The sequence below is a fragment of the Neofelis nebulosa genome, chromosome 15 (genome assembly GCF_028018385.1).
Source record: "Neofelis nebulosa isolate mNeoNeb1 chromosome 15, mNeoNeb1.pri, whole genome shotgun sequence".
In the NCBI taxonomy this organism is placed as follows: domain Eukaryota; kingdom Metazoa; phylum Chordata; class Mammalia; order Carnivora; family Felidae; genus Neofelis; species Neofelis nebulosa.
This window is the reverse complement of record NC_080796.1, coordinates 5,367,897-5,439,985: the sequence shown is the minus strand read 5'-3', so window position 1 is coordinate 5,439,985 and position 72,089 is coordinate 5,367,897. Positions and strand designations below refer to the sequence as shown.

The window sequence follows — 72,089 nt, the reverse complement described above, 5'->3', positions numbered from 1 at the left end:
ACCTGAGCCAAAGTCAAGAGCCTGACCCTGAACCGACAGTGCCACCCAGCACCCCTTCCTTACGATTATCTTAGTAACATTTCTTTAGTTTATAGTGTAAGAATACAGTATGTAATACATATAACAGAGAAAAAATGCATTACTCGACTGTTTAGATTGTTGGTAAGGTCAGCATCCGTTATCCTAACCCTGACCTTCCATGCTCAGTTTACAGAGTTAATGGCCAAATGAGGCTGAAAGGTAGATTAGATCTAGAGAGCATATACAAGGGCTTCTGCTTTAATATTTTGGTTTTTAATATATATATTATATAAATAATATATATTAATAAAATATATATATTAATAAAATACATATATTAATAAAATATATATATTTTTTATTTTTTATTTTATTTTTTTTTTTTTTAATTTTTTTTTTTCAACATTTTTTATTTATTTTGGGACAGAGAGAGACAGAGCATGAACGGGGGAGGGGCAGAGAGAGAGGGAGACACAGAATCGGAAACAGGCTCCAGGCTCCGAGCCATCGGCCCAGAGCCCGACGCGGGGCTCGAACTCACGGACCGCGAGATCGTGACCTGGCTGAAGTCGGACGCTTAACCGACTGCGCCACCCAGGCGCCCCTATATTTTTTATTTTTAAGTGTAATTGCTCTTAAAGTAGGAAATTCACTAGGAGATTTTTTTTTTTATTTTGTTTTTGAGGATTCAAAAGATACTTGTGGATTTTCGAGTGCATGGCCATCAGAGCCCGTAACTCTTGCTTTGCTCAAAGGTCAACAGTATAGTGATTTGGTACTTTTGAGATCTTCTCAGTGAGATTAGTGTAAATGTTTTGACCTTAATTAATTGGTCCTTGTATGCTGAGTATGTATGAAGCAGTTAGATACTGAGTGTACAAGTGGAGGGGTTAGGTTGTAGTGGTCGGAGCAGAAAAGTAAGTCAACAGCAATCCATTATAAGTCAGTATAAAGGCTTCATCAATAGAAAATGGACAATGTTAGTTGAGAGAATATTGGGGGCGTTTGTAGTGAGGATGAGGATGAGAGTGGGAGTGGGAATTTTGGTAGTCAGAAAAGATCTGAGAGTGGCAAAAGGTGCCAAGTGAAAGATGAGAAGGACCAGTCGTGTAGACCGTGGCAAGGGACATTCCGGACAGAGAGGACCACGGATCATCATTTTACTCCAACATCTTAGAGTGACCAAGATGTAGGAAGACCCACTCCATCATCATAATCATTATTATTGTTGTGTGTAGAAAAGAAAATGTGCATACTGAAATGAGTGTTTGGCACATTTCAGGTGACTAAGACATACATGTTCTTATACTTGCCGTTTGAATGCTTACTACACATTTTGAAAGTTCCATACGTATATCTACAATTTTTTTGCTATTAGTTAATCATAATTTTAAGAAAAGTTTTTCTTACTACTTTGCCATTAGATCCAACCTTTCTTTCATCAAGAAAAAGGTCAAGCCTTTGCTTACCTAAAGGAAGCAGCAGCTACAACAGTGTTTTGTTTATACCCAACATGGTATACTCCAAAGTTTATCATGTGAGGTATGAATTGACACTGAAACAAACGTCTGTCATGTTATTAGAAGCAGTTTTAATTTATAGCAAGTACACTTTTAAAGAATTTGTTTCAATACTTATTTCAAATGTCCTTTTATTTTGGTCGGGAATGCAAAGGAAGGTGTTTTGTTAGTTCCTTTTTGAAATCTGCATACAAGCCAGGCTTCTGCCTTTGAAAGTATTTATTCTGGCCTTCCATGATCAGTTTAGAGAGTCAATAGCCAAATGAAGATTCAAAGGGACGCTGAATCAAGAGAGCGTATACGAGGTTTTGTATTTAAATGTTTTGGTTTTCAATACGTTTTTCTTATTTGGAAGTCTGATTGTTATTAAAATCATAAATTCAGATATTTTCTTGGAAAAGGATTAGGAAGTCTTCACGCAACTCATTACTGATGCTACTTTTAACAGAGTATGTCTGAGAAGCCCAACAAATATGTTCTTCATTTCTCTGGTGCTGCGGATCAGAAAGTGCAAAGTATATTAAATGGACAAGTAGAAGGTAAGACCAGTATTTTATTCAAAGGTTATTTGACAGAATGTTGATTTAAAACAGGAACACTGATATATTCTAATATCTAAAGAAAACCGCCTGTTAAGTGCATAGGAAAGAGAAAGAGATGTGAAAAGGAGATAAGTTGCATATATGTGATGTCAGCAACAGATTAAATTGAGAGTGCCACCAAAGGAGCTAAATGACTAGTTCCCTTTCAAGACACTGGAAGGCCTAAGGAACCTCAGGAAATAAGAGAAGAGCCAAAGAGGGAATGATAAGAACGGTGGAGACTACAGGGAGTAAATGAAGGAAAGTAAGCCGGTGTGTATTGTGTTTCTACTGGAAGGTGGTGAAATACACTAGTTCTTTAAAAGGAAGAGCAGACTATTTGAAATGCAACAACACTATCAGGTGAGCTTCTAGTACCAGAATCTGTCAGAGTAGTATCCCAAAATGTTCCCACTCTTACTGTTATCCTCACTGTTGCGAAGACATTAAGGACTGACCTAGCTGATGATGCAGAGTTATGTCCTAACTGCCATGGATGAACATAAGCATTTGTAGTCAGCAATAAATGTATATACGTTAATGCCATATAAAATGGGGGTATTTCATACGGTAGTAACATTTAGGGCAAAATAAGAGAATGGGAAGGAGGGTCAGATAGGGAGACATCAACATAACTCATCTGACATTTTGGATGCAGTATTTTTGACTTTTATTTTGGCAATAACTGCCTTTACTAGGTGAACTATATTTTTAATTTTCTAAGAAATTAAGGAAAAGAAACAAAAAAACTATGATCAGCAGTGTGTTTTCATATTCTGATAGTTCTGATTGTTCTAGAATGACCCCTGTTACTTCTTTGATTCCTATCTGACAGGAAAATGAACTAAGTCCTAGTTAGTTGGATAAAATTAACTGATTTTTCATATTTGAGAGAACTTTTATATGGTAGAACATAGGGGCAATCACCAAGATTCTCTCTCTCTTTTTTGTTTCTTCTGAGTAAAATAGGATTGTTGCTTGTTTCACACTTTCTGACATCATGAATTCATCTATTCCTTTTAAGCCTTTCTTCAAATGGATATATAGGAATGTAGGGATTTTCAAGGCAAATATCAAGAAAAAGAGATTACAGGAAAGGTATTCTGTGACATAACCTTCTGACTGTAACCACGTGTAAGACATCAACCCAAATAATAAAATTTCATATAATGCAGTTGTGTTAGAGGCATCCCAACGACACCCAGATTTGATTATTCACTACAAGAGCTCACAGGACTCAGCATGTAGTTGTAGTCATGCCTGTGGTTTGGTATGGGGACAGGCTGGAAAGGCCAATCAGCACAGAGAAAAGGTGGATGGGGTGAAGTCCAGAGGAGACGAAGCGCAGGCTTCCAGGAATCCTATCTTTATGGAGTTAGCAGGATGTGCTAAATTCCTCCAGCATGCAATTAGGGCAGCACAAGTGAAATGCTGTCTGCCAGTACGAGGCTTATGGATACTCAGTGCCCGAGGTTTCATCAGATGCTAATCACATAGGCATCTTCTCCTTAGCATGTCCCCAAATTCCAGGTTTGCAGAAGGAAATCAAGTGTACGGCCTGAAGCACATTGATTGTACCAGCACTTAGGCAGAGTGAGCGACTCTTAACCAGCTAGGGAATGGTGGGAACCCTCCTGAGATCCAAGATCCCAGGGAACCACCAAGGGCCAGTCATTCAAGTAGGATGTTCGGAGGGTAGCCATCTTTGGCCCGCTGGATGAAACCTGTTCTGCATAGGAATTATAGCCCTGACTTAATTTTTGGTGCTGTCTTAAGATTTTATTTTACTAGCAAGTAATATGATGGTTACCATGGTACTGGTTTCAGTTTCATCATCCATATGAGGTAGGTATTTGCACAAAGATTGCTAGGGCAATATTAGTTCATTATAATCTTTTTTTATGTGGCTAAGCTTTCATTAGGATTCTTAGATATGATCAACATAATGATTTTTGACTTAAAATTAGAATAAAATCTCTTAATTATAAGGAAAACCCAGGTTTGATTCCTATAGTGCTGAATCCCTGTATATACTTATAAGATATTTGATCATATTCACCAATTGTTTTCTTGCCTAAGTATACAAATAACTTTTGTATTTTTGCATTTTGCTTTATGTATTTTCATATACTTCCATATGGGAGACAGTCCCCCTACTGTGTTACTTTGATCTCTATCTTCATTTTCAAGGTGACTGTATCATGCGTTAATATATGCTAAGAGTAGCTTCAGTGGATACCATGTCTTGTTGTTGGTGTTGTTCTATACATTTAATAAGCCTTATTTTTTACACAAGTTTTAAGTTCACAGCAAAATATAATAGAAAGTACAGAGAGTCTCCATATACCATACCCCTGTACACGCCTAGCCTCCCCTGTTGCCAACATCTTGCACGACAGTGGTCCATTTTTTGTAGTATATTTTTTTCAGTTCCTTGGTTTAGTTTTCAGCGAGAGAGCATGCATGTGTGTGAGCAGCAAAGGGGCAGAGGGAGAGGGGAGAAAGAATCCTGTGGTGTCAGCACAGAGCCTGATGCAGGACTTGATCCCATGAACTGTGAGATCATGACCTGAGCTCAGATCCAGACTTGGACGCTGAACCAACTGAGCCACCCAGGCACCCTGAGAACAGTCGTGCATTTTATATGGACACTAACTCTTCATTTTCAGGCAAAATCTCTAATTTGCATTAGTGTTCATCCTTGGTGTTATACATTCTGTGAGTTTTAACAAATGTGTAATGATGTGAATCCACCTTTGTGGTATCGTGTGAAAGAGTTTCACTGCCTTAAAAGTCCTCTGTGCTGTGCCCCTTTATCCCTACATTCACCCCAACCCTTACCTCCATAGCCTTGCTCTTTCCAGAGTGTCATATAGTTAGAATCATACAGTGGATATCTTTGAATGTTTAGAAAGTTAAAATTCCCTGGTAATTGAAGGTAGGCATTCAAGACATTCTTTGCCCTTTGTTTTGTTGCTCTTCAGTAGAGGGTCTGATGACCTCTGCCTTCCATGAAAAAAGGCATGATTGCTCTAGATGTGTGTCACCTAATGGGGAGGGTTGAGAAAAATGACATCATGAACCACTATGTAGCACTCACATTGGATCATCCTCCTCTGTGATGTGCGTGGGTCTAGATAGACTCTCTAGCAATGGAAGGAGACAGTCCCAAGAGGTTAGAACTTTATCAAAGTGGAATGCCAAATCCTTCTTACTTACCTTGCCATTGGAAATAAGGTCAGGGAGAGTGTGTTTGCTATGGTTTGGCCATGCTGCAAAGGACAATAGCTATACAGCACACTTTGTAAGAGGGTGTTTCATCCTAAAAGTGAACAGTCTCTACTGAGGGGCTGGGGAAGTTCTGCTGTGTTAGAGCAAAATAAACATACTCTCTTTCAACTCCTCTAGTAGTGGAAGTCCAGAAAAATTATGCTAGTTTCAGTTTGACATTGTCAGCTCATGATAATCATTCTCCTAACGATACCAATTTCCTCCAGTGTCACAGAGTCGGTCAGTGATGGTCATTGTAAACATCAGTTCACCTGTAGGTGTCAAATTCCGATAAAACCTATTCTTGCTTTTCGTCAATAAAGAGGAGAAAGTAAGATATCTTAGTGCTTTATCCCTACCAATCGTATAATTACCATTCAGTGTAGTGTGGTTTCCAGGTGTGGTCCCAAAGGAATACTTTTTTTTTTTAATTTTTTTTTCAAATTTTTTTTTCAACGTTTTTTATTTATTTTTGGGACAGAGAGAGACAGAGCATGAATGGGGGAGGGGCAGAGACAGAGGGAGACACAGAATCGGAAACAGGCTCCAGGCTCCGAGCCATCAGCCCAGAGCCTGACGCGGGGCTCGAACTCACGGACCGTGAGATCGTGACCTGGCTGAAGTCGGACGCTTAACCGACTGCGCCACCCAGGCGCCCCCAAAGGAATACTTTTTAACAAATCATAAGCCATACACTTGTAACTTCCTATATTTTTCGATTGTTGATTTAACATGTATTTTGCTTTCTTCTCTAGGAGCAGATAAGAATGCTGAGGAAGACTCTATAACCAGATAGGATTTTTATGGGTTTTAAAAATGACATTTGTGGGGCGCCTGGGTGACGCAGTCGGTTAGGCGTCCGACTTCAGCCAGGTCACAATCTCGCTCGTGAGTTCGAGCCCCGCGTCGGGCTCTGGACTGATGGCTCGGAGCCTAGAGCCTGTTTCCGATTCTGTGTCTCCCTCTCTGTCTTCCCCTCCCCCGTTCATGCTCTGTCTCTCTCTGTCCCAAAAATAAATAAAAAACGTTGAAAAAAAAATTAAAAAAAAAATAAAATAAAAAATGAAAATAAAAATGACATTTGTTGGGGCACCTGGGGGGCTCAGTCAGTTAAGAGTGTGACTCTTGATTTCAACTCAGGTTTGTGAGTTCAAGCCCCTCGTCGGGTTTTGCGCTGACAGGCTCCTTGGGATATCTTTCCCTCTCTCTGTGCGCACTCATCCTCAAAGTATAAAGGAATTAAATGAAATGAAAGGAAATGAAATTAATGAAGTGAAAATTATGTGTTTCCTAAGGGAATGCAGAGAACAAAAGCAGTTGTTGAGTGTTCTACCCTGGACTAGACACTATATCCTATGTGTAACATCTGTTCAGTTATATAGTCATTGCATAGCTTTGCAAAGTAGCTGTGTTATTGTAGCCTACTTTTAATTTCTTTGGCAAGTGTGGTTCAGGGAGGTGGATTACTCGCCCCATGATTCCATAGTTAATGGATAGCTGGGGGGCTTTGCCCGTCAGCTTGTGTAGCTTCCACATCCATTCTCTGTTTCCTCAGCAGCACTGAGATGAAGATCCGGATCCTAGGGCAGATCAACTCAGAATGTCAAAGGTAAGGATTTCGGAACTCTAATTTAGGGTTTTCTTAAGAACCCAGGTTACTCCAAGCATTTGCCCTTATATATGTGACCACTAGTGCTAACAAAAGTCATTAGTGCAGTGGTAACTAGTCCCTTGTTTTTACCATCAGAGATTTTAGGGTGGATGTCAGCTATGGCCATGGTGTCACGGCTTTCACATAATAAGCAAGATCTTGTCAGGCAGCGCCTTAGATATGGTGATATCTCCTCTTCTGAGACAAATCATTTTTCTGTAAGGGAAGGATATCTAGTTGTAGACCATGTTACGTTAATTAAATTCAGCCTCTGTTTCGAGGATATTGCTATATGATTCTCTGTTGCCTAAGTTCCCAGTCTGGTTTCCCTTTGGGCTAGCACCCTTGACTAGTTCTAGGAAGCTTTTTCTTTGTTTGGAGATGTTTTTTCCCATGACTTTTCTGTACTGTGTTTTTGCCTTTTTACTTTCTTCTCTGGTTTTCTTGGTATTTCTTTTTCTTTTTCCATTAATTTTTCCACTTCTGCCAGTGAAGGACTATCCACTTTTCCAGAAGCCAAATCAAAAGCACTTAGAATCTCACGATTTAGGGAACCTCAGAGATTAATTCATCAAAATACCCTTTGGTACTTCAACCTCTGTTTAACCTCCTTGCCCAATGGTTGTTTCCATGGAGAATTTGAAACTCAAAAGAGATTGAAGTGACCTATTTGCATATGATAAGTGACAGAAATGAGATTTCAATTCGGGTTCATTCTTTCTTTCTTTCCTTTCTTTCTTTCTTTCTTGTCTTCATCTGGCAGGCAAATATTTTAATAATAGAAAGCTGGAGAGTGGGTCTAATGAATACAATGAAGGAGAGAAAGAATCGAATTAGAGAGGAGACCAGGTTTCAAGAAGATGAACACTGAGTTGGATAGGAATAAGAGTTTTAGAAGAGATGTCAGAATATGGGGGTTTATGCCAAGTGAGATAAAGGTGAAAGACAGGAATGAAGGACCCAGGATTAGGGGAGTTGTTTAGAAAGGCATATTCAAATAGAGAGTTCAAGAGGGTCCTGACCAGGTTTCTGGTTTTGTGTGTGTTGTGTTCATTGAAGGTGCGGGCATACCTCAGATTTTCTGTTGAGAGAGATTAAAAATCATTTGAGCTGCTGGGAAGAGTCTGTTTACAGCAAATAGAAGTATGATATCATCGACTTCCACCCCAACTTAGGGAGGATGGCTTAGATCCTCTCAAGGAATTGGGGGTGGGTGGTGGAGATTCTGAACAACAGAGATGTATGGCCCAAGGCAAGCTGTCTCCTCACTCCACCTCTTTTCCTAAATCTGTGATGCGTTTCCCATGTACCTGTAGGGCTGGGCAGGGGTAGGACTGACTTGTCAAATCAGTAAGGGAGCTTCATCTGGATAGGTGATAACATGCCTATGTTGAGGTAACTGTGCGGATGACTGAGACTCCCAATTAGCTTGTTTTCCAGGAGCAGGACATGGCTCCTACCTTCGGTCATTTGAGCCCATTCTTGTACGAGTCTGTGCCTTCATAGGCTAAAGACTGAAAGGTTGGAGAATGCCACTGAACCATGTGGAAGAGTGATGTAGGAGTGGGAGCTCATCGGGAAGAAAATATTCAGGCAGCATATAGAGAAATAGAGGCACAACTACCAGGACCATTTTGATCACAGTGTCTCTCCTTGGGTAGCTGAATGCCCCTGAAGGCTTGGAAGGTCTTGCTAGTTATTATGGACCTGAATAAGGCAAGAGCAGTAGAGGAACAAAGTTGGCCTTGGGAACTTTTAATCTTTTAATCTCTAGTTAGTACTTCCACTCATATCATAGAAACATTAACTTTGGTATATTTACTTAAACGGAGGTCTGACACACAATGTAATATGTGATGCAACAACTCTGGATGTTCCACGATGCTCGCCATAAGCATAGCTCCCATCTGTTAATGTATGATGCTATTACGATACCACTGACTAGATTCCCTGTGCTGTACCTTTGAGCCTTGTGATTTATTCATTCTACAACTGGAACCCTGAACTTCCCTCTCCCCTTCACCCACTTTGTCCAACCACCCACCGCCCTCTCTTCTGGCAGCAGCCAATTCTCTGCATTTATGGGTCTGTTTCTGCTTCTTCTCTGTTTGTTCATTTGTTCCCCTTTTTAGATTCTACATAGAAGTGAAATCATATAGGATTTGTCTTTCTCTGACTTATTTCACTTAGCCTCAGCCGTCTAGGTATACCCATGATGTTGCAGATGGCAAGATCATTCTGTTTTATAGCTGTGTAATATTCCATTGTGTGTGTGTGTATGTGCGTGTGTGTGTGTGGTCTGTTCATGTATTGGTGGACACTTGGGTTGCTTGCATATCTTGTCTATCGTAAATAAGGCTATAATAAAGATAGGGGTGCATATATCTTTTCAAATTAGTATTTCCATTTCCCTTGGGTAGATAAATACCCAGTAGTGGAATTACTGGATCCTATGGTGTATTTTTAATTTGTTGAGGCCCGTCCATACTGGCTTTCACTGTTACGATACCAATTTACATCCCATGAGGAGTGCACAAGGGTTGTTTTTTCTCCACACCCTGAGCATCCCTTGTTTCCTGTGTGGTGAAACTGAGCCATTCTGACAGATGTGAGGTGAGAAGTCATTGTGGTAACGTTTATAGATTTAATTTTCAACCATTTCAGAGAATTCCCTGCCTGTCACCCTTGTTATGGAAACTCAGAGTGGGTCTTTCCTGGAGATTTCACAGGTTAGGAGAGGTAGAGGCAAAATAGAGAACTGAAAGCTTTTTTAAAACAGGGTCCACATTTTGAAAGACCTATATTCTGGAAACCGTAAAACACTGAAGAAAGAAATTGAAGTTGACAGAAACAAAGAGAAAGACATCCGATGCTCATAGACGGGAAGAATACATATTTTTAAAGTGTTGGGGTGCCTGGGTGGCTCAGTCGGTTAAGCGTGTGACTTCAGCTCAGGTCACGATCTCGCGGTACGTGAGTTCGAGTCCCGCGTCGGGCTCTGGGCTGATGGCTCGGAGCCTGGAGCCTGCTTCCGATTCTGTGTCTCCCTCTCTCTCTGCCCCTCCCCCATTCATGCTCTGTCTCTCTCTGTCTCAAAAATAAATAAACACTAAAAAAGTTAAAAAGAAATAAAAAAATAAATGAAGTGTGTACACTACCCAAAGCAATACAGATGTAATGCAATCCCTGTCATCATACCAATAGCATTTGTCACAGAGCTAGACAATCAATCCTAAACGTTGTATAGAACCACAAAGACCTTGAATGGCCAAAGCAATATTGCGAAAGAGGAAAACTGGAGGTATCGCAATCTCAGATTTCAAGTTTTATTCCAAAGCTGTAGTAATCCAAACAGTATGATGGGTACTGGTGTAAAACCTAGCCACATAGCTCAATGGAAAAGAACCGAAAACCCAGAAATAAATCTATAACTGTATGGTCCACAAACAGGAAAGACTATCCAGTGGGGAAAAGGCAGTCTCCTCACCAAATGGTGTTGGGAAAAGTGGACAAGCCACATGCCAAAGAATGAACGTGGACCAATTTCTCTATCATACACACAAATAAACACAAAATGAATTAAAGACCTAAGTGTGAGACTTGAAACCATAAAATATCCTTGAAGAGACCACAGGCCATCATTTCTCTCAATTTGGCTATAGCAACATTTTACTCATTATGTCTCCTGAGCCAAGGGAAATAAAGCAAGAATAAACTTTGGGGACTACATCAAACTACAAAGATTTTGCATAGTGAAGGAAGCGGTAAAACTAAAAGGCAACCTCTGGGATGGGAGAACATATTTGCAAATGTTTTGCAAATCCAGTAAAGGGTTAGTATCCACAATGTATAAAAAATTGATACAAGTCAACATCCCCCCCCTCCAAAAAAGCCCAGTTTAAAAATGAGCAGAAGACATGACCAGACATTTTTCCAAAGACAACATACAGATGGTCAACAGACACATGAAAAGATGCTCCCCCAAACTGCAACGAGATACCACATCACACCTGTCAGAATGTCTAAATTCCAGGACACAAGAAGCAAGTGTTTGCGAGGATGTGGAGACAAAGGAACCCTCTTGCAGTGTTGGTGGAAATGCAAATGGGTGCGGCCCCTGTGGAAAACAGTATGGAGGTTCCTCAAAAACTTAAAAACAGAACTCTCCTATGATCCAGTAATTGCACTACTGGATACTACCCAAGAGAATACAAAAACACGAATTCCACGGGACACACGCACCCCTGTGTTTATTGCAGCATTATTTCCAATAGCCGGCACAAGGGTCCATTGACAAATGAGTGAATGAAAAAGAAGTCCTATATGTATGTACGTGTGTGTATATGTATATCCATACACACACACACACACACACACACACACACACACACACACACACTGGAATATTACTGAACCATAAAAAACTGAAATCTTGCCATTTGAAATGACCTGGATGGAGCCTGAGATTAGTGGGTTAAGAAAAGTCAGGGAAAGACAAATACCATATGATTTTACTCATGTAGCACGTAAGAAACAACGAATGAGCAAAGGGAGACAAAAAGGAGAGACAAACCAAGAAATAGGCTCTTAACTGCAGAGAACAAACAGATGGTTCCCAGAGAGGAGGTGAATGGTGGGAGGGGTGAAAGAGGTGATGGGGATGAAGGAGTGCCCTTGCCATGATGAGCACGGGGTGACTATGGAGTTGGTGAATCACTATATTGTACAACTTAAACTAATAAGACACTGGATGTTACTATTACTGGAATTAAAATAAAAAATGAAAAAACCAGAGGCCAACTTTTAATTATACCAAGAGACTTCGTTGAATAAACAGATAGCTGACCTTTCCCTTAATTTTTGAAATTTTGTTTTTAAATAAATGAACATGTTTTTGTTGTATATTTTTGCTCTAAAGGCTTTCTGACAAACCTGGTCCTGATGATTCATGGCCTACATCAGCTAGCCAAGACTTAGATTTCGGTACCAAGGTAAAGTACCCTCCTGTGAAACTCACTTTCCTGCTCTAAATTTAGTTTTCTCCCTTACTTACTCTTAAAATTTAACAGTAGACTGTGTATCATCATTTTATGTGTGTAATGGAAAGTTAATCAGAACAAACCATTTAACAGATACAGGTCACGTTGAATTTTTTGTTTTGTTTTGTTTTGTTTTACTTTGGTCAAACCTACAGGTGAAGGCTGATAAATGAATGGGCTGGAAAATATATAATGACCATCAAATTATATTGGGAAAAGCTTTCCCATAATGGAGGAAATATGATATTTGGTTAAGGATAAGGATTCTTGCTGTGATAGTAACATGACTGATAATACTCATGCCTAAATGAAATTTTATTGGATCCAATTATCTATTGTAGGTTGCCCCCCGCCCCGGGCAGTTTTTATTTTGGTGAGATACAGGATTTTCCTTTGTCTCTATCTTTTGTTCTACATTTAGACTAAAATAATATTAGAAAATGTAGAAACTTAGATGTTTACATTATTTCTCAACATTTACCTTACAAAGGTATTTCCCTGTGTTTTTGAAATAACTCCATGAAGAGTAAGTTAAGATTGTGCATCTCCCTGAAGAATACGTATTTTGCTGAGAAGAGTAGCTCTATGAGCAGAGGCTCTTCTTAGCCAAGTTGTCAAATTTCTAATTTCAGAAATCTTTCCTATTCTAGCTTTTAAAAATATCTCCTCCTAGTCCTTGTGTCTGATTCTAAAATTTAAAGTTTCAGACATCTGATATTTAAATATTCATTTCAAAGCCCCTAAATCATTATAAGCTACTCGAGGTTAGGAAACACACTTGTTTGACTCCTGGAGCTCCTAGAATGAAGTCTTGCTTGGAAGAAGCAATGTCATAGGTTTTGAATGTGAATAAATGAGTAGGGAAATGGAATTCCGTAGAATGGAATTTGAAAAGTAATGAAATACGCATGATATGTCACAATTAAATATGTGAATTTAAAAAGTAAGGTCAGTTTATATTCCGTTTTGGTGTTTAATACGTATAAACGCAAATGAATTCTATTGAGGAAATCAGGAGTTACACAGGAAAGAAGATTACCATATATTTTTAGTATCCTCCCATTGTGAGCTTAGAATTGCAGAGAAAAAGTCCTCAGCCTTTGTTTGTTTAACCCCATCTGTGTCCCATTACATACATCCTTTGGGGGTTCCCATTTCTTCCTAGAATTATTCCCAATTCTTTCTCCATAGTGAATGTTGACTTGTTAGGAACCTCTCTTTTTCTGTTCTTTTCATAGTCTAGTAATAATCTCTAGCTCCTCCCCCCCCCCCCCCGCCCCTCACAGCCACCACTCACTCTACTCTCTGTGACTCTGACCACTCTAGATACCTCCTACTTCCCTGCTCGGGACTGGCTTATTTCACTTAGCGTCTCACTTAGCATTCCATGTCCTCAAGGCTCAAGGTTCATCCTTGCTGAAGCAGGCGTCAGAGTTTCCTTCCTCTTTAAAGCTGAGTAATATTCCACTGTATGCTTACACATTTCGTTCATCCGTCATCCTTCCATGGACACCCATGAGCAGCCCCCACCTTCTGACTACGGCAAATAATGCCGCGGTGAACGTGAGCGTAAATTTAATGATTCATCAAAAGTGCACACAACCAGAATAATTCAACGATGCATACGAAAGGTAAGAAAAATACAAAAAGTCAAGGCAAATAAGCTCATCACTTGGCTTTCTAATAAAATATATGCTACTTTCCACTCAGTGGAATGACAGAAAAACAGCAAAAAACCCATTTATTGACTTGCATTATCACTAAGTTCTATTTCTTTCACAATTAGTTTTGAAAGTCAACCAGGTCAATTAAACAATAACTAATTATGATATTTAAAAAATATCAAGGGGAGCTTGGGCGGCTCGGTCGGTTAGGCATCCGACTTCGGCTCAGAACATGATCTCCCGGTTTGTGAGTTCGAGCCCTGCGTTGGGCTGTGTGCTGACAGCTCGGATTCTGTGTCTCCCTCTCCCTTTGCCCCTCCCCCGCTCACACTCTACCTCTCTCTCAAAAATAAACGTTAAAAAAAAGAAGAAAAAAAAGTCGGTACACATCAGCATGGGAGACAGACTCAACACTGTGGTTTCAAAACTCAGTTTTTCTCTGGATATTTATAATGGGCCTGTATTTATTATTCAGCTCCAAAAGTTTCTATTCCATTTCAAATCCCTCTAAAGACAATTTCTGTAAATAACAATCAAAGATCTAAAAGAACAAAACAAAACATTAAAAAAAAAAAGGGGGGGGGCTGCCTGGGTGGCTCAGTCGGTTAAGCATCCAACGTCAGCTCAGGTCATGATCTCCCGGTTCTGAGTTCGAGCCCCACGTGGGGCTCTGTGCTGACAGCTCGGAGCCCGGAGCCTGCTTCGGATTCCGTGTCTCCCTCTCTCTCTCTGCCCCTTCCCCGCTTGTGCTCTCTCTTTCTCTCTCTCAAAAATAAATATTTTTAAATGTTTTAAAAATTAACACATATCTATCAAGAATTTATCATGCAGAAATCTCCAGAAATACTTTTCCATGGCAAATATTCTGATAATTTTATGCAAAAGCTTAAAGTAATGCCTGATGTTTTTCATAAAACATCCTCACAACTTCCTAGACTGAGGTATATTTTTTTTCAAGCTCCATATTTCAAAAATATAACATATCTGTTTTTGACAAGCATTTAATCACATGATAAATGGAAGCTTCTTAAAAGTTTAAAATGCCAGGAATGAGGAACTACTGTTGAATATTAGTAAAAGTTTTTCTACCGAGACAAAGGTATTCACGAAATGAACACAGTACATGTTTACATGTCAGAGCACTGTCTTCATCTGTCTTCTTCTTCTAGCTAATAGTATGTTATTATGTGTCCAATAACCCTCACATCTTAAATTACATGCTGTGACATTCAGTAGCCACACCAGCCTCAGTGCCAAGTCAGACATGCCACCTTACGGCCTCCTTCTTGGACACCATCGCTAACAGATGCGCGGGACCGGCTCCTCAGTCACCCACAATCCCTTTCTTTAAGCGGCTTCAAGAGTAAAGTAAAGCGGCTTTACACTGCTGCTGCTGGAAAATACGGGGTATCTACCTGTATCGTATGGGCAAGATCAAAAGTTCATTCTTTCATTGTGTCACTGAAGCACACAAGAAAATATCAACAATAGTTTCTTAGAGTCAGACTGGGAAGGAAGGTAAGAAAAAGGACTTATTTCCATTTAACATTATTCCACAGGGGATTTTTAAAGCAGTAAAACTATCTTTCACAAAGTCATGAACTGTAATGGTGGATATTTGATAATCGTGGGTACGACCTACATTTGTCACTGTACGATATAAAGAATGAGTCCTAATGTACACCTGGACATTAGTTAATAGCAACTTATCAACATTCATTAATCATACACTAATGGAAGATGTTAATAAAAGGAGGACGGGGTTATATCAAAATTCCCCATGCTTTCTGCTCAATTACTCTGTAAACCTAAAACTGCTCTAAACAGTAAGTCTATTAAATAGAAAGGGAAAAAAATCTGTAGTGATTTTTAATTGACAAGTAGAGTAGGTATCTTATAAAACAGAAAAACAAATTTTAAGACTGTTGAGAACTAAATATTTCAATCACACAATTAATGCAGACTTGGGGGATGGAATCTATATATGCCATGCAAATTAAACTGCAGTGTTTTGTACTCAATAGCAAATATGTTGCCATTTAAAGTAGGTTCGCATCCAGAATATAAAAATGCACAGGAACTAAAAGATAATGGTTATTCCAAAGAGATGGGTCCATATATACGAGACACAACACTAGTCGGGTCTGCACTCCAGATCACTGTTTCTCTACGTTTTGTTATCATCTAAGATGTCTTTTTAGACATTTTTCCCTAGTCGGGCTCACTCGTTATTACCCAGTAATACACTCGGTATTCCCAGCAATACACTGGGATTCCCCGTAATCCCAGCGATACACTCAGTATCCTTTCATATTATGAACAGTCACCCTCCTAGGTAGAGTAAATTGTTTCTTGTTTCTGTATCTTACAGGCAAAAAAGATGTACTCAGCTCTAACTAGACCTTCCAAAATTTTAACCGAAGATGCTCCAAGCTGTACATTTTTAAATCCAATGTATCTAAAACACACATGATTTATTTCAGCGGGAAAAAGGGAAGACATCAATTATTATAATTTTTTTATGTTTTCGGCAAAAACATTTACTTAGCCTAGAAAAGGTTAAAAGAGGAACAGAAGTGCCTACCAGCCTTTCCAATGAAATACTTATCAGAGAATGTTCACAGGAGGGTAAAAAACAGAGGCGTAGAACTGCATTCCAAAATTCCAGAGAAGGGGTTTCCTTAAGAAAATATTACTGAATAGGGGCGCCTGGGTGGCGCAGTCGGTTAAGCGTCCGACTTCAGCCAGGTCACGATCTCGCGGTCCGTGAGTTCGAGCCCCGCGTCAGGCTCTGGGCTGATGGCTCGGAGCCTGGAGCCTGTTTCCGATTCTGTGTCTCCCTCTCTCTCTGCCCCTCCCCCGTTCATGCTCTGTCTCTCTCTGTCCCAAAAATAAATAAAAAACGTTGAAAAAAAAAATTAAAAAAAAAAGAAAATATTACTGAATATTAGAACAGCCACAAGTATGCCAGGAAACCTGCTGAACATAAGCACAAGTACTAAGGAAAAGTGTGACTTGTATTCGCGGGGGAAGAGAGGAGGGAAAGAGAAGGTCTTCATGGCACATGCACGCCAAGGGGCAATAATGCTCCGATTCTGGAAGGGACCAGTAAGAATAGGACATGTGCTCTGCACGCCACAGCCCAGGTCAGAAGCCTGCTTCTCATGCAGACCTCTGCCTCCGGGTGGCTCTTCCCCAAAGAGCCACAGGTTACCTGAATTAACAAGAAACTACATTAACATGTGCTCTTTCCTGACATCATATTTAAAGGTAAACCAAGTTTTACCTTTGGTATTTCACATGTACACAGTACAGTTTTTTTTAATGTCTGTTTATTTATTTTTGAGAGGGAGAGAGGGAGGCAGATCATGAGTGGGGGAGGGGCGTAGAGAGAGAGGGAGACACAGAATCCGAAGCAGCCTCCAGGCTCTGAGCTGTCAGCACAGAGCCCAACATGAGGCTTGAACCCACGAGCCGTGAGATCATGACCTGAGCCGAAGTCGGACGCTCAACTGACGGAGCCCCCCAGGCGCCCCCACACAGTACCATTCGTAATGCAGCAGCCACTTAACTTCCTTCTACATATTTGCTGAATTTAAAATTTCTTGTTTTTTAAAGTTTATTTATTTATTTTTGAGAGAGAGAGTGCGAACATGAGCAGGGGAAGGGCAGAGAGAGAGGGAAAGGGACAGAATCCCAAGCAGGCTCCACGCTGTCAGCACAGAGCCCAAGCGGGACTTGAACTCACAAACCATGAGATCATGACCTGAGCCAAAACCACGAGTTGGATGCTCAACCAACTGAGCCCCCCCCACCAGGTGCCCCTAAAATTTCTTTAGGATGGTAATTACTTTCATATGATAATTAGGGATAAAAAGCATTTAAAAATGAAAATTAAAAAGTTAAAGGAAAAAACTATACTAATAGGTTTAAAGCCTTTTTCCCCTTTGCTTATAGTGAAAGTACTACTTTTGCAATGGAGAAAATTTGTAATCGACTCTTTTTCAATGGCTTAATCAAGCATTTGCTTTCAAATTTTCTTACCAAAATACAATTAATCAACTCTTATAAATGACTTGGATCCATTCATCATTCTATCAAAATTGAAAGACAAGACCAGCGGCAAGATAAAGATCATCACTAAGCAGAAAGGGCACAAGAACGGAAGGAAAGACCAAGTTCACCAAAGACAATTAAAGATGATGACTAGGAATGCTAGAAGACAGAGAGGCAGCACAGCATTAAGAGTGCAGGCTTCAGTACCAGAATGTTAACGTATGGGTTCAAATCCCAGCTCTGTCTTTTCTCAGCTAGATACCTTAGGGGTTTTTTTTGAGAGACAGAGAGCATGCGTGCATGAGCGGTATCTTAAGAAGGCTCCATGCTTATGTGGAGCCTGATGCCGGGCTCGATCTCACCACCACAAGATTATGAGCTGAGCCAGAATCAAGAGTCGGACATTTAACCCACCGAACCACCAAGACACCCGTAATATAGGGTATCTTAAGAGAAGCATCTTAACTTGTCAAAGCCTCAACTGTTTCATCTGAAAACGACGATACTAAAAGTTGCTATCGCACAGGTTGTTTTAAGGTTCAAATGAGATAATGCCTTCAGTGGAGAGGCTGGTACATAATAAACACCCAACAGACGCCGGCTCATAAAAAAGACACGAGGCACGTGGGTGACTCAGTCGGTTAAGTGTCCAACTCTTTACCTGCACTCAGGTCTTGATCTCGGGGCCTTGAGTTCAAGCCCCGCGCTGGGGGTCTGCGCTGGTATGAAGCTCACTTTAAAAAAAGACAGACAGACGACGCTACCACTCTGTGGCTCTTTAGGTACGATGTTAAGTAGGAACACTGCTGTGGAGCTGTAGGGCACCCAGCTACATTTCCACAGACTTTCGTGAAGATGTCATCTGAGTCATGACCAACGCATTGCACTGCTCTGTTTCCAACGTCGGGTTAGCACTAATCTTACAGGGTATAAAAGAGTAGTCAGGAAGCAGCCACCTAGAACTGCATGAACACTGAGGGGCACACGTGTGAGTCTGAGTGCCACTCGGTGGTCCTGACAAGCCACTCACTGTCCGGGCTTCACTTTCCTCGTCTCTATGATGGGGTGGCAGCACTCACCTGACACGACCGCTAGACTGATAAGGAGCAATTCACGTTGCACGCTTAGCACGGCGTCCAACACACCGCGAGCAGTCAAAAAGCAGCACGAAGATAGCAACTATGGTGATGATGGGCACGGCACTCCTCTTACAGCCAGACAGTAGAAGACAGGGGCCACGCCATTCGATTTCTCTAAGAAAAAACACCGGGCTATTGCTTTTTAAAGTCAAAAACACCACCTGCTGGAAGGCAGTCCTTCCTGAGAGCACGGTGAGATACACGTGTCTCATTCCCGTCAGTCCACGAAGTGAATTCGAACGGATGAGTGAACGAATGAATCAGCGAATAAATTAAACAAACCACTGAAACAACTTCACCAACCTACTGAAATGCAGCGACCTCAGTGATATACTATGGTTGCGACCGAGAACTAGAAACTCCTCACCAAGCCCCAGCTGACAGAGCCCAGTGGCGCCAAGTAGGTAGACATGGTTTTGGAAGTCTCAGCTTTGTTCTGCAGCGTTCTGAGTCTCCCCTATTCTAAGAAAGAGAATTAGTCCTAATCTTAACGTAGACTGGAATGAAAACATATTAGCTTTGACTGAAAGAAACCAGTCACAGAAGGCCTCATACTGCAGGATTCCATGGATGTGAAATGTCGTGAACGGGCAAATCCACAAAGAAAGTAGATCAGTAGTTGCCGAATGCAGAGGCAGGAGGGAAGGGTAGGAGCAGTGACTCCTAATGGGTACGGGGTTTCTCTTGGGGGGATGTTAAAATTTTCTAACATTAGATGTGATGCTTGCACAACCATCTGTGAATATACTAAAAATCACTGAACTATATACTTGCAAGATGTGCATGGCTATGGTATGTGAAATAGATCTCAATAAAACTTTAAATAGTTAGAGATGATTTTTTTTAATGTTTTTTTTTTAAGAGACACAGACACACAGACACACACACACACACACACACACACTGTGAGCAGGGGAAGGGCAGAGAGAGAGGGAGACACAGAATCGGAAACAAGCTCCAGGCTCTGAGCTGCCAGCACAGAGCCGGATGCGGGGCTCGAACCCACAGACTGTGAGATCATGGCCTGAGCCGAACTTGGACACTTAACCAACTGAGCCACCCAGTCACCCCAAAAAATTAGAGACATCTATTAGCTTTGAGTATGTGTTCTTTTTCATGAATGTCCGTATTTTAAGCTGCAGGACTTGGCTCTTCAAGTTTTGTTTGTTTTGTTTTGTTTTTTATGAGTTGGCAATCTGACACCCTATTATAAAACTTCCTAAAAGTAGAAATTACATCACCATCACCAAAAAGTGCATCTATCCTTTAAAGTAATAAATCCATAATGCTTAGGTTTATCTCAAAATCACCTCTCATTTCAGTGAAACGATTAATGACTTATACACTTCTTTGAAAATGAAATTCCTGGCTAAAATGAGAACTGAATGACTTCCAGAAATCACATCCAAACGTGCTACGTATTAGGAAGGAGTCCACGTAAGAACTTCTGTCGTCCGTGCTTTAGCTGGCCTTTCTTTCTGGCAGTACTGTGCACTAGGGCACCTGAGGCTCTTCTGCAGGGGATGCTGTGGGTCCACTGCTGGATCCTGCCCCTAAGGACTAACCCCCAGCGCCTGGAAACATCAGCCACCCTTGGCTCCCAGCCAGAAGTCGGTCCGGGAGCTGCTCTCACCCCAAGCCCCCTTCACTAGGGGGAGATGCAGAACCATTAGCCCCACGCAGGCTGTAGGACAGTCGCTAACACTTTCACCCGCGGTGATGTGGGCTGAAACGCCAGACGAAGGGGCGTGCAGACACATCTCCGGCCCGAGACGTCAGAGAAAGCGGTCACCGCAAGGACTCTGGAATCACATGGCTCTTGCTGGGAGCCAAGATCGCACAAGGCTGTGTGTGATGGATCACCAGCTGAGGGTGAAGCGCCAAAGTCAAAGGGCCTCCTTGGCGGCACAGGCAGACCTGTCATCTCTGACAACCGACAACTGAAGCTTGGGCCAGGGACAAACCACAGAGCAGCTGAGCTGCCTCAAGTCAAGACTCTGACGAGGCAGGCATGCAACCGAGACTAGGACAAAGACATGTGGGGGATACACTCAAAGTCTTATCTCCAGACGCCCAGGAGCTCTCGATCCTGCAGAATTAGCACCTTCCCTGCCTGAGGATGACGCAGAGGATTTTACCTTAGCAGACAAACCGTGGCCTCCGGGACACTGTACTCCTCCTGGCCTCCAAGCCGATCGCAAAGACCAGCGCTCAGCAAGCACTGAGCCTGCCAGGAGGAAAGGCCCGCGGGCCGAAGGAGCTGCAGGGGCCAGAGGAGTATGTGCAGGACCCACCCCTGGGGATGCGGATCCAGCGGGATGGACTCAGCCGTCGGGTTGAGCTCATCTAGCCGGGGGCACTGCTCCCCACATAGGATGTAACCCCGAGGAGGATCCTGGAAACATTAGGACACTACCGACACAGTCTCGAAAGGTGGGGAAGTGGAGACTCCTCAACATGTGAAGGAGAAATGCCAGAGCTGCTGTGGCAGACAGTGAATGAGGGAAGGGCAGGGCCAGGGGACGCTGCACAAGCTGCTGGCCACCGCAGGGCCCAGAGGGCGCTGCATTTCCCGGAGCTGTGGGGAACGTACACACAAGAAGGGAACCGGTACAGGCAAGCAGCTCAGTGGGGGCTGACCGTCGGAAACACCGTTAGGGAGCTGGGTTCCCAGAGCTACAAAGACCTGGCCCGAACCAGCGTGCACATAATCCCCAGGTCTCGAAGCTGCCCAAGGCACCGGCTCAAGTAAGGGCTGCAGCTGCACTACGGTTAACTCCTCCCTCTCCCCATTAGCTCCTCCCTCCCCTGCTAGCCCCTCCCTCTCCCCATTAGCTCCTCCCTCCCCCATTAGCTCCACCCACTCCCCATTAGCTCCTCCCTCTCCCTATTAGCTCTTCCCCCACTAGCTCTTCCATCCATCCCATCTCGCCTCACAAGCCCTCACCTCCCTACAAGCATGTTGCCAAGAGAAATGTCCAAAACACCCCCTGCATGCAAATCTCTGCCTCAAATCTCTATTCCCTGGAGAATCAGACCTAAGACGAACTTAAACATTCAAAAGTGCTGGATTAAATAAACATTCCTCAAGTGCACAGTAAGAAATTAAAACTGAGAGGCCAAAACCAGGCAGGAACGGGAAACCACAGCAGCAAGCATGAACTCGTGGTTGGGGCAGGGGTTCACCAGTTTCAATAACCAAGAGGCTTGAATTTTAACACCTATCAAGTAGCTGGAAAGGAGCACTTAACCCTGAGAGACAGGGAATCAGAATAAAATGCCGTCATAAAACCAATTTCCCCATCAAGGAAACTTAGCTACCTTGGCCCGGGTTCTAGGTGAACAAAAAACAAAACAAAACCCAAAATCTACACTGAGATAGCCTTCACAAAGACTTGAAGTTCAAATTTACACGACCTGCATGACCCAAGAAATCCAAGGCTCAGAAACTTCTCAAGAGTGATCTCTGACTGACCTGGCAGAAACAAATGTATAACTACTCAGGACCTGCAGAATTCCAACAATTAAAGCCTTACTGAAGATGAGCTCACAACCCAAAGTTGCAAAGCACATGAAGAAATAATCCATCATGAGGGAAAGAGCAGAAGTAAAAAATAACAATTAGACAACAAAACATTTCAGATAATAGTAGAGACAGAAATTATAAAGCATGCTTAAATTTATTAAGAACAAAAGTCATTGTAAAACTTTGAGAGCCAACAAAAAGACAATACCAAAAAGGCCAGGTGAACACTAGGGGGTGGAGAAGAAGAATTTCATAAGCACTGAAGTATTTTTTAAATGCACACAGTGGGTTAAACTGCAGATTAGAAAAAAAAAAAATTGTAAGGAAAAGCCTGAAGGATAAAGACAATGATGGTTTGTTAACACATAAGACCAATGGAATCTGAATGAGGGGAGAACAACTTATAAAAGGTCTAAGGATGTAAATATAAAGACAGTTATGTCCTTGGTGATCAAAGCAGAGATATTAAAAACAAGCACAGTAATGGATACTGTGATAGCCTTCCCAACATCCACGCCCCCTATTCTGATATTTTGAGTATTACTCCTGCCTCACATAACCTGTATGTTTTGGGGGAGTATAACCACCCTCATTCTAGAAATGGGGTGTGATGCGAGATAAATTGGTATAATTCCTGCCCCCTGTCCCCACCCCGAGGTGTGGAGATGTCTTCTGGTAACTTCTGGGAAAGAACCTTTCTCTTCCTCTGCATGGTGTGTATGAAACATGACACCTGGAGCTGTCGCAGCCATTCTGTAACCATGAGGGGAGCCAGCCTAAAAGTCAACATGCAGATCAGAGCAGAGCTGAGAGAAATGCAGAGAAAGAGAGTAAGAGTCTTGACCAAATAGCCATGAAGACTGACCTATCTCTAAACTTTCCAGTTAAGTAAACAGAATAAACCCCCTTTGGTTTTTTTTTAAGTTTACTTATTTATTTTGAGAGAGAGTGTGTGTGCGTGGGTAAGTGGAGGAGGGGCAGAGAGAGAAAGAGAGAGAGAATCCAAGCAGGCTCTGTACCGTCACCACAGAACCCGACGTGGGGTTCAAACTCATGAACTGTGATTCACGACCTGAGCCGAAACCAAGAGTTGGACGCTTAACCCGAATGAGCCACCCAGGAGCCCCAAACTCTCCAACCCCTTCAGCTAGCTGGGCTTTCTGTTATTTGCAGCTGGAAGCATTCTGATAGACATGGTAAAAGCCAACGTTCTAGGTGATTTATTACTAAAATTCCACTGATTTAGACTGAATACAAGTTTTGAACTAGAAATTATTAGGGTATCTTTCAGAAATGGCGTAGGAAGCAAAACAAGGGTATGGCTGACACGGGAGATTTTCAGGGGTCGTAAGACTGTCATCTCCGGGAGCAGGAAAAGTGAGTGTTCCCACCATCGGAGGCCCTGTATCTGCCACAAACTGCGGAAAAGAGAGAAGATCCTGGAGCCACAGGGAGAACGGGACACTTGTAAACGAGGTTTGCCTCCGGAGATGGTCCACTGAGCGTCAAACCACCTCATCTTAACAGTCCTTCTGTTTTCGTGCAAGTCTAAAGTTTACTCTTGTGAAAACTCAAAGATTTCTGGTTAAAATAGTGACTTGAATACATGCATTTATTTCCACTTACTCCCAAAACTCCACTCAAACGACAATAAAGACATTTTTTTTAAAGTATGAAACACTAAGGATAAAGACTAGAAGTGGTTATAGACCAAAGACATTAAGAAAATTTTGGAAGATGGAAGGAGAGGTGAGTGAGTAGCTTCTGCCGTAGCAGAACAGCGACAGTTGAACCCTGTGTAGTTAAGGGGAGGCAGCACGAAGGCGGCACTCAGAAAGGCTCGGGAACAGGGGCAGCTGCGGGTGGGGCTAAAGGAGGAGGAACACGAAGTCTGCATGAGACAGGCGCTCCGTGCGGCCTCCAACTCTCCAACTGACTCTTGCTCAGGCAGGAGAAAGAGCAGTCTACTCTCTGGGGAAAAAGACGGAGCGTGCCAGACTCCGCACTGAGGCACTGCAGGCACAGGGTGTGAGGGTAAGATCGCAGGGAGAGCGAATGCAAGTTATATACTAAGACGTGAGTCTCCCTCCCCCCAGTTCTCTCCCCTACTCAACTGCCAGAAACAGGGGCACTCCCTCAGCAGGAGGCAGAAGGGTTCCTCTTTGCGAAGAAAAATCAGAAAAGACTACAGACATTAAGAGTCAGAGCTGTGTCATCATCAGGGAAATACACATCAAAACCACCATGAGATAGCACCTCACACCTGTCAGAATGGCTAAAATCAGCAACTCAGGCAACAACAGATGTTGGTGAGGATGCGGAGAGAGAGGATCTCTTTTGCGCTGCTGGTGGGAATGCAAACTGGTGGAGCCACTCTGCAAAACAGTATGGAGGTTCCTCAAAAAATTAAAAAGAGAACTACCCTACGACCCAGCAACTGCACTACGAGATATTCACACAAATAACACAAAAATACAGATTCAAAGGGGCACATGCACCCCGATGTCTACAGTGGTGTTATCAACGACAGCCAAACCATGGAAAGAACCCAAACGTCCATCAACGGATGATGGATAAGGAAGATGCGGTATATACATACAATGGAATGCTACTTGGTGATGAAAAAGAATGAAACCTTGCCATTTGCAACTATGTGGACGGAACTAGAGTGTATTCTGCTAAGCGAAATCTGTCAGAGAAAGAGAAGTACCATATGACTTCATTCATATGTGGAATTCAAGAAATAGAACAGATGAATGTATGTAAAGGGAGGAAAAAGAGAGAGGGGGGAAAGAAACCATAAGAGACGCTTTACAAACAGAGAACAAACTGAGGGCTGATGGAGGGAGGTGGGTGGGGGATGGGCATTAAGGAGGGCACTTGTCGGGATGAACACTCAGTGTTATGTGTAAGTGATGAATCACTGAATTCGACTCCTGAAAACAGTATTACACTATATGTTAGCTAACTAGAATTTCAATAAAAACTTGAAGGAAAAAAAAGTCAGAGATGTGTCAATAAAATAAATCTGGTCTTCAACTAAACAGCCGTAGAGTGAAACCCGTGCACAGAGCTTCCGCTAAGACTGTTAATATTAGCTAAGCATTTGAGGAACCAGTGAAGAATTCTTCCACATGAAATAAAGAAACCAAATGAAATGGAAAAACAAATGAAAAAGAAGTAATCACTACCCAAAGAAATTGTTGGGTTGTTTTTTTTAACTGAAATCTGCATCTTCAGAGAGTTGAAAGTGTATCCATAAAACAGTAATGGGGCCTATTGAAAGGGATGTTTACTCAATAAGAAAAAGCTTTTAGAATTTTAAAATGGGAGCAGGAAATTAAATATATATATACAATAGTAAGACTGGAAGATAAAGCAGAGGGAATCTCCCAGACACCAGAAAGAGAGGAAGACAGAAAAAAGAAAATTAGAAGATCAAAATCCAGGAGATCCAATATCAGACTACAGAAATTCTAGAAAAGAGAAAGGGGAGAATAAATCATTAAAAAGACAGCACGGGAAAATTAAACTCCAAGAAAAACAAGTTATGGGGAAAAGTGAATATAATCACAATCACTTTGTGTCTCAGCTACAGATAATACGCAATTATAATAATGAAGTCACTGACCAACGAAAAATCGTGTACCTGTTACAGGGGAGCAATGTTGAGGGGAAGAGGGAAATAATTGAGAAGCAAGGTATAAAAGAGCAAATCTTCATTCACCTCATTAAAAAGTGAAAAGACAAGTAAAAAACATAAGAAATGGCATCATAAATAATACTGAGGGGCGCCTGGGAGCCTCAGGGGGTTAAGCATCCCACTCTTGATTTCAGCTCAGGTCATGATCTCTCGGTTTGTGGGTTTGAGCCCAGAGCCTGCTTGGGATTCTCTCTTCCTCTTTCTCTGCCCCTCCCCTACTTGTGCGCATACACACACGCCTGTGAACACTCTCTAGACAGACAGAGAAAGAGAAGAGATAAAACAAAAATACAGAGGTAAGTATCAGAAGAAACCGCTGAGAGAATTCAAACCAGCCGCCTCTGCAGCTGATACCAACCTAGTGGCGAAAAAGGGTAGGCGAGGACCCGCATCTATTTTATAGGCTTGACTTCATTGTTTGACCTTTTAACAGTAAACCTCTAAACCTTTGTGAGAAACCTTTTATAACATTAAGTAACACAAAATATCTCTCCATACATTTCCACAGTCTTTTATGTCTTAAATCATCAGTTTTTCTCATATGGGGCCTCTTGCCCACGTCTTATTGTTTCATTCCAGATAAAGTATATTTCTGTTACGATTATGAACGTTACAAGTTTTGTTCTGTCACTAGTTGCTATTAGCTATTTTACATACATTTTTAATTGAAATAATCCTTGCTCTTAATATTCTTAAATCCACTAACAACAGAAACCATTTTTATGACCTTTGATTTAGCGTTGCGCCCCACCCACAACAGGTAGAAAGTAACTATTTAACAGTAGGTAACACTAACAGAGCACTTGCTATGTGTTACATACTAAACCAGGACATTTCTCATCTCCAGTTTTCACAAGTGTTTCTTCTACTGAAGTATACCTGGCATTAGTTTCAGGTGAACGACACACTGATGCGATACTTGTATATACTGCAAAATGATCACCACGACAAGTAAGCCCAGTCAATTTCCAATACCCCAGAGTGACAAAATTCTTTTTTTAAGAGGACTGACCCACTCTCCTAAGTACTTTCCAATACACAATGCAGGGATCATTAGCTATCATCACCATGCCCCACATTGCATCCCATGACTTACTAATAACCGGAAATTGGTATCTTTTGACCCCCTTCACCCATTTTGCCCACCCTCACCCCTGGCCTCAGACAACCACCGATGTGGTCCCTATATCCACGAGCTCAGGTTTTCATTGTTCGATTCCACATGTGAGATCGTATGGTATTTATCTTTTTCTGTCGGACTTATTCCACTTAGCACGATGCTCTCAGCATCTATTAGTGTTGTTGCAAATGGCAAGATTTCGTTTCCATGGCTGAGCAGTTTTTATACACACACGCACACAGAATCGTATTTTCTTTACTTCTCCATCGATGGACACTTAGGTTGCTTCTACATCTTGGCCACTATAAATAACGCTGCGACGACCATGGGGGTACAGACACCTTTTGGATTAGTGCTTTCATTTTCTTCAGATAAATACCCAGAAGTGGAATTGCTGGATTGTACAGTAGCTCTATTTTCAATTTTTTGAGGAACTTCCTTACTGTTTTCCACAGTGGCAGCACAAATTTACGGCCCCCCCAATAATACATTAAAAAAAAAGTAACACTTACGTGTAGAAACATGAAAAAACCTACAGTCCCACCAACAGTGCATGAGGGTTCCCTTTCCTCCACATCCTCACCAACTTACCGCTTGTCTTCTGGAGGACGGCCATGCTAACAGGTGTAAGGTGGTACCTCACTGTGGTTTTGATTTGCATCCCTGATGATGAGTGACGTTGAGCATCTTTTCAAGCACCTGTGGGCCATCTGGATGATGTCTTCTTTGGAAAAATGTCTTTTCAGCCCCTCTGCCCATTTTCCAATCACACTGCTTTTTGCCATTGGGTTGCAGAAGTTCTTTATATATTTGGATATTAGTCCCTTATCACATATATGATTTGCAAATATTTTCTGACATTCAGTAGGTACGCTACGACTCTTTAAGGTGGTGTTTTGTTTAGGCCACCAGGCGGAATGCAAGGACCTGTAACAAAGACATGTAGAAATGCAGGGGATTAAATAAGACAGGTTTCTTTCTCTCTCATGTAATGGTTCAAAAGCGAAGGAGTGAGCAGCTCTGCTCCAAGGAGCCTGGGGCAGACAGCCGGTTCCGTTGTCTTCCTCCGTCGTATCTGTCGCTGGATCCAAGACTGCTGCTTCAATTCTTGTCATTTCCCAGCCAAAGAGAAACAGGAAATGAGGGCATCCAGGGCAAATATGTCCTTAAGAGAACCCAAAACTTGCCCACAATTCTGCCTTTCAAATCCCAATGCCCCAAACCTAGTCACAGGGCCCTATCCAGGTGCCACTCACAGGGGAAGGCAGCTAGAGCCGGGTGCCCGTGGGCTAGCTAACACTGGACTGAGAAGTCTATTCTCAAAGGGGAGAACAACGGCTACTAAGGTACACTTTGCAATCATGGTCACGGGTAGGGGTTATCATAGCTACGCTTTAAACGAGGGACTTGAGAGAGCTATCTGCCAAAGGCCCCAAGGCTAATAATTATTAAGCTAGGGTTCAACTGTATATTCTGTCTCTAGTTCCTAATTCTACTAAATCATGCTAAGTGACAAGAGGAATGAATATATACTTTAAAATTTCTTGCGAAATACAGCACAACTGGATTGGATCTAACCAAACAGTCTTGGGTGTCCGGAAGTAGTGGCTTCCCCACCCACAGCAGTGTGGACCTTCCCACCTCCGTGTGAGGAGATTAACTCATTACCTAATCCCCAGAGGCAGCTGTCATGCAAGACAATGCTGATTCTCCTCAGGGCTCACCATCACCACCTATAACTAGACTCCAGTCCCAACAGATCCCTGAGGGTGAGGTACAAAGTATGACTCAAGAGGAAGTGTGCTACATTTTAAAACAACTACTTGGGTTTTCTCATTTATACAAACAGAAATCCAGGGAACATGTATGAAAATGGAAATTTAAGCAACAGAGGGTTGGATCAGGCTGAATTTATTGATATGGGCTCACAAAGAAATTCTGCTTTTAATGTTGCAGCTCAGGGAGTCAGAAAGGCTCCAAGGGCTGGTTGACCTGAAAGGTGGATCAAAAGATAACCTGCTGTGAGCAGACGGAAAATGCCCAACCTCCCTTGGTTTAATGCAAAGGAAGGGATTCAAAGGCTTAAGGAGACAGGAATGTTAGAGTGGGAATGTCATTTAAGATAGCTCACGCAGTGTGGGTGGATCCAGAAGGCATAATTTTCACCAATACTTGGAGAAATCAATTCGTGAGGGAGGGCCCCAGCATCCTTGAAGAGCTCCATTAATTGCTCTCCTCCATTGGCCAGACCTTCCTTGCACTTGGAACCACAACCACCTCAACTGGAAAACCTAAATGCAATGGAAGCAATTGGATCCCAGAGAGGCAGCTGCCAGTGGTAGCTCTCACTCAGCAGCCAGAGACAAGGGGGGAGGGTGTGGTTGGTGTAGTGACCACAACGGACAGCAGCCAGAACGGCCATCAGAACAGCAAGATCCACACAGACCTAGGGCACTGGCCACTTAACTATGGGGTGCTAGAAGTGAAACACATACAACTCGACCTGATCTGTTTAAGCCAAAAAGATCTAGGTCGAGTGAACAAAAGTCTAAGTCAAAACACGAAAACAGAGCCATGGTCGATCAAACAGAATGAAATCTTGCTATTTTCAACAACGTGGATGGAACTGGAGTATGTTGTGCTAAGTGAAGTCAGTCAGAAAGACAAATATCCTATGACTTCACTCACATGTGGAATTTAAGACACAAGACAGATGAACATAGGGGAAGGGAAGCAAAAATAAGATAATAACAGGGAGGGGGACAAACTGTAAGAGACTCTTAGATACAGAGAACAAACTGAGGGTTGCTGGTGGGGTGGGAAGGACTAAACGGGGGATGGGCATTAAAGAGGACACTTGGGATGAGCACTGGGTGTTGTATGTAAGTGATGAATCACTAAATTCTATTCCTGAAACCATCATTACACCATGTTAACTAACTTGGATTTAAATTAAAAAAAAAAAAACAAAAAAAAAACAGTAAAGGAGTTTTTTCACCAAAAATAAAAATAGAAAGTAAAAATTACTGACAATCACTTAAAAAAAAAAAGGAGGATTCTATTAGTAAAGGGAGAATGGAAAGTGGATGTTGGAGAATAAATAGCACCCTTTGACTCAGCACAGAAAAAATTTTTACAACATATTAAATAAGAAAAGCAGGAAATAAAGCAGAATCAATTTTACATGTCTCTGTGTACCCATACACACAATTCTTTTTTCCCCTATATAAACAGTGGTTATCTTTGAAAAACTAACAAACAAACAGAGCCACAGTCCCCCAGTCGATTCCCGGACTGAAGCCAGTTTACAAATCCACGCCCTCCTGGGATAAACACCCTGGATACCGACTTGCCCTCTTTAAACACAATGCTTCTGCCAAAACTACCATCTGTGGACTTATAAAATACCTTATCCATTGTCATGGTATTCCACACAGCATTGCTTTTGATCAAGGAACCCACGCCATGGCAAAAGAAATGCCACCAATGGGCCCACGTTCTTGGAATTCACAGGTCTTCCCAAGTTCCATACCATCCTGAAGGCGCTAGCTTTCCGCTACAACAGTGGAATGGCGTTTTGAAGACTTGGTTACAGGGCCAGCTAGGTACTGGCAACACCGTGCAGGGTGCTGACAAGGGTCACCAGAAGACTGTCCACATTCTGAATCAGCATCCAATAATCGGGATCCCTTCCCTGATACCAGGATTCATGGGTGCGGGGGTCCAGGAATCCACAGGTAGAAATGGACACAATACCACTATTACCCCTACGGACTTACTAGCATACATTTTGTTTCCTGTTCTCATGACTTTATGCTCCGCTGACCTAGAGGCCCTAGTTCTAAAGGGAGAAATACCATGCACCCGTAGACACGGTTCTGTTGAACTGGGAATTAAGACTGCCACTTGGCCACTCTGGGTCCCTTTCCTTTGGGCAAGGAAGGGAGCTGTGGTGTTGGCTGGGGTGACTGATCCACACACTCTAGGAGAAAAGGGACTACTACCCACAGTGGAGGTAAAAGCATGTCTGGCATACAGGACATCCCCTAGGCTATCCCTTAGTAGTGCCGTAACTAAGATCAATGGAAAACTACAACGCAATCCAGGTGGCACTACGAACGTTCCAGATCCTTCAGGAATGAAGGTTTGGGCCACTCCATTAGGTAAAGAACCACAACGAGCTGAGCCGCTTGCTGAAGGGTACAGAGAATGGGCAATAGAAGAAGGGTATAAATATCAGCTATGACCACGTGACCAAGCACAGAAATAAGTCTGCAATGGTCATGAGTATTTCCTGACCTTGTTATAATTGTGTTTACATGTCTATGTACATACATTAAGCAAATGTCCATATGAAGCGAAATTCTTTGCCCACATGTATTAATATGCACAAATACAGCAACACCAAATATCTCTGAGGAGATGCGTACAAGTGCCAAGTTGACAAGGGGTGGACTTGTGATGGCTAATTTTATGTGTCAGGTTCAGGGGACTAAGAGATGTCCAGACAGCTGGTAAAACCTTATTTCTGGGCATGTCAGTGACGGCATTTCTGGAAGAGCATTTGAATTGGTGAACTGAGTAAAACAAGACTGTGGTATTTTCTGTTTTCTTTTTGCCGATGTGGGTGGGCATTATCCAATCCTTTGAGAGCCTGAACAGAACAGAAAGGCAGAGGAAGGGTGAATTCACCCTGTGTTTGACCTAGGTCATCCATCTGCCTGCCTTCAGGCGCTGGCGCTCCCGGTCCCCAGGCCTCTGGACTCCTATGAGGACTTAACCATCAACATCCTCCCGGATCCCCAGGCCTTCAGACTTAGACTTGAGGACACGATCAACGGCCCTGGTTACGGTTTACAGACGGCAGCTTGTGGGACTTGTCAACCTGTATAACCGCGTGAGGCAATCCCTGTAATAAACATCTATCCACATCTATCTAGGTATGGAAGGCACTCTCAGTATCTAATTCCGAATCCCTCATTTTACACTAATAATAACAAAAACTCAGAAATCACAAGTGTGGCTTTTTTTTTTTTTTTTTTAATTTTTTTTTTCAACGTTTTTTATTTATTTTTGGGACAGAGAGAGACAGAGCATGAACGGGGGAGGGGCAGAGAGAGAGGGAGACACAGAATCGGAAACAGGCTCCAGGCTCCGAGCCATCAGCCCAGAGCCCGACGCGGGGCTCGAACTCACGGACCGCGAGATCGTGACCTGGCTGAAGTCGGACGCTCAACCGACTGCGCCACCCAGGCGCCCCGCAAGTGTGGCTTTTAAGGTCCTCCAGCCAGTTAGTGAAAACAAGGGCAAGTAGAGGTCGTACACTGGGTTCCATCCCTGGGCTCTTTCCACTATGCTGTTCCATCTTCCAGAGAAGGCAAGCTTTGTCTTGTTGTAATTAGTCATCCCCATGTGTTAAATGGTTTAAGAAATTTTTCCTTCCACATGAGAACAAAGTTCTGGTCCCAAGTGGATCTGAAAGTCTGCTCAGACATTACCACTTCAGTACATTTACTGAAAATGAAACAGATTTTTGAAGTACAGAACAGGCTTTTAAATGTTTGCAAGGCAACAACTTATTCCCACCGTCCATTTCATTGAGCGCAGTAGTGGTGATCAGAGCTGGAAAGCTCCCTTCAGTTGTATCACCAATGATGGAGGGAGGAGACGATGACTCCAGTACAGGGAGACTACATCACGACCGGTGTATCTCATGGTCCTGATGACTCCAACTTGGTTTGAGAAGATTATTCATTACCTTGGTCAAGGATCCAAATATAACCCAAGTAAAATTAAAGAATAAGTGACCCTTTCAAATCTGAAATCACCTTTTGTTCAGTGAAGCTGCTTCTGACAACGGGTGTACAACCCAGCAGAATGCAGTGTCTGCACTCTCAGAAATCTATCTATGAAAGAGCATGACAGATATTTAGTCTAAAAACAAACACTGAAACCCACAAGATTGGAATGTGGAATGCTCATATCAAAGGAACTTATTCTCAATGACACACAAATAGTTACACATGAACACTTTTACCTAGATAAAAATTAATACCCACCATTAACTGGTTCCTGTTAATGCTGCCACTGTACCCAGTACTTTTTTTTATTTTTTTTAATGTTTATTAATTTTTGAGAGACAGAGACAGAGCATGAGTGGAGGAGGGACAGAGAGAGAGAGAGAGAGACAGGGAAGCAGGGAAGCAGCCTCCGAGCTGTTAGCACAGAGCTCGACGCGGGGCTCAAACCCATGGACGATGAGATCATAACCTGAGCTGATGTTGGACGACGCTCAACCGACTGAGCCACCCAGGCGCCCCAGTACCCAGTACTTTTTTTTTTTTTTTTTTTTCAACGTTTTTTATTTATTTTTGGGACAGAGAGAGACAGAGCATGAACGGGAGAGGGGCAGAGAGAGAGGGAGACACAGAATCGGAAACAGGCTCCAGGCTCCGAGCCATCAGCCCAGAGCCTGACGCGGGGCTCGAACTCACGGACCGCGAGATCGTGACCTGGCTGAAGTCGGACGCTTAACCGACTGCGCCACCCAGGCGCCCCATCCAGTACTTTTAACATATGATTTTTCATCTCAACAACCCCGCAACATTTTATTTTTGCCGCTGGTAAAAATACAGTGAACATTCACCAGAAGTTGAGTAACTCGGGGGCACCTGGGTGGCTCAGTCAGGGAGCGTCTGACTCTTGATTTCAGCTTGGGTCATGAGCTCACACTTTATGAGTTCGAACCCTGCATCAGGCTTTGCGTTGACAGCACAGAGCCTGCTTGGGATTCTCTCTCTCCATCTCTCTGTCCCTCCCCTGCTTATGCTCTCTCTCCCAAAATGAATAAACTTAAAAAAAAAAAAGGAGGGGGGGAGGGGGAGGAATTGAGTAACTTGCCCAGTATCAGTAACTCATATGTAATCTTACCAAGAGAAGAGTCAAATACTTTCAGAAAAACGAACCTGAAGGATATATTTTGCTTATTAAAGAGAAGGATATGGGCATTATCTTCAACCATAAAGTCCTAACTACCATCTCTGCGTATATGAATGGGGACTTACGTACGCGACACAAACAGCGTAGCATCTGGAAAGCAGGCGGCCCGCAGGACACGTTAGGGGTACGCTACCTGGCTCTGACAAGACGTCTCAACGGAGAGGCCCATGCACGCCATCACGTCTACGTTATCTTTCCTCGGACCCAGACCAAACTCTTTTCTGAATTCGCCATTCAACCGCCAAGTCTGCATTCCTGTTTGCCCAACTGCTACCCCCACATGCCTCGTTTCCGCATCTACGTCCTCCAGATTCCCATCTATTACCTCATTCCTTTTCATTGGAGGCAGATAGAGAACTCAGAGAGCCCAGAGCGAGCCTCCGGCCTCTTCCTGCAGCGATGAGCCCCCGAGAGTTAGCCTATCCATCCCGCTACAGGGTCGGGTGCCATGCTTTGTTCACAGTCTTTTCTCAGATGGAGAAGAAATACCCCAACTTCTGAGGACAAGGGTTGAACAGCAAGAAAATGACTACAAGTTCTTAAACTCCGCAATGAACAAAAGGAGATAAGCGCGCGTAACAAAAGGTCCCGCTCAGGACCGGCGTTAAGGGTACCGCGGCACACCGCCGCCCACCGGCCTCCGAGCCTCGCGCCTCCCACACACAGCTCTGTGGCTCCCTCGGCCTCGCCTTCGGGCCTCGCCGCGACAGCCACCGGCAGGAGGAATCCCTTCACTAAAGAGAAAGATTGATAACTACTTGCTCACAGAGCCACAAATCAGAGGACAGGCCAAGAGTCAGGCCCACGTCGTCCGGCTCCACTTCCACCGCACCCACGGTCACGGAGGAAACATGAATCTGGATGCCGTCAGGTGGATTCAGAGCCCACCTGGGGCATGTGAAGTGAATTCCATGCTTCATACCGTAGTGTGGGTCGTGGCAGAGCCGTGTCCACCCGAGGAAAGCAGGGAGCAGCGAAAGGGGCATCAGCTCTCCAGAACAAGGCCCGGCAAGGCCCCGGCCTGAGCCCGTCCTCCAACCCCTCCTCGGGCCAATCCTCCCCCTCCCCCCGGGCCCTGCTCACAGTTTGCAAATGTAGAAAAATGGTCCCACAGCCTAGTGGGGGGGACGCCCCACTATTAAATACTGTTAACCCAGGACTAGAGTCCGTGAAATGTCCCTCAACAAAAAGGTAGACAGTCCAGAAGGACTTACTTAATATTCATCCTTTTGGGGTCGCCTGGGTGGCTCCCTCAGTTCAACACCCGATTCTTGGTTTCAGCTCAGCTCATGATCTCATGATCTCATGATCTCATGGGATTGAGCCCTGTGTCGGGCTCCACGCTGACAGTGTGGGGCCTGCTTAGGACTCCCTCTCTCTCCTCTCTCTCTGCCCCTCCCCCCTTCAAAATAAATAAATGTTAAAAAGAAATCTGTTTTCAGACTTTTCTTTCTTCCTCAAAAGTATAGTCAAAGTGAGCCTCCAGACAGAATGCAAACTGGGGTAGCCACTCTGGAAAACAGTATGGAGGTTCCACAAAAAATTAAAAATAGAACTACCCTATGACCCAGCAACTGCACTACTAGGTATTTATCCAAGGGATACAGGGACACATGCACCCCAATGTTTATAGCAGCACTATCAACAACAGCCAAAGTATGGAAAGAGCCCAAATGTCCATCAACAGATGAATGGATAAAGAAAATATGGTACATACATACAATGGAGTATTACTCGGCAATCAAAAAGAACGAAATCTTGCCATTTGCAACTACGTGGATGGAACTGGAGGGTATTATGCTAAGTGAAATTAGTCAGAGAAAGACAAAAATCATATGACTTCACTCACATGAGGACTTTACGAGACAAAACAGGTGAACATAAGGGAAGGGAAACAAAAATAATATAAAAACAGGTACAGGGACAAAACAGAAGAGGCTCATAAATATGGAGAACAAACTGAGGCTTGCTGGAGGGGTTGTGGGAGGGGGGAGGGGCACTAAGGAATCTACTCCTGAAATCATTGTTGCACCATATGCTAACTAACTTGGATGTAAAATAAACAATAAATAAATTAAAAAAGGGGGGGGGCACCTGCGTGGCTCAGCTGGCTGAGCATCTGACTTCGGCTCAGGTCATGATCTCATGGCTCGTGAGTTCGAGCCCCATGTCGGGCTCTGTGTTGACAGCTCAGAGCCTGGAGTCTGCTTCGGATTCTGTGTCCCTCTCTTTCTCTGTCCCTCCCTCGCTCATGCTCTGTCTCTCTCTCTCAAGAATAAATAAAACATTTTAAAAGATAAAAAAAAAAAAGCCTCCAGAAAGGGGAGTATTCAAAAGTTTTTTTGGAAGTCATCTGGTGGTTCTTATAGGGGAGAAAATCCATTTCCCTTCTACCTTTCTAAGTTCTCAGACGGGTCTCTATAAGAAAAGACAAATTCACGAAAGAAAGCATGCAAATTTACTTCATACAAACTTTATGTGATACAGGAAGCTTCATAAGGAAACGAAGACCAAAGAAATAGTTATACTAAATTTTTATACTAAGTTTGATCAAAAGTAAAGAGAAAATGAAAAAAAATGTAATAGGACAAAAAAGAATGTGAGCTGAGAGGGGTAAATGGGGAAACAGTCTTCTCGGTGTCCCTCCTCTTTGGAGAGAAGGGTACTCCTTTCCTCCGGCACAGGGAGGGCACCTCCCATTTGAGGGTCTAGACCCACTTCAGGGAAGGTCAAACAGTCCTCCCTGCACGTGCCATTTCTCGAATTCCTTCAGTTTATAAAATCCAACGTGCCAAGGGGCCATGTTCTGGGGTAGCATGTCCTGAACCCTGTCATTCTCCCGTGTGAAACTTTCCCAGCAGGTTTCACAGTCCACACACCGAGCTGGTTGACTGTCCTCTAACCTAGTGACCCAGTGAACAGCGTCTCGTTTCAGGAGGTGGTAGTGCAGGTGTGAGCAGGTACCCACCCCACCCCCCCAATTAGGTCTCTGTATGGTGTAAACAATCAGGCATTTAAGAAGGGATGTTTCCCGGGGCGCCTGGGTGGCTCAGTCGGTTAAGCGGCCGACTTCGGCTCAGGTCATGATCTCGCGGTCCGTGAGTTCGAGCCCCGCCTCGGGCTCTGTGCTGACAGCTCAGAGCCCGGAGCCTGTTTCCGATTCTGTGTCTCCCTCTCTCTGACCCTCCCCTGTTCATGCTCTGTCTCTCCCTGTCTCAAAAATAAATAAAACGTTAAAAAATAAAATTAAATTAAAAAAAAAAGAAGGGACGTTTCCCTAGAAGCAGGAGGAAAACAAAGATGGTTAGAACAAACTATAAACTCAGTTTTTGAGTCCAGAAGGCAGTCAGGTAAGATTCTACCTGCTCGGCTCAAAGCATCTTTCAGACGGTGGAGTGAGGACAGGGGCGACATTGCAACAGATTCTCCGGCTTTGCAGTTCGAACGTCTGTGTGAGGCCATCAGGTGACCCCATGAACTTCCCGAGTGGCCCACACAGCTACAGGCAGGAAGGGAGCTCACACATGACCTGCTGGGTCACATCAGGTCAGCTAGCCTCAGCTTGCAGGGTTCAAGAAAAGGACAGTTTTAGTTCTGAATGGTCCCAAAGCGAAAGGGTAGGGAAAAAATTAGAAATGTTAATTTGGAGTCTTATAGCCAGGTACTGAGAAAACCAGAAGAACTCAGGATCCAGCCCACTCTATAGATAGATACTTTAAGAAAGTTTACAATTTCCTAATGAAAACCTTCAACTCAATCGACTACAGTTAGCTCCTGAAATACTATTTTTCTCTCTTTAGTCACTCCCATTTCTATCAAAGATAAGAAAGTATTTGTTTGCAAAATAAGCCTAGCCTCAATAAGTGGCCTGATTATTTACACAAGTGCAGCTACAATATTTGTGTTCTGTGGTCAAAGTGACTGAAATTTTTAAGTTTGCTTTGCTGCAACTTTTAAGGACTCTCAGCTTCCAAAGTTTCTCATGGCTGGGAAGCCAAGCCAGGAAACTGCCACTATATTTTGCCTACAGATTTGGCTGAATTCCTCTCTTCCTAAGGGTCCCAAAATATTTTAAGGTTCCTGGGCCTCCCAGGAAGCGACCATTCCTTACTCACTTATAAGGCTGGGAAACCTGCAAGCCAGATACCAGGCCAGTCTTTCCCCCAAGAGAGTTTCATTACCACCGCTCCATAAAGACCATCTTAGTTCCTTAAAACCGTCTGGTCATATCTAATTGTATACATCATTCTCAAATATGACAGTCGAGTCAACATCGGTAATATAACCAAAGCTTTCAATGACATCCTATTACAAGGAAAAGAGATTCTTGTAGGACCTATGGAAATAACGATATTGCCATGAAAGTAAAAAGGCAGTAAGAGTCTCGGGGTTCTGGAAGGACCAGGGAGGGAGAAAAAGTCATTGTTTCATCTCCGTTCACAAAAGTATACTTTACCAAACTGCTGTAAGTAACAGACAGTTTAAGAGAAAAACCAAATATTAAAGAATGAGCAACGTTTCAAACAAAAAGTTGTCAAAAAAATTATAACTCTCCTCAGCAGTTCAGTCTCATGTAATTAATGCTTTTTCTGGCTGATCTTTGATCAGCAGTTTTAGGAACCCGCAAACTTCATCAGTTTGGAAAATTACTCAGACCACTGGCATGGTCTCAAAGTCATTCATGGGAGGGCATCACTGGGCACTGTGGCCTGTAGCTGACTGTAAATACTTTCAGACAAGGATCAGGAGTTAAACACCACCACCACCAGTCTGTACACGACACAAGACCGTAAAATGGCCCTGGTTAAAGGTCTGATGAGGTCATTCCGACGTAACTGACAAGGCACTGTACTTCAGTGACATAATAACCAGAAGTATGACTGATAACCTGATGCGGAACACCTCATAAACATCAAAAGTACTCATGAATTTCCATGAACTTCGTACAATTCGGAAATATTTATATTAATAGCACATATCCATACATTATAACCTAAAGAAAGCGTATCGTCACTTGATTTGACAATACTTGCAACACAGTTTAATACAGCAAATAAGCCCAATTAGTTTAACATCTCTCTCTTTTACAAAGTGAGAAACAAATCCTTTGAGATTTCCCAGGGACTTTCTTTAAAAGCTCAAGTCAGTTTAAGTCACCAAGACTTTATTTAGAATTGGATTTTGGAAAACTGGTCAAAACCGTCAACAGATTTGAATGCTTGGTCAAATAGCACCATAGATCATTCTAATACTTAATTATCTATTTAACCAAAATGACAAAAAGTTCCCAAAGGCAGATACAGAAGGTAACACAGTTGTGAAAAAACCCTTAGCTGTTTTAATATTGAGAAGATTTGGTTTTCTTAAGTAACCAAAGACCTGATAAGCACAACATGAAGCCCAGGAAATCATTCTGATAACAAAATTTTGGTTCCCCAGGAAAATTACTTAAAACATAAAGAGAAAATCTTTTTACAATTTCTTAATGAAAGCACACCAATAAGCCAAGAAAATTCATCATTCTAGTCTTACATCAGTATACTTCTGATATTAAGGTTCATCTTTTCTTTTACTTTACAAATAAAGCTATTCAATCTTGGCAGCTTGACAACACAATAAAATGCCTTTTCCTCAACACTTGTACAAACTTTTTTTTTTCAACATTTTTTTTTTTTTATTTATTTTTGGGACAGAGAGAGACAGAGCATGAACGGGGGAGGGGCAGAGAGAGAGGGAGACACAGAATCGGAAACAGGCTCCAGGCTCCGAGCCATCGGCCCAGAGCCTGACGCGGGGCTCGAACTCACGGACCGCGAGATCGTGACCTGGCTGAAGTCGGACGCTTAACCGACTGCGCCACCCAGGCGCCCCAACACTTGTACAAACTTTTAAAAAATGCATCTACCTAGTTTTCATTTTTCATCTACCTACTCTTTTCATTTTTCTATTCTAGAACAGCCAGCCATATCCTATATTAGGACAAATTACTTTCTCTCCTAACAAAAATATATCCTTTACACCTTATATACTTTTTCTTATCATAAACACATTTTCCTTGCATAGTTTGCATACTTTTCTTCGTCTTTATTATTTCTAGTAGTTTCATTTACACAATCTATAAGAATGTTTAACCCTCAGTAACCCTAATTTTCAGTGAAAACTAGGAAGCAGGCAATTATGAGCTGTCTGCCACATGCTAACATCCTGTAGTAAACTAGCAAATCGATGAATTCATTACTTCAGTTTCTAGAGGCATACGCTTCCTCTGAGTACAACTATTGGATGTGACAAAGGACATGTTTGCTAAATAGACGGACATAAATATCTCGTCTCTCTATAAAATTTAAGAAGCAAAAAGCACATACATTTATGTTCTGCAATTAGTATTCCAGTGCTTTATCTTATTTGGAAATGGTCTAGATATTCAGTGAATATCCATCATTTAACTTAGTATAGCTTTAATGTTTCAAGTTATCAAAAAATTTTTGGAAACTCTTTTTAAGTGGACAGGGGAGCCTGGGTGGCTCAGTTGGTTAAGCATCTGACTTTTGCTCAGGTCATGATCTCCCGGCCCCTGAGTTCAAGCTCCGCGTCAGGCTCTGTGCTGACAGCTCAGAGCCTGGAGCCTGCTTCGGATTCTGTGTCTTCCTCTCTCTCTGCCCCTTCCCCACTTGTGCTCTGCCTCTCTCTCTCTCAAAAATAAACATTAAAAAAAATTTTTTTAAAAAGTACACATATTATACAACAAGATTGTTTTTAAAAAGCTCATAAACTTTTACCCCTCTTACATTAATTCACTTGTTCTTAACAAGTATGCCTGAATTAATCATGAAAATTTTGTGAGATATTAAATAAAACTATCCATCATTTTAAATGATTTTTCTTGTGGACAAATCAGGCAGGCATGAAAAATACTTGATGTCTCCCGTCTTTCTTTCTTTCTTTTTTTTTTTTATTTTATTTTACTGTTGTCCTTGACATATATCAATTTATTTTGATTGTACTTTTTGTTCTTAAGTTGGATTTATATTTTCATAATCTTATGCATTTAGTAGAGATAACATAAGCTCATGTGACCAGTAAACCCAGGTAGGAAAAAACTGTATGGCTGCATTATATTTAAGGCTGACAACCTTAAAGATTCATCTGTTTTGATTTTATTAACAATCCTAAAGCTAGCTTTATTTACCAGAGGTTAACCCAGATCATGTGAACTTTAAAATAAAAGGCTTGGGTCCGTTTCTATATTCCTTAGAGTTGTAGCAGAGCTGTAGCAATACTTGAATTTATGTAGGTGCTCATTTATCTCCAAGCCAACTTGAAAGACCTCCTTTAAGGGATTGTATAAATGAACCTGGTAATACTTTCCCAAGATAGAAAAATATCACATACACATAACCTACAGATGCATACAAACACAAAGATTTCACAGCTTCCACTCTAGAATTTTAGCGGTGGGGTACCTGGGTGGCTCAGTCAGGTAAGCATCTGACTCTTGATTTCGGCTCAGGTCATGATCCCAGGGTCATGGGATAGAGCCCTGCATCGGCTCAGCCTGGGGCCTGCTTAAGATTCTCTCTCTCTCCCGGGGCGCCTGGGTGGCTCAGTTAGCTGAACGTCCGACTTCAGCTCAGGTCATGATCTCACGGTTCATGAGTTTGAGCCCTGCGTTGGGCTCTGTGCTGACAGCTCAGAGCCTGGAGCCTGTTTCTGATTCTGTGTCTCCCTCTCTCTCTGCCCCTCCCCTGCTCATGCTCTGTCTCTCTCTGTCTCAAAAATAAATTAAAAAAAAATTTCATTAAAAAAAAAAAAAAAAAAGATTCTCTCTCTCTCTCTCCCTCTGCCCCTCTCCCCTGCTCACACACACTCTCTCTCTAAAATTTAAAAAAATAAAATGTTAGCGATGTGTCCGTAAAACATAATAAAACAAACTCACTGGTTTTTATCCATTTTATATTTTTATCTGAATTGTGTTTGTGACAAAGAGGGTAAATTGGGGGTTACCTCCTCACGATGAGGGCTAATGCTTTGACTAATATTTTTGGAGAAGGCTTAGAGGAGTTTTGTTTGCCCTGACTCGTAATCTTATGAGGGCTGTAAGCTGCATTTTACACAAGTGACTGAAGAGACGTTTAGCGCAGTCTCCACTGCGCATCTGAGCAGATAAAATATTACATCAGTTTCCAACTGGCCTTTTTTCTTCTCAGCCTGATAATGCTAGGAAGTCTGAAGTTCAAGCGTCTGTGGAGCTGGAGTGGAAAGAGGTCTGGCAGCATGGACAGAAGGATGGGTGAGATAGGGGCTGGGGGGGGGGGGGTGGTTACCTGTTGAGGGACCCAGGGGACTGAATGGAGGATCAAGGGAGCAAGAGGAAGACAGAGGAGGAGAAGCCACAGGCAGACAGATGTCTCAGAGGAGCAGTTTGCCATTCTAAGTGTCCTAAAGAAGCCAATGACATTCCAAATTATCCTCGGCAAAACCGCGCCGACGCAAAGGGACATAGAGGGAGCTGGTGACACACAGTGGGCAGGAGCTGGAGAAGGGTTAGAAGCTCCCACGGGAGGAGCAGGATCAGAGAGAAGGGCCGACTTAAAAAGAAAAAAAAAATCAGCTTCCAAGGAGGGCAACTTCTGACCATGTATTTTTTTTAAAGATCTCCTTTAAAATATCTTACCAGGTTTCAGACAGGACAGACAATAAATACCCCTGACAGTCATGAACTGCCCCCACCCCGACTTTTTTTTTTAAACCAAAGCTGCACCTGTTTCAAGTGATTCCAAACTGATAATAAGCCTTTTATGACTTAAAACCAATGAGCCTTTTACGGCTCAGACATGGACACAACCAGCTTCCCAACGAGGGTGCAGAGGAATCCTCCCACCATCCAGAGCCAGAAACAGCCAAGAAGAGACTCTGACAACACGTCTGACAGGTGGCACCAGTTTGGGGGGCGGGGGGGTGGGATTAGCCACAAATGGGGTGCAACTCACAGTTGTGTCCAGCCACGCTCCTGGGGACCCCAGCCTGACAACTGAGCCCTACACACACAAGTGTATAACCTGCACGCCCCGTGGTGGAAAGCCACGCCAAGCTTTCAGGGCGAGAGATGAGACACAGAGGAGGACCAGGACAGCAAGAGTGTGGGGGAGTCCCTGGAGGGAAAAGGTCAACAAATGGCTGCCCAAAATCAAATCCACAAGAGTCACAATTCAAACATCTAGTTTCTACAACCGTTTCCCCCCCTGCTAGTCTGAATTTGGAACAGAAGGGACAAAGATAAGCGCTTACCGTTTTCTCTCTGGCGTAGACCAGGCACTACACGAAGATGTGAGACAGCTGGCCGCGGCAAGAATTCCGGCCTTTCATGGACTTTGGCCAGTTCTCCCAAGATCCCGTCTGCAGACTCTGGAGTGAGCAGGGTCCCAGCCAGCTCCTCATGGTCACCAGAAACTGCAAGGGAGGAAAAATATCTTTTCTCTCTACTCTTCTAAATTTTTGGCTGGGTCTCTGTGACAAAAGACAGATTAACAAAGAAAGGCATATTATTTGTTTTAAACGTAAGTTTTATGTGACAGAGGAGCCTTTGTAAGGAAATTAAGACCAAAGAAATGGTTAAACCTAACTTTTCATACTGGGTATGACGAAAACAATCACGGAAAAACACGATAAGATAAAGGAAGATAAAAGCTAGGAATAGTAAACGGGGGAATCTTAGCAAAGACTGTTCATTCAATTCCCCTTGGCATCCCTCACCCTCAGACAGAAGGGTACTCCTCTCCTCTGGGCACAGGGAGGGCACCCCTCGTGTGAGGGTCTATGACCCGTTTCGGGGGAAGGTCAGAAAGTCCTGCCTGCACCTGCCATTCCTCAAATTCCTTCAGCTTAAAATATCCAACATGCCAAGGTGCCATACTTTGGGGAAGCGCGTCCTAAACCCCATCATTCTCCTTCAAACCAGTCATTTCCAGGGTGCGTGGCTGGCTCACAAGTTATTTCCTATGATTCTCAATGAAAGAGTTTTGCTAGTTAGTAAGAATGGGTATGCAAGTCCTCCCCCACCCCCAGGTTCGGTGCAAAACACTCCAGACAAGCACAATGACAAGGCGGACTTCTAGTTCTGGCAGTATAAACCTGATGGCTGGAGAGCGCCCACAGATGCTGTCTTACAAATTTCAAAATTCTTTTTAAAACGTAGGGCAGAGCTAGCTATAAAGCAAGAGAAATGTTCCAAGGCGGAAATGGTTAAGAAAGCACAAACCTAGGGGCGCCTGGGTGGCGCAGTCGGTTAAGCGTCCGACTTCAGCCAGGTCACGATCTCGCGGTCCGTGAGTTCGAGCCCCGCGTCAGGCTCTGGGCTGATGGCTCGGAGCCTGGAGCCTGTTTCCGATTCTGTGTCTCCCTCTCTCTCTGCCCCTCCCCCGGTCATGCTCTGTCTCTCTCTGTCCCAAAAATAAATAAAAAACGTTGGAAAAAAAAAAAAAAAAAAAAGAAAGCACAAACCTAGAGGTGAGTTAGTTCTGAAACCAGCATGTCCTATGCGCATCCGCACAGAACTTGAAGAGGGGAGAGGAGAAGCTAGAGGAAAAGGTCACAGGAGGCAAACCGGTGGGTGTATGCCAGGTGCAGAGCAGAAACCCTCCCACATAAAGCCCTAAAGGGGAGATGCGTTAAAAAACAATTCATCTTGGGGCGCCTGGGTGGCGCAGTCGGTTAAGCGTCCGACTTCAGCCAGGTCACGATCTCGCGGTCCGTGAGTTCGAGCCCCGCGTCAGGCTCTGGGCTGATGGCTCGGAGCCTGGAGCCTGTTTCCGATTCTGTGTCTCCCTCTCTCTCTGCCCCTCCCCCGGTCATGCTCTGTCTCTCTCTGTCCCAAAAATAAATAAAAAACGTTGGAAAAAAAAAAAAAAAAAAAAAAAGAAAGCACAAACCTAGAGGTGAGTTAGTTCTGAAACCAGCATGTCCTATGCGCATCCGCACAGAACTTGAAGAGGGGAGAGGAGAAGCTAGAGGAAAAGGTCACAGGAGGCAAACCGGTGGGTGTATGCCAGGTGCAGAGCAGAAACCCTCCCACATAAAGCCCTAAAGGGGAGATGCGTTAAAAAACAATTCATCTTGGGGCGCCTGGGTGGCGCAGTCGGTTAAGCGTCCGACTTCAGCCAGGTCACGATCTCGCGGTCCGTGAGTTCGAGCCCCGCGTCAGGCTCTGGGCTGATGGCTCGGAGCCTGGAGCCTGTTTCCGATTCTGTGTCTCCCTCTCTCTCTGCCCCTCCCCCGTTCATGCTCTGTCTCTCTCTGTCCCAAAAATAAATAAAAAATGTTGAAAAAAAAAAAATTAAAAAAAAAAAAACAAAACAAAACAATTCATCTTACTGTTGATACACACGAAGGAGTGGTCAGAAGGAAAAAAAAAGAAAAAAAAGAAAAAAAAGATAAATGCATATGGGTAAATCTAAACACTACGTCATTTTCTGGGGTTAAAAGATCAAGTCCCAGAACTGTAATGCCAATAAAAAAGCAGTGTGTATCAGAAAGAGGCTGATCCTACTGTCCTTAACTTCCTTAGGATAACCAGTAAAAGAAAAGAAACGGAAAGAAAACCTTCCAGCGGAGGTCAAAGCGTGAAAGTGGAACGAAGAGAGAAGACAGCACAGGACAGGACAGAGCATCCAGGCCTCGGAGTCAGAGCCCCAGGTGGGGGGCCCAGGGTGGAACCCTAGCTCTGCACCTGGCAGTTCTCTCCACAAACACAAGCCATCCGCTTCTCAAATTCCAGTTTCTTCATCTTTAAAAAGAGATAATAATACAAAGCTTCTAGCCCAGGATCTGAGTTAACACTGGAGTACCTGACACCCGGCCCCAAGCCGGTTCCCTTCCTGCTTTTCATGACCCTCGAGTGTGTTCACCACCAAGCAGGTCACTGTTGCAGGCGGCTAGATCAGATCATTTTTATCACGAATACCACAGCTGGTACAGTCAACTATATTCCTTCCTTATTCAGCTAAAAAGATTCCAAATAAAACTATAGCATATACAGTAGCTCAAGCTGTTTACTGTTCCAAAAGTGTGCTTACATGTATAGGTTTTCGCAAGAAAGGTGAAGTTCAAGCTGAAGCAAATGCCCCTTTTGTAGCAAAATGCAAGGCTAACACTTCGTATATGATAAAGAAAACCCAGTAGCTGCTTTCTTAGGTACCTACCGACCTGTCCAACCCCCACCTTTCTGGAATTTAAAAAAAAAAGAAAAAAAATTTTTTAATTTTATCACCTCAAAGATATAAAACTCATTTCAGCTAGTTAAAATTTGTTAAACTTCAGAATGAGCATATAATCCCAAAATACAATAACACCTTGTTGTATAAAGATTATTTTGTGAATTTAGAAACTGTGCTCCAAAAATCAGAGTGTTCAGAAAAAGATAAGTAAATCAAGTATTTCCCAATAACAGTGTTATAAAGGTTGACTCTAGGACAAAATAACGTGAGACTCCTTGAGTTCAACAGCCCACATATGGATTATCCCTGCTCTTTCCACACCCCCTTTTTAAACTGTCCATGGCCAATTTTATTTATTTTTTAATTTTTTAACGTTTATTTTTGAGAGAGAAACAGAACACGAGCAGGGGAGGGGCAGAGAGAGAGAGAGACACATAGAATCGGAAGCAGGCTCCAGGCTCCAGGCTGTCAGCACAGAGCCCGATGAGGGGCTCGAGCCTGTGAACCCTGAGATCATGACCTGAGCCGAAGCTGGACACTCAACTGACTGAGCCACCCAGGTGCCACCCAGGCGCCCCCTCCATGGCCAATTTTAAATTCTGAGTGGATTTTTTCTCTTCTTCACAGGATGCTTCCAGAACTTCCCCGTCTGTACATTTTAAAGAACAGAAATTAATTTCCATAACTGTCTAAGATAAACTTCAAGGCAATTCTGCCCCCCAAATTATAACATGACCCAAAATAAAGTATGCATGCTTTAAGGTTTTTGTTTCTACCAGTATAAAGGTCTGACTACCCCCGACTTTGAAGCACACGTGGCAGTCAGCAAGGTGACCCAATCCTCTCATCTGAATAAAAATGGTAAAAGCTGGGGGCACCTGGGTGGCTCCGTCGGTTAAGCGTCCAACTTCGGCTCGGGTCATGATCTCACGGTTCGTGGGTTCGAGCCCCGCGTCGGGCTCTGTGCCAACAGCTCAGCCTGGAGCCTGCTTCCGATTCTGTGTCTCCCCCTCTCTCTGTTCCTCCCCTGTTCTCACTGTCTCTCTTTCACTCTCTCAAAAATAAATAAAGATTACAAAAAAATCTTTTTAAATGCTAAAAGCCGAAAATGTTTTGCAAGAAACCAACTGGCAACCACTGAAACTAAAGATGAAAGTTTCATTAGAACAGAAATGGAAAACCCTGCATGTATACACACGCTCCAACAGGAAATGACGTACGTGGTGGACCTGAGGAGTGAAACCCTCAAGAGAGCGGTATTCCACACACAGCAAGGCCTCCGGGCTTGATGCGCAGCACAGCAGCCAAGGGCTACGGCCCTGAGGTCGGGGTGCCCAGGTCCAAATCCCAGGTGCAGTTACTGTGCCACACGGGCAGTCTACGTCCCTTCCACAGACCTCAGTGTCCCTAACTGTGAGGCTGGCATGATAGCCCTTAACAGGCCTGCAGAAGGGTTAAATTCGAAAGAACAGACACAAAGTCCAGAGCACGAGAACCGGCATATAGTAAACACTTAATGATTCTAGCTCATTTAATAGCTAGCCACGGAATCCCGTTTCTCTTATTTTACACTACGGCACTACTAGAAGCATCGAAAAGCACGCTGCGCAGTTGTTAATTAAAGAAATTACATTTCAGTTACTCGCTCCCTGATAGGAGCAGGTAATCCTAATGCCCATCATACAGCATTCAGCCAACACAACCACATCCAATACCAAACAGCCACAAATGAAATCATTAATAATTATTAAAGCATACCAGTGACCACTGACCTGCTCACCTGAGCCCAGAGATCTTATTACTAACAATCAGGTTACAGTATTAAGGGACTAATGAAATTTTTCTGTAATATACTTGCCGCAGTGATCTTGAGAGGCAACCATAAAAAACGGTAATAAAGTCTGGGGCGCCTGGGTGGCTCAGTCGGTTGGGCGTCTGACTTCGGCTCAGGTCCGGATCTCGCGGTCCGCGAGTTCAAGCCCCGCGTCGGGCTGTGTGCTGACAGCTCAGAGCCTGGAGCCTGTTTCAGATTCTGTGTCTCCCTCTCTCTCTGACCTTCCCACATTCATGCTCTGTCTCTCTCTGTCTCAAAAATAAATAAACGTTATATAAAATTTAAAAAAAAACTTAATAAAGTCAAAAATAATCAAGAACCACCAATTACTCTGCAACCACAATTCAATATGCCCCCCTCACAGCCTTAGCAGCTGGGGGTGGGAATCGGAGATGCGAGCCTACTCAAAACAGTTTCGTTCGTTTGTGTAATACGTGCCAGGGGCATGAGGACCCATGGCAGATAATTCCAAAAGTCTGGTTTGCATTTGACCTTGATGGCCTAAGAAACCCTAAGCAGTCTCAGGGAAAGTAACACCTAGATCTAAAACCTACAACTCGGGGATGGAAAGAAAAGACCCTTAAGAACCCTGGCATTCTCCCATCACTCCCCACCCCCAGGGCAGAAACTATCTGAGACGGAATTGTGACCTGGCAGCGATGACCACGGGCAGCACCACCTGAGGTGACATCTGGAGCAGGAATCTGATAACCACTTACTTGGTAACCATTAATTTACTCTTCGTTTCAAAGCGGCCTTTTTATCTCGGTTTAAAATGAGTGAAACTGTCTAAAATTTTCTTTGCAGCAAATGGAAATGCATTCATCATCACTCCCCATCATCCTTTTCAGCTGGCAGTAACTTGTGGTTGTAAAGCTACACAACAAAAGAGAGCTTGGGTGATGTTAATCAAAGCCTGGATTCCCGCCCTGCCCTGCGGCATGCTGTAATGGGAGAAAAGTTCCTGCTTCACATTCCAAAGGAAATGAATTCTTCTGTGAATAGCCCCCCACACTAATGCCACCTCTCGGTCTGTCACTGTTTTCACCCATGCAGCAAATATTTTGTAAGCACTTACTACTTTGTGCTAGAAGCTACGATAATAACAGCACCACCCTTGTCCATAATACACTGACTGCATTTCAGGGAGGTTTAAAGCGGAACACGTGGGTCCTAAACACTACTACGAGTGCGTGAATATTAAAAAGAGGTCTAGAACCAACATGCTGTTCACGCTCTCATAGAAAGTGCTTTAGGGTAGACCCGGAATTTAAGGCGCTTTGAAAACATAGAGGAAAACTGTACAATCCAAAGAAGACAGGCTTTAGAATTCGCTTCACCGTTTTCAAGTGTTACAAACTTAAACAAATTATTTAATCTCTCCAAACTTTGGTTTCCTCACCTATACAAAGGAAATATAAGTATCTACCATAAATAAGGTTGTCGTGAGGCCCGAATACAATGTACAGTAAACGGCTGGGACAGTGCCTGGCATACAGTATACGATCAATAAATAGAAGCCAGTATTAGTAGAGACATTCTCAACAAGAGGAACGCATTTAGTGGTGACCTTCACTCCTTGATGGAAAAAGTTAATTGTGTCAACAGAACTCAGCAGCATGGTTCTAAAAAGCAAAGTGAGAGCCTAAGCTTCATGGGAGAGGGTGTGAGTTGATAACATGGAAAGCAGGAGAACCCACCGCAGGGCAAGGTGAAGACAGGAACCTGCAAAACGAGCTGTAGTGAGATTACAGAGGAAGCACCTGCAGAAGAAAGTCAAGGAGCAACTCCACCGATCCGTCAAGTTGGAAAAGGTCTGTCTCCCCCCATGATTCTGTCTCCTCTCCTCCACCCCTCCGGGGAAGAAGTGCGTTCTCTGAGCAACTGGGAATCCAAAAAAAGGAAGTCTGAAGAAACAAGGTAAAGAAGCCGTCTCTACGTATTAAACCACTTACTAACACTTTGGATTGATAGGTTTTTGTTTGGCTCTACAAATTCCAGTTTAAAACACACGGTTTATACAATTGCATATAATAAGTAGACCGGTCAGTCATTCCACACTTTCCTCTGAATTAACATCATCAAACAATTACAGATGAGCTGCCGGTTACGAGGGAAACGGAGGTCTGGGGGAGAGGTTAAGGGACACAATTAGAGCAACGGGGTGACGCTGACACGTGCGGCGCCTGTGAGAGGGGATGCGCCACAAGGGAGGGGACGACGGAGCAGGGAGAGGAGGGGACAGCAGGACAGTGCCCGCCAGCGGCTCTGGAGCAAACACGATGGTCCACAGACCACTCCGGCTCTTTAGGGCGAGAATTACCAGCGCATCTCACTGAAAATCAGGTGCCACTAGAGACTACAACACCTAACTACCCTAGGACTTTGACACCGGACACCACACAAGCTGAAACACTGGGGCCTGAAAATACAAAACTGTTCAACCTTATGATCAAACTACAGAACATCCGTCATTAAAAAATTAATGTTCATTTAATTGCGTCGTTTTTTAAAAAAGCAGTTAGAGGTTGCTAAAAAGAAACTTTTTTCAAGTTTATTCATTTATTTGGAGAGAGAGGGAGGGTATGAGCAGGGGACGGCCAGAGAGAGAGGGAGAGAGGGAGGGAGAGAGAGAGGGAGAGGGAAGGGGGAAGAGAGAGAGAAAAAAAGAAAGAGAGACAGAGAGAGAGGGAGAGGGAGAGAGAGAATCCCAAACAGGCTCTGCACTGACAGCATGGAGTCTGATGCAGGGCTCGAACTCACGAACCATGAGATCATGACCTGAACGGAAACCAAGAGTCAGACGCTTAACCAACTGAGACACCCAGGAGCCCCCAAAGAAACTTTTTCAACTGTACTTCCCTCCCCTAAGGATCTCTTTCAACTTTTCCAAACTTTTTTTAATGTTTTATATATTTTTGAAAGAGAGAGCGACAGAGAATGAGCGGGGGAGAGGCAGACAGAGAGGGAGACACAGAATCCGAAGCAGGCTCCAGGCTCCGAGCTGTCAGCACAGAGCCCGAACCTGGGCTTGAAGTCACAAACTGCGAGATCATGACCTGAGCCAAAGTCAGACACTTAATCGACTGAGCCACCCAGGCGCCCCCAAACTCTTTTTGCTTGTGAATGTAGACACACACAAATTTCTCAACTTAAATTTAAACCCAGCCTACAAACCTGTGCTGAGAGCTCTCTTCCAGCCCCACGGGTTGCAGACAGAGCCCTTATCAACAGATCTTCAAATGTCACAAAGGCTGCTTGAAATTTTAACTAAACACATCAAGTTACTCGGAGTCAAAAGCAAATCCTACCAATGTTCTGAATACAGTGAAATGTTCCCAGGTCCAGTTCAGAAATAATTACGCAATAAAGTTGGGGCAGATACGCTATGCCTCAGATCTAGTAATCTCATATTTGATCCCATACAATGAAACAAATCTGTTATTTAATTACTGCTGAGTCTATATCCTGAAGTGCTTCTGTATCTTAAGAAGCAAATACCACAGAAAATGTCTTTTAAGTCCCTTCTTTTTGGAGTTGGCATCCATTGAAGTATTTCCATTTTGGAGCGCCTGGGTGGCTCAGCTGGTTAAGCGTCTGACTTCAGCTCAGGTCACGATCTCACGGTTCGTGAGTTCGAGCCCCGCGCCGGGCTCTGTGCTGACAGCTCAGAGCCTGGAGCCTGCTTGTGATTCTGTGTCTCCCTCTCTCTCTCTGCCCCTAACCCACTCACATTCTGTCTCTGTCTCTCTCAAAAATAAATAAACATTAAAAGATATACATATTTCATTTTGTTTTTTACTTACAACCTGAAGGAAATGACCCTTTGAAGAGGAAAGGGAGAAGTTACTTCAAAATCCTGGACTTTCGTTCCCCTTTTCCAACTGTTATCTTTGTAGTTATATTCCAAAGTGCAAAAAAAAAAAAAAAAAAAAAAGTAAAATTAATTGGGAACAGTGCCATATTTAAGTACATCTTTTCAATTTGATGAAATTAAACTTGCAATTGAAATACAACCCCCCCACAAAGTGCGTAAGAGTGCGGCAGCGGTAAGAAAGTACTCCGCGTAGTCAGGGACGTGCACCTGCCTGAAGAAAGAACCCACACTGCAGAACTGCAGGGTGGCATAGAGTAGCTAGAATAAGCGAAAGGGGAATGAAAAAAAGGATCTCACTCCAGCAACACCTCCTGATAAGACCCTCAGGCAGCTGCCACGATGTAGTATAAAAAAGCCATCACTTTGGAGTCCTACGCGCCGGGCATTGTGCTAATAAGCAGTACATACATCATCTCCTTCACTCCCTCTAACGACTTAGTGCCCTGGGAATTATTATGCTCATTTTGCAGGTAAGGAAGTAAACTCAGGTTATGCCTCAAACCTGGCAACCTTCTCAAGAATCCATTTACACCCTCCAACGTCTTCTCTATGCCCCGTGGAACCCTTCAAATTCCCTTCCAGGGGACTTGCAAGTCCCTGCTCTGCGCCCCTTACAGAGAGGAGCAGGGTCCCCACAGCTCCCTGTTCCTCTGCTCTCTGACGGTCCTCGCGAAGGAAAGCTCCCTCAGTGAGGTCTTTCAGGCCACATGTTCTCTCTACTTCAAGGTCCTCTGGAATATCCCCTGTGAACCAACCAATGGCTAGCTTGTACTTGTAAAACCTCTCCGAGCCTCACGGGTAGCACAGTGCCCTTCGTGGATTTGGGGTCCGCCTGTACACCCGTTATGACACACCCACTTCTCTCCATCCACCCTCCCCCCAGGGCCGGAGAACGGCCTGAGTGTCGCCTCCGTTCTGGTAACTATCAGTTCATACTCAGTCCCTGAAGTACACACTCAAAATCACCCCCTCTTCAGAAAACCCCTTAACTAGCATCACTTAAACTGTAATCACTCTCAGTAGAAAGGGCACTGGATTGGAAACCAGATCTGGCTTCTAAAGATGGTTCTTTTATTCACCGTGTTACCTGGGCAAAATCACTCCATCTTCCTGGGACCAGTTTCCCAACCACAAATGAAGAGAATTTCACTAACAAGCTCAAGACTAATTCCCAACTCTAAGAATTTTTTATACAAAAGAGTTAGCAACAACATTAACTTATTAAAAAACAAAAAAAATTGCTATAAAATTTTTAAATTATTCCAGGCACCCTACATTTAAATACACAACATACAAAAACCACACACACAAAAGAGAGAACTTTCCAATTTCAAAGGTTGATTAAATTGTCCATTTTTTAGTCTTTATTTGACACATGAATGAAGACCCAGGTAATCCCTCAGAGACTACTGGTCTACAAATATAGACACTTCCTTAATGAGTACTCACTATGTAATACTTTATACACCACATATTTTAATGTACCAAAATGTGTTTGTAGTACTGATAGCTGGTCTTATGGGTCAACTTGGTTGGGATACAGCTAAGTTAATCAAACATGAATCTAGGGTTGCAGTTCAAGTATTCTGTAGATGTGACTAATATCTAAATTGACTTCAAATAAAGGAGATTACCCTGGATTGTGTGGGTGGGACTCATGTAAGCAGTTGTAGGCTCTGAGAACAAAAACAGGTTTCTCAGAGAAAAAAGAATTCTGCCTCAAAACTTTAGCACCAACTCCTGCCCGACCTTCCAGCCTGTTAGTGTGCCCTACAAATTCTGGATTTACTACTCCCCACAATTTCACGAGCCAATTCCTTAAAATCAATCTCTTTTAAAACACACACACACATACACCATATTGGCTGTTTCTCTGGAGAAATATATATTAGGGAGAACCCTAATATATACCAAAAGACTCAAACAGGTATTTATTTTTCTTTCTTGCTTGGTTTTTTAATGTTTATTTTTGAGAGAGAGAGACAGAATGGGAGCGGGGAGGGGCAGAGAGAGAGGGAGACAGAGAATCCGAAGCAGGCTCCAGGCTCCGAGCTGTCAGCACAGAGCCCGACGCGGGGATCGAACCCGTGAACCATGAGATCATGCCCTGAGCCATACTCGGACACTCAGTCGACTAAGCCACCCAGGTGCCCCTTTTCTGTCTTTTTTAAGTTAGGGTTAACAGATGTCTGTTTCTTGTAACCTCTTTAAAATATTAAAGCATTTTAATATTTTAAGTGCTCAGAAGGTTATTTTGTTAGTACCTTCTGCACAATGCCAACTTTTCTTTATTAAAATCCATAGGAGGGGAAAGAACAGTGACGTTCCCTACATGGAATTTTTAGGTTCCAGAGCTGATTTCACAAGATTGTGAGATGCAACTTTTTTCTCATTGTCCTGGCTTTGAAGGTATTTCCTAACTACCAGTTCGTATATCACCATTGCGAGGAAATCAACGACCAGCCCACTCCCAAAGCTGAAGAGCCACACGAAATTGGCACAGACCTTGGACTACTTAGTGACATCTGCAAATTCAAGCCGAGAATTCTGCTCCAAGTTTTACTGTCGGTCTGTCTCGTGGCTAGTCTTCAGTGCTACAGGGACACAGAAAAGACTTCAGAATCACTACACACAGAAAACTACTAAAGATCTAAGAATCACATACTTAGTAACATCAATTCACACACTGGTGTCATTCAAAAAACATTCCTGGGGGGCGCCTGGGTGGCGCAGTCGGTTAAGCGTCCGACTTCAGCCAGGTCACGATCTCGCGGTCCGTGAGTTCGAGCCCCGCATCAGGCTCTGGGCTGATGGCTCGGAGCCTGGAGCCTGTTTCCGACTCTGTGTCTCCCTCTCTCTCTGCCCCTCCCCCATTCATGCTCTGTCTCTCTCTGTCCCAAAAATAAATTTAAAAAAAACAAAAACAAAAAAAAAACAAAAAAAAAAAAACATTCCTGATACGTGCTACATCTAGAAACTTTTCCTGTAAAGAGGCCAGCAGTATTCAGGCTTTGCAGGCCAAAACATCTCCACGGCAACTACCTGACTCTGCCACTGTAGCCCCAAAGCAGCCAATGACAATATATAAATGAATGAGCAGAACCGTGTTCTAATAAAACTTTATTTACTACAACAGGACACACTTAGCCTGAGGGGTGCAGTCTCCTGACCCCTGACTTAACTCAGGCAATCACACAGCCAGAAAAAACCCTGAAGACCATATGGTACCATACCCCACTCAATGTCAAGATACCCATAACAATATCCCCAACAAAGAGAGATCTGGTCTCTGTTTAAGTCCCAGTGACCATCCTGCGCAGAACGGTTACCATAATTAGACTCTTCTCCAAGCTGGACAGTGTTCCTCAATGAGGACAGCAAGATTTTTGGACGGGATATTTTCCCATTGTGTACAGCTGTCCAAAGCATCCCTGGTTCCCAAATCTTAAGTGCTAACTACACACACCTACACCCATCACTATGACAACCAAAACCCTCTCCAGCATCTTTCCACAGCCCCTGCGGGGGAGGTGTCAGGATCCACTGAACAGAGGCAGAATACACGGCAAGTCCTACCCAGACGTCCTCATTCTATCTATGGCAGGTATGACTAATAAATCACAATATTCTTTAATACTGACGCTGGACTTTGTCTTTTTTTTTTTTTTTTTTTTTTTTAAGAGAGAGCATGCGCAAGTGGGGCACAGGGACAGAGGAAGAGAGAGAGAATCCCAGCACAAAGCCCGACTCAGGACTCAATCCTACGACCCCAGGGTCATGACCTGAGCCAAAATCAAGAGTCGGACGCTCAACCGACTCAGCCACCCGGGCGTCCCTCTGCGTTTTTAATAACCCACCAGAAATACATGTGGATGCAAAGCATGTCTAAATTACCTAAGCCTCGAGTGTAACACCACGTAACATAAAAATACAAATTATCTTGGGGTGCCTGGGTGGCTCAGTCAGTTACACATCCGACTTCAGCTCAGGTCATGATCTCACAGTCCGTGGGTTCAAGCCCCCCATCAGACTCTGTGCTGACAGCTCAGAGCCTAGAGCCTGCTTCAGATTCTGTGTCTCCCTCTCTCCACTGCTCATGCTCGGTCTCTGTCTCAAAAATAAATAAAAACATTAAAAAAAAATACAAATTATCTTTTTCACACTTTTAATAATCACCAAATTTTCCCAAAATAAAACTGCTTTGAAGCCAAGGCAAGACCATACCTAACTATTCTCTGCATTTTACCAAATTATTCGCCATTTTGGAAAATCACCTCAATGGCAGCACATACGTTAAGTACAACCCACCCGCACAAGTGTGCATTTGTAACCGTCTCATCCACAGTAATTCTAGACACAGACACAAAACGCTGACCATCTGGAATGTATCGAACACACGCGTATTAAAAATATTTTTAATCATTTTTTAATGATTTTATTTTTATTCCTCCTTTATATCATAGTTAGAAATTGTGTTCATTTCTTTGCCATCAGATTTGTAAGTAGTTACAGTATGCCTATGAATTCATTTCAGGATGGTAAAGGAGGAACTGTAAAATACCTGTTATAAAAATAGAGTGTTGGATCTGACAGGTTAAAAATCACTGGTCTAAAGATACCTGTTTAGCCAAATTCCCCTAACACAGACAGCACTCTTGTCCACACTCTGGACACAGATGTAATGCATTTGTTCAAAAGCAGCTGTCACTGGCCCTCCGAAGCCATTTCACAGAAACAGAGATCTCACAACAGAGGGGCAGTTCCCGAGTCCCCTGTCCTCTGTGGTACGACAGATACAAGAAAGGGCTGTGCAAACCAAGTGCGTAGGACGTCTAAACCCTCCAGCACACTGTGTCTGTCTGTGCAACTACTCGCACCTGCTGGTGAAGGCACCCGGCAGTGATTACGTGTCAATGAAAGAACCCAGCCGTCACTGAGGCAACTGCCCTTGTGCACCAGACACAGACTCTCCTAAAGAGCCCATTTTCCACATTAAATTGTGCTACTGGGATCTGTCCCTGGCTTTACACAGGGCAGGCTCTAGAACAGCGTCCACCAGGACACTTACCCACACCCTCTGGTGTGATAACCACGGCCACATGTGGCATCTGGGCACGTGCAGTGAGGTTCCGTGTGGCCACCTGTGACTGGTCACGACTGGACCGGACAGCTCCAGAATATCAGAGCTGGAAAGGGGCCCGGAGGCCACAGATCACAGCCATGTCTAGCTTCAGAAAAGGACTTACCACAGTAGGAATTAAGCAACGGAGGCTGAGAGGGATGTACCTACCCCGTTACCAGAACAGGCCCCTCGCCCGGCCACAGCGCATGAGCAGCATAGCCACTTCTAGAAGCCAGGCATCCTGAGCCACTCCTCTGCCGTCCTGTTGCTGACTCAATAAAAACTCAGTTATTTCATGTCTCCCTCCCCATATGCCATCTAATACATACAGAATTAATCTCACAACTGATAGACTTTCCTCAAATCCAGACTTAGCTATAAGCCACCGTAATGTTAAAAGTATGGAGATAAAAAACTAAGATTTGAACTAAAGCTTAAAAACGCTGTCTATGAGAGATTACTAGTTTGGGATTTGAAGGTTTCACATTGACTAAAAATGAAAATAATCTCTACATACAATCTATGTCGATCTCCACATAACCCATAGCTACAACTGTATATCTCGATTACAATAATGGACTGAGGCCACTGGCAAGTGTAGTTTCCAAGAACATTTATTATCATTTCCCTCTATAAATCTTTTCTTAAAATCTTTTTTACAGCTCATGGCAGCTGGGTAAGAGTTCATACATAGTTGAAAGATGAACTTCAAGCAAAATCATTAACATAAGAAATGGCAGGTCCCAGAGGCTTTCTTTGAATCAAGGTTTCAACTATTCTAGGTTTAAGTGGTAACATCCAGTCTGGAGGGGTAGGAGAGAGCCAGGTGCCTAGGAACACAATTCCAGCAATTGGTTTTCTCTATTCTTTGGAGACATGCGTGTGAAAGTGAGTGGTAGGGAGCGGAAAATCCGACACAACTCTGGGTTGGCCTATAAGTAATTCTAGGGTCTTCCAGGGAATAAGGGTACCAGATCCAGAGAACTATCACTTGTCACACTTCTCCACGGAAAACCTGGTATAAAATTACCCGTAGGTGATCTGCCGCAAAGCCTCACAAGGAGCATTAGCTACTTAGCTATAATGAAAGCCAGCCCTGACTCAACCAAGCTTTAAGGGATAAGCATTATAAACATAAAAGCTGAAAAGGATAAGTGTGTTAGAAAACGGAACAAAAACAGATCACTACAAGCTGAAATGCTGAGCTTCTGAAGCCCAGCCAGGATCAAAGTTAACAGGAATAAACGTAAAGTCTTGTAGATGAGTTCAAAAACCAGCTGTACAGGTAGAGAGAGCAGATTAACAGATTTCCCATATAATTTTGGGAGCTGTGGTTTACCAAATGCTTAATATAAGAGCTAGATGCGTCTGCTTAAATGTGAATGTAATTTTAAACCTCAATAGTATTGAATGTGCAATAATATGACAGTAGGTGTCCACCCTACAGGAAGGAAAAGCCCCCATATTTGCTGCCTTGATCAGACATCTAAAATAGTGTGGACAGGGGCGCCTGGGTGGCTTGGTCGGTTGAGTGTCTGACTTCGGCTCAGGTCACGATCTCACGGTCCGTGAGTTCGAGCCCCGCGTCGGGCTCTGTGCTGACAGCTCAGAGCCTGGAGCCTGCTTCTGATTCTGTGTCTCCCTCTCTCTCTGCTCCTCCCCTGTTCATGCTCTGTCTCTCTCTGTCTCAAAAAAATAAATAAACGTAAAAAAAAATTTTTAAAAATAAATTAAAGAAAATAAATAAATAAAAACCACAACAGGCAATTTGGACCTGTTACAAGGAAAAGAATAACCCAACAATGAACCAAGGCTACACCAGAAAGTGAACACCTTGTTACTCTAAGTATTCCTGCAAGGGCCATAGATACTCTGGGAAGGAAAGGGTTATGAGAGTATCCAGATCAGGCAGAAGACTGCATTACATGAGTGCTACAGGTTCACGCTAATCCCTCGATGATAGGACTTTGATTGCAGAAGAGAACAATTAAGCTGAGTCAGCAACTTATTTCCCCGGAGACAAGTTAGTTTGGTGACAAGGGAGAAGAAATGAGAAAGCCAAAGGGGCTCCAAGATACATTTAAAAATACCTGATGTATAAGGGCCCAAGAGTTGAGACGCAATTGAACGGGTGAGTCCACATAAAGACCTGGGATCGCACCCCAGGTCCAGCACCTCATTCCAGAAGACATCACCGGGCTGGTCACCTAACCTTCCTGAAGCTCAGGGTTTCTGTCCCTGACATTCAATCCTGCCTCAGGACCAAATGACGATATAAGAAAAGCACTCTGTAAATATTTATACAAAAATTACCAGTTATTATTCTACATCAGTCAGACTCTTCTAAGCTTTGCTCACCCCCTTAAAAAAGGGTTATGAAAAACCTAGACTCTTTTTTTTTTTTTTTTTTTTTTTTTTTTTTTTTAATTTTTTTTTCAACGTTTTTTATTTATTTTTGGGACAGAGAGAGACAGAGCATGAACGGGGGAGGGGCAGAGAGAGAGGGAGACACAGAATCGGAAACAGGCTCCAGGCTCCGAGCCATCAGCCCAGAGCCTGACGCGGGGCTCGAACTCACGGACCGCGAGATCGTGACCTGGCTGAAGTCGGACGCTTAACCGACTGCGCCACCCAGGCGCCCCGAAAAACCTAGACTCTTGAAACATCAACCAACATAAAGCTGAGTGAACAGACCAGGGAGGAAGTCCTTTTCAAGCAGGGATCCTAAACGGAAAGTACAGGGATCCTAAAAGTACAAAGACAGTCTTACCCGAGGGGTTAACAAGGCATTTATTACAGAACAGGTTAAGTGTTCCTAAAAAGGATGCTGTTCTGCTTTTTTTGATAACTAAGGACTACAGATTAAGCGTTGACTTCATAAAGGCCCTTGGAAATGTTGGCCGGATACCTTGCTTACACAGTTCTCAGCGGTAAAGAAGGTCACTTCCTGGCAGGTGCAGGAACCTCAGGATATCTTGGGGACCTTGTGAAGAGGAATTCACCCAGTTCCACAGGTATTGCAGGCCTGTCTGATGGCAAGTATTTGGCTTGGCTTCTGGCCTGGAGAGGCTACTAAAAGTTCAATCTGGAGTTTCCTTATAAAAGGTTCCAGGAAAGCAAACTTTTAACAGATCCTCAGGATCAATCGCTATTCTTGCTGAGCTTATGTAAATAATTAGGCCAGGTTTCTTAAGACGTGACTTGTTCTACAAATGCATTGGTCTTGATTTGGCCATCTCTGGAAAAGAGGGTTTTTAGAGGGAAAAACTATGTTTCAACAGCGCACAGTTATGGATGTTAAATTCTAGCTCCGACTGCCTTTAAATGTTTGTTGTTTGCCTAACCTACACAACTTGAGGTAAACTTCAGAAAAATTGTCACAGTACTTCATGTACAGACAATCTTCTGTGGGGATAATAATAAGACCCCGTGGGCATATGATTATTTAAACAACTAGAAAATGGGATGGATTCCCCCCAACCATTGCATGCCAAGACTATTCTCACTGTAGACCCATCAACAGATAAAGACTTTCGTGCTTTATTATGTACTTGGGGCCTGGTTAATTCATCAATCTCTAAGTATGCAAACCATATCCTCCCTAAACCTGGTCTGACGGTTACCAGAAACCCACCCCTTTCCAAGACTTGGAGGTGGACTTGACAGATATAAAACCAAGCAAAGGATTCAGGTACCTCCTCGTAATAATCTGCGCGTACTGAGGATGGGTCAAGGCCTTCCCGACCAGGACGGCGCGAAGTCGTGAGGTGGCCAAAGCTCTTCTACGTGAAATGATGCCTCGGTTTGGTCTGCCCTTAACCATACACAGTGACAACGGGCCTGCATTTGTGGCGGACACTATACAAACCCTGACCAGGTCCCTCAACATTACCTGGAAACTGCAACACGCATCTTAGCCGTCCGAGAGTACCAACCCCTAGAGCTAAGGGGTGATGCCTACTAAAAAAGATGTTTTTAAAACAGCATCCAAGGGGGGAATGTTGGGAAAATTAAGTAAAGTTCTGCACCATAAGAGGACGGGACTAACAGGACTCTAGTTCCTAGCTTAGACACTCCTCTTCCGGGTTCTTCCTCCTGCCCTGCTTGCCTTGGGCGCCAAATTACTACTAGTGAGGAATGCGGAAGTAACGCACGATAAACTGTCCCCCATGTGGTGCTCAGGGCTCAGATCTCTGGAGAAGGATCTCCTCTGAGCCGGCAGGTGTGAAAGAAAACTCCGATCCGCCAAGAGAAAAAAAAAAAAAAAAAAAAAGAGGTGACTTGAATGGACGCAAGCTGACCGGCTTATTCTGAGATCAAATGAAAACGTGTTAAGTCACAAGCACAGGCTGACACAGGCATTACAACCCCTGTCAGGATGATAAGAGCCTGCAGAGGCTACAGAGGTCTGGAAGTTGAAGCCCACCTGTCGTGGCTGGTCAACATTCACCATGCTCCAAGGAGTGCCGTCAGAGTATCTCCCAAGGTACTTTCCAGCTGGAGCACCGAGCAAACTGGAACCAGTAACTGTTTGTCAGGAAAGAAAGACCAAGTCAATAGTCACTGCCTAGGTCTGAAATGTTCGGTGTTGACTCCGATACTTCTTACCTGTGTGGTCACTAGTTCTTGTGGGAAAGTCTAGAACCTGACAATGCATCACTTCCCGGGTCGGCCCTATCATCTCCGCTTTAACTAAGACGAGGTCACTCGTACGCGGTGCTTGGTCTTCTTGTATGCGCAGTGTTCCCGTCAATGTCCACGAAAAATACCAATGCTAAAATAAACCTCAATGTTTGTTTCTTTATTCACATTTCAATCCTTCCCTCAAGCCTCTCCACGATTCCCAGTGACCACGTAAACTTTCCAACTTCAAGAGCCTTTGCCAGGTCGTTCTCTCGCAGGCAGGTGGGAGCGGCAGGAGGAATTTCTCTCTCTACGCCCCGCAGGCAATAAAGGAGAGCACTGTCTGTATTTTAAAACAATGATAAAGCCAACTACGTCCTTCTTCTTTTTATTACCACCAAGCACTGATAACTGTAAACAACGTGCAGTTGTTACAACGTGCAGGTGTAAACCACTGCAGAAAGCCCCCACCATCACCTCCTAACATCCCCTCCCCCCCCCCATCTCCTACTGGACAGTTTCTTTTCATGAGGATCTCAAACTAAAACAAACCAACAAACAAAACTCATAACAAGAACAAAGACTAATGACAATCAGTGTATTTTCTGTAGTATTTGCAACTGTATCACTTCAAAGAATGGTTCCTGTAGAATTTAATGTGATGCCTCGCTCCAAGCAAAAGTAAGTGTAGTCCAGTTATATAATCCAATCATGATTTAGTATTTAAACTGTTTTTCAAACAATAACAACGTAAACAAATGGTTCACAGCCATAACTGCATGTCAGGAGGGCAAAAAATTTGCCAAGATTTATGGGATCAAGGTCAGCAGAACGAACTAGGCTATACCGACAGCCCTTTTGGCTGAGGCCAACGTCATCTCAGTCACTGAGAGAAAAGGTCTCACTCAGCAGCACAGAAAGGGCAGAAAGTCCTACTAAAAGAAGAGGCTGATGATGCCTCAGCTAATCTTGGTGACAGCCAGCATGCGTCACAGGCCCTGCAGCTGGACAGTAGGTCTGCAGATCAACACTGTCCTTTCATCAATACCATCAAACGGCAGGGGGTGCCCTTGTAATGGGGTATACGGGTAACAGAGAGCAGACTATGTAATTATAAAGTTGACAGTCAGGGAGCACAGAGCCCAAAATCCCAATATAGCAAATTACTGCACATATTACAAACAGGTGACTATGGAAAGCAATGTGTAAATACGTGAAAATAAAAACAGCCCGGGCCATCACTGTCTTAGTAGTTCTCCCGTCGCACAGCTACGCATTTTGCCATCGCAGAAACAAAAATAAGTAATAAATCTGTTAAGAATAACTAGTAATTTGCCCAGCCCTGTTAAAATTTCCACTATTGGTTAAAGTGTAAAATGTATCACAATCCTACAGAACAACACTTGGGTTCATCTACAGAAAACTTAAAATTTTACTCAACGATTAGAACAAAGAAAAATCCCAGAGATTATCCAGAACACACAGCAATCCAATTTCAAATATATCATTCAGACATATAACTAGACAGTTGCCAGAGAGGGCGGGCTCTTGTGTTTCAAAAACAAGCACTTCCTCAACCGCAAACTAAAGTCTAAAGACCTGCATACTTTCCCAACTGTTTTATCTCCCAAAAACCAAGCGAAGGGGGAGGAATACATTTCTTAAACCAAGATTTTATGGACAATTCGGAACAAGCCTTATCAGAAAAGGAACACTGTCTAACTTAAAGAAACAGATTAAATGAAGATATACAGAGAAATCCACACAGCAATCAACACAATAACTATAAAGATCAGGCCATTTTACCATTTTCTAGTTGAGAAATTACCCACTATACTTAATTACATGTTGAAGCACTGTTTATTTCTAGACACTGCTCTCCACCTGTAAATATCAGCTATGTCCCTAAATATAAGGAGATTACACCCAACTCAAGTACAAATTTTCAAGTCCATCAAGAGTTCATAAGCGAGGGGCGCCTGGGTGGCGCAGTCGGTTAAGCATCCGACTTCAGCCAGGTCACGATCTCGCGGTCCGTGAGTTCGAGCCCCGCGTCAGGCTCTGGGCTGATGGCTCGGAGCCTGGAGCCTGTTTCCGATTCTGTGTCTCCCTCTCTCTCTGCCCCTCCCCCGTTCATGCTCTGTCTCTCTCTGTCCCAAAAATAAATAAAAAACGTTGAAAAAAAATTTTTTAAAAAAAAAAAGAGTTCATAAGCGTTACTAACACTGTGATCTGAGATCTGGACGAGGTAGATCTTAAGACGGCTAGGTACTGGTCACTATGTGTCATCAGCTTCATTGTGACCATCATGTCACAATGTACATCAAAATGTGTACCACACGGTGCGCCTAGAATACACACAGTTCTTGTCTGTCAATTACACCTGATAAAGCCGGGGGGCGGGGGGGGGGGGGGAGGGGGTGAGGGATTTACAAGTCAGCCAATACACTGAGGCACCAACAAACACAGAACATTCTAGTTCACTTAGTGCAAGTCAGACCACAGAACCTGGTATCCGGGCAACCTGCACCGACGCAGTCTAGCACCCAAGAGGAGGAAGGCTCTAGGCAGCTGTCCCCTCCAACAGTGACAGTGCGAGGACTGCCCTGCTGGGTGCCCAGTTTGTGGCAAAACCCAATTCGCCTTTTCAGGTCGGAGTCTCTAATTATACCTAAGTGAGAGGCTGTACGATGTCCTTAGGAAGCGCAGCCAATAAAAATCACATGCAGTGTAGACAATGAGGAGAATACTCAGCATGAGCTGCAGTAATGACAAAATAAGCCGACAAGCCCCTCCCTGGCCACTAGAGACACCACCTGTGTTTACTGTGAGTGAGACACCATGGTTCCGGGAACACTCAACACAGTCTGTGGCCTTGTGGTAGCCAACCCTAGGGACTGGGTGTAATCGGCTGCACCCGCACCTAGACTGTCCTCACTGGGTAAACCGAGTCACCAACCCGAACCCTAGGGTCTGGTGTAATCCACTCCACCACCATCTGGATGGTCCTCACTGGGTAAACCAAGTCACTAACCCGGACCCTAGGGACTGGGTGTAATCCACTCCACCCGCATCTGGAGGGTCCTCACTAGGTAAACCGAGTCACTAACCCGAACCCTAGGGTCTGGGTGTAATCCACTCCACCCACATCTGGAGGGTCCTCGCTGGGTAAACTGAGTCACTAACCCGAACCCTAGGGACTGGGTGTAATCGGCTGCACCCACACCTAGATTGTTCTCATTGGGTAAACCGAGTCACTAACCCAAACCCTAGGGACTGGGTATAACTGGCTGCACCCACACCTAGACTGTCCTCACTGGGTAAACTGAGTCACTAAACCCATATCCTAGGGACTGGGTATAGTCCACTGCACCCACACCTAGACTGTCCTCACTGGGTAAACTGAGTCACTAAACCCATATCCTAGGGACTGGGTGTAATCCACTCCACCAGCATCTGGAGGGTCTTCACTGGGTAAACTGAGTCACTAACCCGAACCCTAGGGACTGGGTGTAATCCACTCCACCCACATCTGGAGGGTCCTCACTGGGTAAACCGAGTCACTAACCCGAACCCTAGGGACTGGGTGTAATCGGCTGCACCCGCACCTGGAGCGTCCTCACTGAGTAAACGGAGTCACTAACCCGTATCCTAGGGACTGGGTGTAATCCGCTAAAACCGCACCTAGACTGTCCTCACTGGGTAAACCGAGTCACTAACCCGGATCCTAGGGACTGGGTGTAATCGGCTGCACCCACACCTAGACTGTCCTCACTGGATAAACCGAGTCACTAACCCGAACCCTGGGGACTGGGTGTAATCCACTCCACCCACATCTGGAGGGTCCTCACTGGGTAAACCGAGTCACTAACCCGAACCCTAGGGACTGGGTGTAATCGGCTGCACCCGCACCTGGAGCGTCCTCACTGAGTAAACGGAGTCACTAACCCGTATCCTAGGGACTGGGTGTAATCCGCTAAAACCGCACCTAGACTGTCCTCACTGGGTAAACCGAGTCACTAACCCGGATCCTAGGGACTGGGTGTAATCGGCTGCACCCACACCTAGACTGTCCTCACTGGATAAACCGAGTCACTAACCCGAACCCTAGGGACTGGGTGTAATCCACTCCACCCACATCTGGAGGGTCCTCACTGGGTAAACCGAGTCACTAACCCGAACCCTAGGGACTGGGTGTAATCGGCTGCACCCGCACCTGGAGCGTCCTCACTGAGTAAACGGAGTCACTAACCCGTATCCTAGGGACTGGGTGTAATCCGCTAAAACCGCACCTAGACTGTCCTCACTGGGTAAACCGAGTCACTAACCCGGATCCTAGGGACTGGGTGTAATCGGCTGCACCCACACCTAGACTGTCCTCACTGGATAAACCGAGTCACTAACCCGAACCCTGGGGACTGGGTGTAATCCACTCCACCCACATCTGGAGGGTCCTCACTGGGTAAACCGAGTCACTAACCCGAACCCTAGGGACTGGGTGTAATCGGCTGCACCCGCACCTGGAGCGTCCTCACTGAGTAAACGGAGTCACTAACCCGTATCCTAGGGACTGGGTGTAATCCGCTAAAACCGCACCTAGACTGTCCTCACTGGGTAAACCGAGTCACTAACGCACAGGGGCTCCAGTACAAGCGCAGGCACAGCTCCCTGCGACCCTCTCCGCAGCTCCAAGCGTGCTGACGAGGTCGCTCGGGGCAGTGGAAGCAGCACAAGCTAAACTCTGGCGCCACGGAGGGTTCCAGAACGAGAACTGCGGTCAGCCTGACAGCAGTAGGTCCGCGGGCGCCTGCTGGCTCAGTCGGGGGCGTGGGCGACTGTACGTGGGGCCTGGGGTCCGAGCCCCCGACCGGAGGAAGGGCTGCTAAATTCCTGTGACAAAGAAGTGCAGCCCGAAGGGGACTCGGCTGAAGGGAGACCTCGAGTGTCCCCGGAGCGTCCGATGTCCCTCCAACCCACACACACGTCCGGAAGCCAGCACGGACCCGCGGCGAGGCTACGCGGCTGGGCCCCCCGCCCCTCACGGCACCCCTCCCGCGGCCCCGACCATGCTCGGTCGCCCTCCGCCCGCGCGGGGCGCCCAGGTCCCCCCGGCCCCCCCGGCCCTACCCGGTCTCCCCGTCGCGCGGCGGCGGCGGCGGCGGCGGCGGCGGCGGCGGCGGCGGCGTGGCCAAGACGCGTCCACTGAGGAGACCGGCGTCCGGGACGCTCCGGCCCCAACGCGGACCCTGAGCCGGCTTCCGCCTGGCGCCGGAAGGCGTTCGCGCGCGGGACCGGAAGTCCCGCCCCCAGGCCGCGGGCAGGGGCGCGGGGTCCTCGGGGCCGCCGGCCGGTGGGCTGGTGGCGGCGGTGGGGCCCCGCGGGGCCCAGACGCGGAGCTCCGCTTTGCGGGGTGGAAGGTGACGCGGGCGGGCGGGCGGGGAGAGGGACCGGCGCTGCGGGACGGGAGGCGCAAGTCCCTCCCACCCCCCCTTCTCGGAGAGACGGTCGGGAGCGACGAGCGCGCGCTGGAGCTCGGAGGAGGCGGGAGGGCCTGCGGGAGAGAGGGGCGTCGGAGAGAGCCCGGCCGCACGGGGGAGCCGGGGGGCTGCATCGGGGACGCCAAAACAGTGATCAAGGCCTTTAAGGGGGGACCAGCAGGGCTCTTACCCCTCATATCACCGCATTGGGCGGATCGCCCCAACCAACCGAAATGCCCGCTGGAACTACTGAGCCCTTAGAATGGTAATGAGGCTTCGTTACCAGCCACAGGGATGAGGACGGTTACCTCTATGGCTGTTTTGCTTGCTGCTTGTGTTTAATGAATACTTTCTTGCGCGCCAAGTCCCCCCTTTCCTCTTTAGGAAGAAAAGGTATGACAATTTTTTTCTCTCGCTCTGGGGTTATGTTGTGAGAGGTACAGATAGGATTGTCAACAGCAGAGAAGGAAGAATGGACAACATGTAGACAGTCTGTGCCTGCAGGGCACGACATCAGCCCTGCACCCAGTAGAAGGGTACAGCTTCCCGCTTGCCCACGTTGGGGAGGTTAGCAGTCGCTTTGTGGTGGTGCGTGACATCACCAAATCATGTAGTGGAGAGGTGTGGCCTTGAGAGACTGGGAAGAGCGTGTGTGCGCGCCTGTGTTTGTGTGTGTACACACATGCGTGCACCACCCCCCCCCATCAAGAAGTAGAATGTAACAGGCACTCCGCGAAATGTCATGAAATGTTTCCATATAGCTCACCACAATTCTTTGCTTGTGGTAGAGATGCCCCTAATAAATAGAGAGGTCCCCTCAAAGGACCATATACCATGTACAAGTGACCATGTTCTTAGGTGACCAAGTGTCCTGGTTTGCCCAGGACTGAGGGGGATCCCAGGACACTAGAATTTTGGCACTTAAAACACTGGGATGATGGGGCGCCTGGGTGGCGCAGTCGGTTAAGCGTCCGACTTCAGCCAGGTCACGATCTCGCGGTCCGTGAGTTCGAGCCCCGCGTCAGGCTCTGGGCTGATGGCTCGGAGCCTGGAGCCTGTTTCCGATTCTGTGTCTCCCTCTCTCTCTGCCCCTCCCCCATTCATGCTCTGTCTCTCTCTGTCCCAAAAATAAATAAAAAACGTTGAAAAAAAAATTAAAAAAAAAAAAAAAACACTGGGATGGTCCTAGGAAAAGTGGGACAGGTTGGTCATGTCCCTGTAAAACAGATGAGTCCAGAAATGGACACATCCTAAACCAGGCCCTTCATGGTCTTCCCGCACCTCCAGGAATTTAACATATGGCACAGGAAAACACAGAAGGTAGCCCTTAGAACAGTCACATAAATGGCTGTACCCTAAAGAAAAGGTCTGTTAACACCGTTTGCTGAGGACCAGGACCTGCCCTGCCTCCTTTGATTACAGGTGATAATCCCTGTGTATTTCCAAAACATTCTTTTGCTTGACGAGCCAGGGAAGGCTTCTGCTTGCAACCGAAGTAAGCTTGAGGAGTGTATGCATAGCACGTCCTTGTTCAAGGGCATCTGCTCCCAGAGCCCCTGCTGAGTGGGCACTGAGCCACGTGCTCCATACTCACTGGCATAGCAAACTGAAGTCGATCTGTCTCAAACCCAAACAGCTGAGAGTCTCTGCAGCATGGGTTTTGGTCACCAGTGGAGCTGCAGTTGGTCTCTTTCATGTTGAGATAGAAATGCCCTGTAAACCTGGAATTAGGTTCTAGGCATGAGCAGGGTGTTGGAGCTGGTGGAACAAAAGCAGGAGATACTAGAGGAAAGAGGGGAGAAGGGAAGACCGAGTTATCGGAGCGGTGTTCCATCTTTGTGCCCAGCTTTCCAGCATTGGATTTCCAGTCCCTTGTGAGGTCCAGCTCAACTTCCTGTCCTTAAATTCTGAAAATTCTGTGTCCTTCCGGTAAAGTCCCCGTGTTACTCGGGTTAGTTGTAGTCGGTTCCTGTTCCCAGTGAAACGACACCACTCCCTAAGACACTAGTCCCCTGCTCACTCTACAGCATCCATCTCTTGTCACCAGAGCTCTGGAGTCAGCATGTCCTTCCAGGCCAAGGACAGGAGGGCCACTGCTGCCTGGTCCCATCAGGAAAACTGCCTCAGTTATTATGGGACTGGCGGGTGGGGCAAATTGTATAATCAGCATATAAATCTGGAAGGAGACTTGGGAAATGGCCTATTCCAAATTCCTTGTTACGCACAGGGGAGGAAGAGAGTCCACCTGGATGGAGTTCAGTGGTCCCAGAGACAGGACTATTGATCTCCCTCCCAGTGGGCTCCCCAATTTTTCTGGTGTGGAGGGAGTGCGGTACCCCCCCAGACCCCTGTGAGGCCCCCTAGTGTGCTGCTGAGCTCCCTCCCACCCGCCACCTGGCCTTCGGCATCAGCCTTTGCAAAATCATGACCGCTGTGTAGTTGTATTCAGACCTGGGAGAAAACGTTTTAAGGAAAAATACTTTTTGTTCCCTCCTTACTCACCACCTGGCTCTGACAGATAAGTGGGTTAATTAGCAGAGCTAATAAGGTTAGTTTAAAAGTTTACTTACACTTTCTACACTCCCATTCATACCTGGGTGTTTTCCTTATGCTTATTTGTTCATAAACATAAAAATTTGTTCGTAAACAACCAGCATCACCAAGGGCCACGGCAGCCGCAGGTCCGCAAGTGTGCCTTCCACCGTTTGGACACACACTAATGTAGTCACGTGGCACAGTGAACCAGTCTACTTGGAGGCAGTCACGGCAGCATGTTCCTTGGAACGCTAACCACTTAGTGTAGAGTTATATTAATTAAAGATTATGTACTGAGTGGTAGTTAAGGTCAGCCAGGGCTCTCCAGTTAATAATTCCCAACTGCTGCAAGGCCCCGTATGCAAGGTGCTTTTGTGAAGATCCCAATCTCCTATGATCCAACAGTATCACTGAACGTGAAAGATGACTCCTAACTACGTTTAAGGTGGTGCTTTCTTCCTAAAAGGGTAGCTGCCCCAGAAATGTTTCAGGTTACCCAGAATACTTAAAAATGTAACTTTTGGTATTCTGGTCTAATTCGTTATTGTGGTAAAATATATAAAACATAAAATTTGCCATTTTGGCTACGTCCAAACGCACACTGCGGTGCGTATACCCATCACTCCCGTCCCTCCCCAGAACTTTCTCATCTCCCCAGGCTGAAACTCAACACCCGTGAAAACAGCATCTCTCCATTTCCCCCACCTCCCCTAAATCCACTTTCAGGGTAGGTTTGTCCGTGTTGCATCCCATGGAAATATGTTCAACATGGGTTCATATCCTCTGCAAGTAAACACTTGCGAGTAGAAATAACATAGGGTTTGTTCACCTCTTTTCTCTTGTGGAATTCAAATGAAATGTGATTTCCACAGGGACACGTCGTATAATAATCAGATACTTCTATTTCAGACCTCTTTAAGGCCTACACCAGTGAAGTTCCACCTGTAAAACAACAGGGAAATTTGGCGTGGTACTCCTTAACTGAACAGTTTGTGTGGGTGTGTTCTGAAGGGCTTGTATACAAGTTCGTAACTGCAAATGCCAAACCTTGTTTGTCTTTCTGCAAAACCAGCGAGCAATCCACACACCTGATTGGTGCGCGAGCCTCCCCGTGTTTTCCTCCTAACATCACCGCTAAGCAGAAATGCTCAAGCCAGAGAAAGCTTCACCTGCTAAACCTCAACAGGGGCCAGAAAGCAAGCCTTTCCTCTTGAATACAGGTTTCATTCAAGGATGGGTAACTGAAATAGACACACAGCACTGCTCCCGACTTGCAAATCTAACCACCAGGTAGACAATAAAATGAATTTTCAGCTCTGAGTCTTGGTGATACAAACTTAATTTCCTATGAAGAAATTAACTACAGGCTGGGAAGGTCAAGGCAAAACTTAACTTGTAAAAACAGTGGATGTAAGCCTTAAAGAGAAGGAATACACCTTCTCTGTAACAGGATCCTCATTAGTTAGTAAGAAGTCACTTCCTGTGCAGTTAGCACACTCTTAAAAACATTTGAAATCAAGCACTGTACAGGGTGGTTATATCTGCCTTGAGTAGGCGTGGCAGAAGCCTAGAGTTTTTGCTGATTCTCCTGTGTTTCTATCCTGAGACAGACCACATTGCAAATATTGAGTTGCCAGATAAAACGCAGGCTGCCCAGTAAACTTGGAATGTCCTATTATTTTCAGTACAAATAAGGTAGGGAAGCTGAACGACGGGCTCCATCTGTTTCTCTGCGAGGTCCCACTTACTCATGCGCCATATTTCACCTTGTATCTGAGTAAACCGAAAAAGCTATGTTCCCACCCCAAGGCGGGGAGTAAGAACTTCATCGTTCTCTGTGTTTCGTCCTAGGCCCCCGACACCTGATAATGTAAGAGACGGGCCCCCAAGCCTGTTCCAGCTCTGTGTCTGTCAAACTCGGCTGACACTGGCATCAGTACCCCCCCCCGCCCCCCGGCTTCAGTGATTTATGTTACAACACCTGCTGTTCACCTGCCACTTGCTTTCAATTGGACCCCACCCTGGATTCCTGAAAGAACATTTACCCTGGACCCCTTTCCAGTATAAACCCCCAACCCCAAGTGGTGGGGAGACTCCCTTCCATCTGAGTCTCCCAGACG

General features: G+C 44.5%; 1 long non-coding RNA gene across 2 annotated transcripts; it reads right to left on the bottom strand.

Moving 5' to 3' along the window:
* Window positions 1-26,723: 26,723 nt before the first annotated feature.
* On the bottom strand, window positions 26,724-67,119 carry LOC131495964 (uncharacterized). 2 transcript variants are annotated; one of them, XR_009254216.1, is made up of 3 exons: window positions 67,085-67,119; window positions 43,578-43,739; window positions 26,724-28,217 (listed from the first exon to the last, which is right to left on the bottom strand). It is a non-coding gene; the product is annotated as an uncharacterized LOC131495964 (long non-coding RNA). The 2 variants fall into 2 exon arrangements; XR_009254217.1 differs by lacking the exon at window positions 26,724-28,217 and adding an exon at window positions 29,031-29,581.
* Window positions 67,120-72,089: the final 4,970 nt, after the last annotated feature.